The sequence below is a fragment of the Leucoraja erinacea genome, unplaced genomic scaffold (genome assembly GCF_028641065.1).
Source record: "Leucoraja erinacea ecotype New England unplaced genomic scaffold, Leri_hhj_1 Leri_481S, whole genome shotgun sequence".
In the NCBI taxonomy this organism is placed as follows: Eukaryota; Metazoa; Chordata; class Chondrichthyes; order Rajiformes; family Rajidae; genus Leucoraja; species Leucoraja erinaceus.
Window position 1 is genome coordinate 18,783 of NW_026576382.1, and position 72,089 is coordinate 90,871.

Sequence of the window (72,089 nt, forward strand, 5' to 3'; positions counted from 1 at the left end):
GGCTCTGTGCTGGGACCACAGTTATTTACAAAATTCATCAATAGAAACATGGAAACATATAAACATAGAAAATAGGTGCAGGAGGAGGCTATTCGGCCCTTCAACCCAGCACCACCATTCATGGTGCTCATGGCTGATCGTCTCCAATCAATAACCCGTGCCTGCCTTCTTCCCATATCCCTTGAGTCCACTAGCCCCTAGATATCTATCTAACTCTCTCTTAAGGCCAACCAGTGATTTGAGCTCTGCTGCCCTCTGTGGCAGTGAATTCCACAAATTCACAACTCTCTGGGTGAAAAATGTTTTTCTCACCTCAGTCTTATATGGCCTCTCCTTTACTCTAAGACTGTTGCCCCTGTTTCTGGACTCGCCCAACATTGGAAACATTTTTCCTGCAACTAGCTTGTCCAGTCATTTAATAACTTTATATGTTTCTATCAGATGCCTCCTCATCCTTCTAAACTCCAGTGAATACAAGCCTAGCCTTTTCAATCTTTCCTCATATGACAGTCATATGATCGCAGGGATCAATCTCGTGAACCTACGCTGCACTGCCTCAATCACAAGGATGTTCTTCCTCAAATTAGGAGACCAAAACTGTACCCAATACTCCAGATGTGGTCTCACCAGAGTCCCATACAACAGCAGAAGAACCTATTTACTGCTAAACTGAAATCCTCTTGTTATGAAGGCCAACATTCCATTAGCTTTCTTCTCTGCCTGCTGTACCTGCACGCCGACTTTCAGTGACTGGTGTGCAAGGTCACTCAGGTCTCGCTGCACCTCCCCCTTACCTATCCGTACCCCATTGAGAGAAAATCATCCCCCTTGTTTTTGCCGCCAAAATGGATAACCTTAGATTTATCTATATTATACTGCATCTGCCACGCATCTGCCCACTCACTGAATCTGTCCAGGTCACCCTGCAAACTCTTAACATCCTCTTCACAGTTCACACTGCCACCCAGCTTTGTGTCATCCGCAAACTTGCTAGTGTTGCTCCCAATTCCATCTTCCAAATCATTAATATATATGGTAAAGAGTTGTAATAATAATAATAATAATATATTTTATTGTCATTGCACATGAGCGCAACGAGATTTGGGTATGCAGCTTCCAACCGATGTCATAACATAAATAACTAATAACATTTGGATTTAGATACCCCGAGAACATGGATTGTAAAAACAACAGTAAAACAGTCATAACAGTTCAACAGACTAAAGTGCAGATGCGACGTGACCATCCGAGGGAGACAGTCCAGGGAGGATGGGGGGCACTCAGCAGGGCCGGTTCAGAGCCGCTATAGCTCTGGGAATGAAGCTGTTCCTGAGTCTGGAGGTTCGGGCGGAGAAGGCCTTGTAACGTCTGCCGGAGGGAAGTAGTTCGAACAGTCCATTATAAGGGTGTGAGGAGTCTTTATGGATGCTGACGGCCTTCTTGAGGCACCATGTATGGTAGATGCCCTCCAAGGCTGGTAGCTGTGTCCCAATAATCCCATGCGCTCTGTGAACGACGCGCTGGAGAGCTCTCCTCTCCGCCTCCGTGCAGCTGAGATACCACACAGAGATGCCATACGTTAATATGCACTATGTGGTGCAGCGGTAGAAGGTTGTCAGCAGCTGTTGGGGCAGACCAGTCTTTTTTAATGTCCTCAGGAGGAACAGTCGTTGCAGTGCCTTCTTGACCAGCGTGTTGGTGGACCATGTGAGGTCCTCTGAAACGTGAGTGCCCAGAAACTTAAAGCTGGACACTCTCACCACACTTGCGCTCCCAACACCGAGGCTTGCGGCACTCCACTCCCCACTGCCTGCCATTCTGAAAAGGACCCGTTCACTCCTACACTTTGCTTTCTGCCTGCCAACCAAATTTCTATCCATGTCAACGTCCTACCCCCAATACCATGTGCTCTAATTTTAGTCACCAGTCTCCCGTGCGGGACCTTATCAAAGGATTTCTGAAGCTCTAGATACACTACATCCACTGGCACCCATTCATCCATTTTACTTGTCACATCCTCAAAAAATTCCAGAAGATTAGTCAAGCATGATTTATTTTTCATAAATCCATGTTGACTTGGATTAATCCTTTTACTACTATCCACATGCCCCATTATTTCCTCTATATTAATTGACTCCAGCATCTTTCCCACCACCGAAGTCAGGCTAACTGGTCTGTAATTCCCCGTTTTCTCTCTCGCTCCTTTCTTGAAATGTGGGATAACATTAGCTATCCTCCAATCCACAGGAACTGATCCTGAAACTATTGAACATTGGAAAATGATCACCACTATTGCGTCCACTATTTCTGGAACCACCTCCCTGAGGACCCTGGGATGCAGTATTACAGGCCCAGGGGATTCATCATCCTTCAGTCCCATTAGCCTACCCAATACTATTTCTCGCCTAATGAAAATGTCTTTGAGTTCCTCTACTCCCTTAGATCCTCTGTCCTCCAGTACATCTCGGAGATTGCTTACGTCTTACTTAGTGAAGACAGGTCTGAAATTCTTCTGTAGAGTACCTGCTTTCTCTACATTACCTGCACCTCCACCTATTTTCGTATCGTCCGCAATCTTTGCCACAAAGCTTTCAAGGATATTGACAAACCCGGCTATCTGCCATTATCCTCCACAGAAGCAGTGTCAGGAGCTTTATATGAAAGAATATTTCGCCGTCGGGCAGCGTCTGCGAAAATAAAGTATTAATATTTCAGGTGGAAGGCAGACTTTTCATCAGAACTGGTTCTGTCCACAGAAACTGCATGACCTAAGGGTGGTTCCACCATTTTCTGTTTATTTCATTTCAGCTTTGCAACTTCTGCACTTTTGATCATGACCAAGAAGTACTTAATAGCTGCAAAAGGTTTTTAACCATCTAAGAGGACAAGCAGCCTAGTTTAAATGGAAATGTTGTATTCACCCCGTTAATTCATTCACACTTCTGTGCCCAGTTACATACAACGAATTCCACCGTATATAGATGTCTTTTCCCACTATCTTTCTGTTACATCTGCTCCCAAAGCTGAGCTCACTGCTAAACCGCAGCTACCAGAGCACGAATGTTGCAGAAACCATCGTACGATGAAAATGTGATATGGTTCCTGCACCTCAGGCAGCCTGTTACCCTGGCAACAGCGGAAGTTATTCACCACAAGTAACGGAAAATAATAAATTCTCCACTTCCTGCTCTGAGCTTCACCAGGGCAAAGATAAATATTGAACATTCAGTTACATTTGCTGAACGTGAAGCAGCAATTCTGATGTTTCATTTTACCAGAAACAGACTTCAGTGCTTTCAGTAAATCGACTGTCAGTTTTTGTTGAAACGAACACGGAGCTCTGTTGCATCCACAGGAGCAGGGCATTGAAATCGGAATATTAATTAAAATATGCGTCAAAGTACATCAGAGGCCATTTATATGGGATTGTGTAATGACACCTTTAAGTCTCCTGCTTCATTCAGCTAAATTATTTGAAAGGATATGTACTCAGACATGTAAAGCATACAAGGCAATGGACGTGGTAGAGCACGTTGTTATCATTGGGGATAATATAATTAGGGGCATTGAAACTATTACCTGTCATGAGAATAGAGAGTCCGGGTGGCCGTGATCCTCCGGTGCCCTGGATAGGCACATTTCTTCTGACCGGCAAAGGAACTTGGACTGGGAGTGGAAAGGTTCGTTCATCGAGGCCGATGAGGGTATGAATGACGCAGGTAGAAGGTTGAAAGGTTCTGCTAAGGGAATTTGAACAGCTGGACACCAAATTGAAAAATAGAACCAAGAATGTACTAATTGCTGGGTTGCTACCCAAGCCGCGTGCAAATTGCCAGAGGGTTGAGAAGCTTAGAGACTTGAACGCGCTGCTCAAAGACTGGTGTGGAAGAAGTGGGTTTGAATTTGAGGGACATTGGAACCAGTATTCGGGAAGGAGGGAGCTGTTCTGACGGGACCGACTCCACTTGAACCGGGCAAGGACCACAGTTCCAGCAAACCGTATAACCAGGGCAGCAGATAGTGGTTTAAACTAAATAGTGTGTCGTGGGGTCAACAAAGTGGAAGTACATGGTTTGGGTTAAAAGGAAACCGCGTGCAGGAAAGGTCACGTCTCCAGAAGTAATTTGACGGAAGGTTTAAGATGGCAAAATGGTCGGGTAAAATCGGGAGCGGTGTGAGAGGAGGTGTGGTGAATTAAAGGTGTTACGCGTTTGTACATAAAGATTTCACCCTCCACCCATCTTTCCCAGACAAGTCGCTGTGCTTAGTTTTTCCTCCAATGTGTTCGCTTAGCACCACAAGTTACGTCACCTGAAAACAATATGGCCTCTATTACTCCAAACACGGGTAGTAAATTACACATACTCGCCGGATTAGACGCCATATTATTGATGCTATTCCTTGACAGCACCCTGCTCGCAATGCGATTTGTTGGAGGGAGTTTTCAGTTTAATGAGTAAACTGACTCACGCCTTCGCATGGGGCGGGAAAGTAACCCTCAGATCAGAATAACACGCAAAGAAAATCTTAGCGAGCACTGGTAAGTTTCTCAACCAGGTCGGTTTACACAAGGCCTTCATATAATACATTGGGAAACACTCTGCGAGGCCTCACAATCCTTCACTGAATCACGGCACATGGTATTTTTTTATAATTCTAAATCGATTCATCAGTGAAACATAGAAACATAGAAACATAGAAATTAGGTGCAGGAGTAGGCCATTCGGCCCTTCGAGCCTGCACCGCCATTCAATATGATCATGGCTGATCATCCAACTCAGTATCCCGTACCTGCCTTCTCTCCATACCCCCTGATCCCCTTAGCCACAAGGGCCACATCTAACTCCCTCTTAAATATAGCCAATGAAACTGGCCTCAACTACCCTCTGTGGCAGATAGTTCCAGAGATTCACCACTCTCTGTGTGAAAAAAGTTCTTCTCATCTCGGTTTTAAAGGATTTCCCCCTCATCCTTAAGCTGTGACCCCTTGTCCTGGACTTCCCCAACATCGGGAACAATCTTCCTGCATCTAGCCTGTCCAACCCCTTAAGAATTTTGTAAGTTTCTATAAGATCCCCTCTCAATCTTCTAAATTCTAGAGAGTATAAACCAAGTCTATCCAGTCTTTCTTCATAAGACAGTCCTGACATCCCTGGAATCAGTCTGGTGAACCGTCTCTGCACTCCCTCTATGGCAATAATGTCCTTCCTCAGATTTGGAGACCAAAACTGTACGCAATACTCCAGGTGTGGTCTCACCAAGACCCTGTACAACTGCAGTAGAAACCTCCCTGCTCCTATACTCAAATCCTTTTGCAATGAAAGCTGACATACCATTCGCTTTCTTTACTGCCTGCTGCACCTGCATGCCTACCTTCAATGACTGGCGTACCATGACACCCAGGTCTCGCTGCATCTCCCCCTTTCCCAATCGGCCACCATTTAGATAATAGTCTGCTTTCCCGTTTTTGCCACCAAAATGGATAACCTCACATTTATCCACATTATACTGCAACTTGAACTTTCACCTTTCTGTTCAATAATATGCATAAAACAATTTGGCGGTCAATTGCGTACAAATTGTAAGTTCACCTTTCTCGTGGTTTGGTGTATTGTCCTCAGCCGTGTTTTCGACGTTCTATCTTTATTTTACTCCAGCTGATCTGAAATATTCCTGCAACAACCACGATTCTTCTCATTAGCATCCGTGTCTTCCCGAATGTAGGTTTTAATGTCGCTCATACTTATTCAATGGTGACGTACAGCTCCGAGGTCTATGCGCATCTCTGCCGCTGGGCAGTCATCCCTTGACAGGCGAGGATATGCAGGACAGAGCCACGTGATCAATTTCATTTTCCCTGAGATGGAAGGCAGGTTCCAAACTCAGTGGTGAAAATGCCGACCAACAATGGACAGCGCCAAACAGCGGCGTTGATCGTGGAGCAGCTGCCTCGGTGACCCGTGTTTAGTTTTGACATCAGATGATGCCTGGAGGAAGAATGGAAGTTCTCTGTGTGATGGTACATGTTTCCTCATGGAGGCCATGGTTTCATCCCATCTTCCAAAGGACGTGCCGGTTAGCTGACTCCGAACTCCACAGCTTTCTGGCGGAGATAATGATTAAAAAAAAACAATTGTCATATTATTTATTTTAAATGAGAGACGCCTTATTCCGAAATTGTGCCCCAGTTTCACATCGGCCCGAGATGAAATATCTCCACTGTATCGAGTTTGTTCTTTCTCAGAAACTTATTTCTTTAAAATGGTCTCTTTCTTTGAAACTCATGTGAGTGTGGGCTCACCATCCTCACAAGTGCGCCACCTCGTACCAGGAATTGATCTGGTGAACCTTCTCCGCACTGACTCCAATGTCAAGTCAAGTCAAGTCAAGTCAAGTCACTTTTATTTATATAGCACATTAAAAAAAAAAACAACTCTCGTTTGCCACATTGGTGGAGGTACTAACGTTATACAACAGTGCTTCCTAGATTAAATACATACATCACAATATACATATAACCCTCGCTCAGAGGACGTCCAGAAAGGCTTGGGAGTAGAGATGAGTTTTAAGTCTCGACTTAAAGGAGTCGATGGAAGGGGCAGTTCTGATGGGAAGAGGGATGTTGTTCCACAGTCTAGGAGCTGCAACCGCAGGCGCGATCGCCCCTGAGTTTATGCCTAGACCGCGGGATGTTCAGTAACCCCAAGTCGGCCGATCTGAGGGGCCTGCAGGTGGTGTGGTCGGTAAGCAGAATTTTGATGTAGGCGGGGGCAAGCCCGTTAATGGCTTTGTATGTGAATGTATTTATTCAGTCTCCAGGTGTGGTGTTATCAGCACTCTGTGCAGTTGCATCTAAACTTGCCTTCTGTTAACGTTCCAAACATCTGCAAAGTTGCACTGACTTTACATCGCAAGTTCATGTCATCAGATAGCATTATGCCATTCAACACATCGAGTCTATTCCGCGATTCTCTCTTCTGCTCTGTCGTTCTCTCTAAAGTCCATTTCCCGACCTTCTACCTATAACTTTTGACACCCTCACTGATCAAGAACCTTGTCAATCCCAGACATAAAAAATACCAATTGACTTGGCACCCACAGCCGTTTATGAATTCCGCAGATACACCATGCTCTGACGAAAGATCTCATTCAACGGAAAGGCAATACATGAACGCAATCGAGCAATTTACATAGAAACGTTTAGTGTAATGTAAAGCCAGTAAAGCCCGATCAAGGATAGTCCGTGAGTCACCAATTAGGTAGATAGTAGTTCAGGGCTGCTCTTTCCTTGTGGTAGGGCGAGTCGGTGGCCTGATGATAGCTGGGAAGACACTGTTCCTTAATCTGGAGTTTTGCGTTTTCACACTTCTATACCTTTTAGCTGATGGGAGTGGGGAGAATATGGGGTGACCAGGCTGCGACTCGCCCTTGATTACGCTGCTGGCCTTGCCGAGGCAGAGTGAGACATAAATTGAGTCAATGGAAGGCAGGTTAGGTAGTGTGGTGATCAGGGCTGCGTGCACAATTCACTGCAATCCTGATAAAAAATGTGTTTATAGACCACCTGTAGATTCGGTGATAGTTGTAGGGGACACGCCGGACCTCTTAAGCCTTCTATGAAAGTGGAGGCGATGTTGTGCTTTATTGGTCGTTGCTTCAAAATGGTCTTTGCTCCAGAATTTGTTGGTGATATTAAATCCGAGGAATTTGACGTTTTCAACACATCTCGTTTTAAAGGTATGAGCCTTCCTAATTATTTGCTATACCTCAACGCTTTAGTATCGTAGACATTACAGATTCCAATGTAAGATCCCCCATAATTTAGATGTTTCTTCTTCTAGATTCTTCTTCCAAATTGAATAACATCACATTTTACTACGTTATACTTCATTCATGGTTCGCCCTATCTCTTTACCTATTTAACCCATTTACAGATGTGTCTGCCTCCTCACAGTGTACCCCATCAATTTGTTTATCATCAGCAAAGTTGTGCCTGTCGTACTGGGTCTTATCATGCGTCAAGTTTATATATTTAAATAGCAGAGGCCCAACTCTTCTGCATGCAGCAATCGAGTGGTTTCTTGTAATTGCTAATCGTTTATAAATATGTGCCTAATATGTGCATTGCCGACGTTGTGAATGTTTTGTGATGATTGTCACTGCAGGTTACCGAGGTTTTGATTAAATCTGAAGAAGGTCTCGACCCGAAACGCCATCTATTCCTTCTCTGCAGAGATGTGGGAGGTCATGGAGTCGGAGTGCCCTCCAGACGTCCACATCTGCGCCAGGTGCGTCGAGTTGGGGCTCCTAAGGGACCTTGTTAGGAACCTGGAGCAGCAACTCGATGTCCTCTGTCTGATCAGGGAGAGCGAGGAGGTCATAGAAAGGAGTTACAGGGAGGTGGTCACTCCAAGGCCACGGGAGACAGAAAACTGGGTCACAGTTAGGAAGAGCAATGGGCAGAGGCAGGGACTGGTGAGTACCCCGGTGGCTGTACACCTTGAAAATAAGAACTCATGCTTGAGTAAGGGTGGGGGAGACAGCCTACCTGGGGGCAGCGACAGCGACCGGGTCTCTGGCACAAAGACCGGTCCTGTTGCTCAGAAGGGTAAGGAAAAGAAGGGGAGGGAAATTGTAATAGGGGACTCTATAGTCAGGGGATCGGACAGGCGATTCTGTGGACGCAGACAGGAGACCCGGATGGTAGTTTGCCTCCCTGGTGCTAGGGTCAGGGATGGGTCTGAACGTGTCCAAGAAATCCTGAAATGGGAGGGAGAGGAGCCTGACGTTGTGGTACATATAGGTACCAACGACATAGGTAAAACAAGAGAAGAGGTTCTGAAAGAAGAATTTAGGGAGTTAGGTAGTGAGTTAAGGAGAAGGACTGGAAAGGTAACAATCTCAGGATTACTGCCTGTGCCTCACGACAGTGAGAGTAGGAATGGAGTGAGGTGGAGGATGAATGAGTGGATATGGATTCAAGTTTCTGGATCATTGGGACCTCTTTTGGGGAAGGTGCGACCTGTACAGAAAGGACGGGTTGCACTTGAACTCAAGGGGGACCAATATCCTGGCGGGGAGATTTGCAAAGGCTACTGGGGAGACTTTAAACTAGTATGGTTGGGGGGAGGGATTCAAATTGGGAAAGCTAGCAGTCAGTGTGTGAAGCAGGGGGCAGAAAATGGTAGCACTCTGACGCAAAATGTAGGGGAGAGAGAAGAAAAAGAAAATAATCAGAGAATAAGAGAGGGTGGGTTTCTTAAATGTGTATATTTTAATGCTAGGAGCATTGTAAGAAAAGTGGATGAACTTAGAGCCTGGATTGACACCTGGAAGTATGATGTTGTGGCGATCAGTGAAACATGGTTGCAGGAGGGCCGTGATTGGAAACTAAATATTCCAGGATTTCGTTCCTTCAGGTGTGATAGAATTGGAGGGTCAAGAGGTGGAGGTGTTGCATTGCTTATCAGGGAAGATATTACAGCAGTGCTTTGGCAGGATAGATTAGAGGGCTCGCCTAGGGAGGCTATTTGGGTGGAACTGAGAAATGGGAAAGGGGTAGCAACACTTATAGGGGCGTATTATAGACCGCTAAATGGGGAGCGAGAATTGGAAGAGCAAATATGTAAGGAGATTGCAGATATTAGTAGTAAGCACAAGGTAGTGATTGTGGGAGATTTCAATTTTCCACACATAGACTGGGAAACACATTCTGTAAATGGGCTGGATGGGTTGGAGTTTGTAAAATGTGTGCAGGATAGTTTTTTGCAGCAATACATAGAAGTACCTACTAGAAAAGGGGCGGTGCTGGACCTCCTCTTAGGAAATGAGACGGGTCAGGTGGCAGAGGTATGCGTTGGGGAACAGTGATGGGGGGAGGAGAGGTAAGGGGGGGAGGGGGTAATGGGGGGAGGAGAGGGGATGGGGGGGTAATGGGGGGAGGGGAGGGAGCAGGTGAGGGGAGGATAGAAGAGGGGAGGGGGGGAGGTGGGAGGGGTGAGAGAGAGGAGGAAGAGAGGTTTAGGGGAGAGGAGAGGGGTAGGAGAGAGAAGGGAGAAAAGGAGTGGAGGGAGTTGGAGAGTCTAGGACCAGAGGTCACAGCCTCAGAATTAAAGGACGTTCCTTTAGGAAGGAGGTGAGGAGGAATTTCTTTAGCCAGAGGGTAGTGAATCTGTGGGATGTTTTTCAAGAGAGAGTTAGATTTAGACAATAGACAAGAGGTGCAAGAGTGGGCCATTCGGCCCTTCGAATCCTTAGCTCTCCTCCCCTCTCCTCCCCTCTCCTCTCCTCAGCTTGAGCAGGTTCTAATTAAATGTTGTGACATTTCGAATGAGATACGGCCCCAGCAGGTTTCTGATCCGTGGGTCGTCTGTCTCCTGCAAGAGTATTTCATACAGGTAGGAAGAGAGGGAGGGGGGAGAGAGGGAGGGATAGGGGGGGAGAGAGAGGGAGCGAGAGGGAGGAGAGAGAGAGAGAGAGAGAGAGAGAGAGAGAGAGAGAGAGAGAGAGAGAGAGAGAGAGAGAGAGAGAGAGAGAGAGAGAGAGAGAGAGATAGAGAGAGAGAGAGAGAGAGAGAGAGAGAGAGAGAGAGAGGGAGAGAGAGAGAGAGAGAAGAGAGAGAGAGAGAGAGAGAGAGAGAGAGGGAGGGAGGGGGAGGGAGGGAGTGAGGGATGGAGAGAGAAAGGGAGAGAGAGAGAGATGATGAGGGAGGGGAAAGGGAAGGTTCACCAAACTGATTCCTGGGATTCCTGGGATCCCGGGTTATGAAGAAAGACTGGATAGACTTGGTTTATAAACTTACAAAATTCTTAAGGAGTTGGACAGGCTAGATGCAGGAAGATTGCTCCCGATGTTGGGGAAGTGCAGGACAAGGGGTCACAGCTTAAGGATAAGGGGGAAATCCTTTAAAACCGAGATGAGAAGAACGTTTTCACACAGAGAGTGGTGAATCTCTGGAACTCTCTGCCGCAGAGGGTAGTCGAGGCCAGTTCATTGGCTATATTTAAGAGGGAGTTAGATGTGGCCCTTGTGGCTAAGGGGATCAGAGGGAATGGAGAGAAGGCAGATACGGGATACTGAGTTGGATGATCAGCCATGATCATATTAAATGGCGGTGCAGGCTCGAAGGGCCGAATGGCCTACTCCTGCACCTAATTTCTATGTTTCTATGTTTCCAAATGAGGTTGCTTTGGCAAGTAAGGTGAACGTAAATCCAAAGGGTTTCTACAGCTATATTAATAGCAAAAGGATAACGAGGGATAAAATTGGTCCATTAGAGAGTCAGAGTGGACAGCTATCTGCAGAGCCAAGAGAGATGGGGGAGATATTGAACAATTTATTTTCTTCGGTATTCAACATGGAGAAGGATATTGAATTATGTGAGGTAAGGGGAACAAGTAGAGTAGCTATGGAAACTATGAGATTCAAAGAAGAGGAAGTACTGACACTTTTGAGAAATATAAAAGTGGATAAGTCTTCAGGTCCGGACAGGATATTCCCTAGGACATTGAGGGAAGTTAGTGTAGAAATAGCAGGCGCTATGACAGAAATATTTCATTAGAAATGTCATTAGATGTCATTAGAAACGGGAATAGTGCCGGAGGATTGGCGTACTGCGCATGTTGTTCCATTGTTTAAAAAGGGGTCTAAGAGTAAACCTAGCAATTATAGACCTGTTAGTTTGACTTCAGTGGTGGGCAAATTAATGGAAAGGATACTTAGAGATAATACATATAAGCATCTGGATAAACGGGGTCTGATTAGGAACAGTCAACATGGATTTGTGCCTGGAAGGTCATGTTTGACTAATCTTCTTGAATTTTTTGAAGAGGTTACTAGGGAAATTGATGAGAGTAAAGCAGTGGATGTTGTATATATGGACTTCAGTAAGACCTTTGTCAAGATTCCTCACGGAAGGTTGGTTAAGAAGGTTTAATTGTTGGGTATTAATGGTGGAGTAGCAAGATGGATTCAACAGTGGCTGAATGGGAGATTCCAGAGAGTAATGGTGGATGGTGTTTGTCAGGTTGGAGGCCAGTAACTAGTGGGGTGCGACAGGGATCTGTGTTGCGCCCACTGTTGTTTGTCATGTACATCAATGATCTGGATGATGGTGTGGTAAATTGGATTAGTAAGTATGCAGATGATACTAAGATAGGTGAGGGTGTGGATAATGAACTAGATTTTCAAAGTCTACAGAGAGATTTATGCCAGTTGGAAGAGTGGGCTGAAAGATGGCAGATGGAGTTTAATGCTGATAAGTGTGAGGTGCTACATCTTGGCAAGACAAATCAAAATAGGATGTACATGGTAAATGGTAGGGAATTGAAGAATGCAGGTGAACAGAGGGATCTGGGAATAACTGTGCGCAGTTCCCTGAAAGTGGAATCTCATGTAGATAGAGTGGTAAAGAAAGCTTTTGGTGTGCTGACCTTTATAAATCAATTGGGTATAGAAGTTGGGATGTAATGTTAAAATTGTACATGGCATTGGTGAGGCCAATTCTGGAGTGTGGTGTACAATTTTGGTCGCCTAATTATAGGAAGGTTGTCAACAAAATAGATAGCGTACAGAGGAGATTTACTAGAACGTTGCCTGGGTTTCAGCAACTAAATTACAGAGAAAGGTTGAACAAGTTAGGGCTTTATTCTTTGGAGCGCAGAAGGTTAAGGGGGGACTTGATAGAGGTATTTAAAATGATGAGAGGGATAGACAGAGTTGACGTGGATAAGCTTTTCCCACTGAGAGTAGGGAAGATTCAAACAAGGGGACATGACTTGAGAATTAAGGGACAGAATTTAGGGGTAACATGAGGGGGAACTTCTTTACTCAGAGAGTGGTGGTTGTGTGGAATGAGCTTTCAGTGAAGGCGGTGGAGGCAGGTTCGTTTTTATCATTTAAAAATAAATTGGATAGTTAAATGGACGGGAAGGGTATGGAGGGTTATGGTCTGAGCGCAGGTATATGGGTCTAGGGGAGAATATGTGTTCGGCACGGACTAGAAGGGTCGAGATGGCCTGTTTCCGTGCTGTAATTGTTATATGGATATATGCTGCCTGGCCCACTGAGGCACTCCAGTTTTTTTGTGTCTATCTTTGATTTATTCTTGATGGAACAATATCCACATGACTGGATTAGTTCAGTTCTGGTCTGTGGATGGTGGGCAGTTGTGTGAAGGCCATTGACTGTGAACATTGAATAGTTGAACTCTGTCATGTTGGAAATGTTCATTGCCTGAAAACTATGTGGCTTCAATATAGCTCACGATTGCCTGGCCCTTAATACTTCCTTGGTCTGGATTCAAGGTACTGTCCTATTTTAGATCACTGGAGGATGCACCTTCTCGGTGGGACAGGTGGTAACCAGCGATTGTGATGGGAAGTGCGGTCTACCTATTTGTCCAGTTTGATTCTGGGTGACTTTCGCGGTCTCATGTCGTTGGTGGACTCAGTAGTGTGGGGTTCATCCTAGTTGAGGCAGAGTTCCCCAGACGTTTGAGTGGAGAATATTGTCCAGACGGATTCATGCATGTTCATTGCCTTGTATGTCTCTGAATAAGCAGCCTTTTATAATAATTTAACTGAATAAAGCAAGAAACGTAAAATACGTAATCATGCAATTCAATAGGGTGATTTAAAAGGTGTTTGGTGTACGTTGAGGCATGTTTGCATCTTTGTAAAGATTTCATTGGTCTGCCGATGGAGATGCAACAGACCTGAACTTTCAGTTCAACTATAAGTGACTGTGGATTTATTGAATGCACTGGGGTCTCGTTCGGGAAAAAGCAAATATTGGAATTGTTGCTTCGTGTTTAGAAAATACATCTCTTTCTTCAAGATTCATAATTGTTGTAATGAAGCTCAGAGCAGAGAGTGTTGAAATTCTTACTTTTCAGTTACCTGTGGTGAAGAACGTCCACCATTGCCAGGGCAACAGTGCTACAGGGAACGTTACACATTGAACACATAGAACTGCAGATGCTGGTTGAAATCCAAGGTGGACACAAGGGTCGAGATCCTTTTTCAGAAGTTACACATTGTTATCTTACTCTGACCGCTGTCCTTTAGCACAGAGAGCTCAGCTTTTTGTCCAGATGCAATAGAATGATAGTGGGACAAGAACAGGCGTTGCCTTCATCGTCTGTGTAATAGGGTTGCATACAGCTCAATGCAAAAAGTGTGAACAAATTAATGGAGTGAATGTGAATGCACCAAAAAAAAAAGCCATTTGAGTCGGGATGTTGAAATCATTCTACAGCTAGTAATTACAAATTGATTAAATGAATGGTCTGCTTTCCACCTGGGAGGTTAACTGTTTCTTTCAACATATGCTGCCTGACGGCCTATTGTCCTTTCAGACAAATGTCTTGCTCACTGCTGCTGTGGAAGAAAATGGCAGACAGCTGTGTCTGGCAATGTCCCACATCCCAATGGGATAATGAATTCCTTAGTTTAGGAAAGGTTTTGTTAAAAGACGTTCTAGGGACATGGCAGGATAAGAGGTCTCCCCATTTAATTAGGATCTAGAGTTTTCATGCATGATGTTGGAGGATTTATACATATCCTCAGACCGACAGGATCACTACAATTCGCCACCCATTGCAACAGGTCCAGTTCAAACGCCTTCTCGCCGGAAATGCACTCGCCCATGAAATATATGACTATCAATCATAGATAATATGTGCATGAGTAGGCCATTCGACCATTTGAGTCAGCACCGGCATTCAATATGATCATGGCTGATCATCAAAAATGAGTCCCGCGTTCCTACTTTCCCCCCATATTCCTTGATCCCATTACACCTAAGAGCTAAATCAAACTTTCTCTTGAAAACATCGAGTTGGTTGGCCTCTACTGCCTCCCGTGGAAGAGAATTCCACAGATTCACAACTCTCTGGGTGAACAAGTTTTCCTTCATCTCAGTCCTAAACGGCCTATCCCTTATTCGTAAACTGGAACCCTTGGTTCTGGACTACCCCAATATCGGGATTATTTTTCCTGCGTCTAGCCTGTCCAATCGCTTAAGAATGTTATATGTTTCTCTAAGATTCCCTTTCATCCTTGTAAAATCCAGTCAATATTAAGCCAGTCGACCCATTCTTTCATCATATGTCAGTCCCACTATCCCGGGAATTAACCTGGTGAACCTGCATATCATGCATTCGTTGTTTTTTAACTCTCCACATCACCGTCTATATCTCTCGTTTCCCTTATCCCTAAAGGCAGAAGAAGGGACTTTGCACGAAACGTCACCCATTCCTTCTCTCCAGAGATGCCGCCTGTCCCGCTGAGTTACTCCAGCATTTCCTGTCCATCTACCAGACCTCAAATGGCACGTATTCATGTTATCCACAGATGCTGCCTGACCGGCTATGTCACTCCACTATTTTGCGTCTTTCTTGTGTTTAGTCCAGTACCTGCAGTCCTTTGTTATCAGAGTTTTATTGCTATATGGTACGATCTTTGTGGACAACACTCATCCAAAATGTTTTACTCGTGCTGTATACGTACAATAATAAACCAATACTTAGTTTGGGAGGCGTGTGTGGAGAGAGGAGCATAGTCACCGGTTCAGGAGGGAGACCCTTCCACCCGACACTCACACAAGTTTCTGTCTCCAATTTTATTTCACATTTGCAGCATCTGGGTTGTGTTTAATTTCTCCCCGGGCGCATGACCCCGCCTACACGTTGATGATGCTAATTCAGCACAGCCCTCAATACGCAGCCTTTGTATATTTTGCGGATGGGCGGTAGTTTTCATCCTGTTGAAGTGCGGCAGCGGATTGTGCCTGGGTTGGGGCAGCAGGCAGACGGACCTCGCCCTCCGGGGCGAGGCTAACGGGAGAAGGCCGCTCGGAGTGGAGGGTGTGGAGAGAGTGCCATCGGCCTGCAAAAGCGACAACAGCAGATGCCAATCGGTGAGTATTTTTCCACCGGTTCCGAGTGGACGGGGTCTGATCTTGGGGAGTGACGGCGGTGAAATCTCCCCCATAGGCGGATGCTCTCCGGGCCTGCACCGATCCTGCTGGGTCGGGGCCGTGTGGAAGGACCTTCTTCACACCAGGTCACTCGACGCTGAGGTCCCAGTGCGGGTGGTGGCGCCTGGACCAGATCCACCCATTACGTTACCGTTGGGGGTTTCTTTCTCGATTACATTGTCCGCATCCGAACCCTCGTGTGGATGAATGTCCAATGTCTCCTCCATTGTCAGAGTGAGGCTAAACACAAATTGGAGGAACAGCATTTCATATTTCGCTTGGGTAGCTTGCAGCCCAGTGGTATGAATATTGATTTATGTCACTTCAGGTAACCCCGGCATCCCCTCTCTCTCTATCCCTCCTCCACTCGTCGCACTAGCTTCTCGTTACCTTGGCCATTGCGGTTTTCATTATGCCGCGATGCACAGTGACCAATTGGCTCATTACAAACACTTACATCCGTGTGACGGTACATTACGGTGCATACTACCTCGTGCATTCTGGCAAGGCATTGATTTACAGAACTGACCCACATTCTTGGGATTGGGAATCTTGACCTCACCGATTCTCCCGATGATGGCCGAATAATAAATAATTTTTTCCGCAATTTTACTCTTCTCCAACAAGAAATATAGGGATTCTGCTGATTCAAACTTAGAAACTAATGAACACTTCCTGCCCAACCTACAATGTTTCACCTGCAACCGCGGGCGTTGCAACGCCTGCCGCTTTACGCCCTCCGTCACTTTCAAGCAGGGACCCCAGCAGTTCTTCCAAATTAAATAAATATTCATGTGCACCTCCTCTAACCTCATCAGCAGCATCCAGTGTTCCCGATGTGACCTCCTGTACATTGGCGAGACCAAGCGTAAATCTGGCGCGGGTTTAACTGAACACCTGCGCTCGGTCGGCCAAGGCATATGCTGATATTTGTACATTTTTTGTCGCCGGACTCCTCCATTGCCACTTCCGCATGCAAATTGAAGGAGCAACACCTCATTCTATAATTATACCGTTAAACGGCAACTTGGTTTTAGTCGCGGCCGGTTTTTAACGTTTTGTAATAATCGCCGGAACATAGAAGAAGCGGAAACCACTTTCGACCTTCAGGAGACTGACAAAAACCTCCGGGAACGTCCGGGAATCGCACGGAAACCTTGGATGGGGCGCAAAGTCTCCAGAGATTTCCGTTCGGGTTTTCTAGGTGGGACAGGGGCATAAATTCACCCAATACAGGACATGTGGCACACATGTTCTTTGAGTGTGATTTCAAAGTTGTCCTAAAAGGCGCTATATTTGCAAGCCTGGATGGTCTGTGATCTAAACTGAAATATACAGGAGTTTGCGTCCCATTTATTGGTGCCATTTCATCCATGTGAATGTGTGTCGGTCCATTCCGACCTTTCTTTTCAACATCCTGCCAATGTTATATTAACCTTTATAATTAACTGCTGTATATGCATGTCAGCTTTAGTTGTCAAATTAAGGTTCCTGGTTCTCTTCGTACGGTGTTCCCATTGCAGGTACAGATACTTGATTTGTTACTGTTCCTTCGATATGGATAACGAAACATTATACTTGTCTGCTATTTCATACCCCTCATAAATTACCCATGTCCATTTCAACACCTTGTATCCTCCTAACAATTGGCCAAATCAATTACCCTTGCGTCATCAACAATTTTGGCTACAGTACTTCAGATCCCTTCATCTGTGAAATTAATGTAATTATAAGTATTAGAGGTCCATCACTATTCCATATGACATAGAACTGGTTACTAAATATCCATAAATTATGCATTATTGCAAAGTTGAGTCGGCTGCCTTGTAATGGTCGTATCGAACGGCTTGCGAGTTGTTGCAGCTGCGGTCATCCAGTCAAGTAGATTGTTTGCCATCAGATTACTGGTCTGTGTTTTTGCAGATGATGGAAACGTCTTGGATGTGAGGCGGAGAGGTCCTCATTGCAGGAGACCCTGCATTGGATCTCATGTTGCAGTTTCTATTGAAGGTGAACATTCATGATGTTGATGGTGGGCAGATTCATGACGGCAGTGCCAATGAATCTCACGTGTTTGTGATGGGGCTCCATGGTATGAGTTTGTCATTGAGGAGTGAATGTCACTGAAACTTGTGCCTAGATATTGTTGTGCTCTGGATTCATTATGAGGACACAAGTAGTTGTTTGCCACATCAGCACGCTACTAGTCTGTGTTTTTGCGAGATGATGGAAACCGGTCTTGGATGTGAGGCGGAGAGGTCCTCATGGAGGAGACCCTGCAGTTTGTGGAAATCTCATGTTGCAGTTTCTATTCACAGGTCAAACAACATTCATGATGAGAGAGTACAGAGGAGATTCATGTTGACGGCAGTGCCAATGACAGAGAAACGTGTTTTGTGATGGGGCTCCATGGTATGAGTTTGTCATGATGAGAGGGATAGAATGTCACGTGAAAACTTTTGCCCACTAGATATTGTTGAAGCTCTCAAACAAGGGGGATTCATTATTGAGGGACAGTTTAGGGGGTAACATGAGGGGGAACTTCATTTCCCGCACGCTAGTGAAGGTGGTGGTCAGGTTCGTTTTTTTATCATTTAAAAAATTCCCGGATAGACATATGGAGGGCAAAGGGAATGGAGGAGTGGGGAGTCTGAGCGCAGGTATAAAACTGGAGGAGATTGTAGTTTGTGGAAAGTGGACTACAAAGGGTCGAGGAATAAATTCGTGCTGTAATGTCAAACATATGGTTATATGGTTATAACATATGTGACGACAAATGTTTCATTTCGCACTTCCGGGCGGCCCTCTGTCTAAGGATTGGGAGAATTCCATCTCATCCCATACCATCTACCCACTTCGCGGCAAGTGTCCGCCCCCTCCCCTCTGGTTACACTTGACAACTCCAGCCTCTGTACCACCATGCTTATTCTTCAACCTTCACCTTCCCCACTTCCACCTCTGTTGTTTACTCGCAAACTTTTATCATTCCACCAAGCACCTTTTGCTTCCAAGGAAGTTGCTTGCTCGCTCAATCTGTGTCAGAGTTAAGTTGCCTATTTTGGGTTGTCCTAAATTATTTTGTGCGACTATTTCGTGATTCGAATCAGTATATAACTTGATAAACTTTGGCCATTGGATTTATTGTTAATGTAGCCAACTGAGAATTTGATGCAGAAAAGTCATATCCTCCAAGAGCTATGCTTTGGCCTTGAATCTGTTTAAAACAATACTGCATAGCATTGACATCTATACAGTTGGAAATAACAGTTGGTTCATCAAATTACTGAAATACCTGGTAGAGTAAAAGCACATTTCAGAATTTTATTTCACAGTTACAAAATGGCTGAATGTTCAAGTTAATTATTCATAGTGAAACTGGGAAATTCTGATGCTGAGCAAGTTATTACGGTTCTCAGTTATATTTGGTGAACCACTTCCTCTGTTGCCAGAGCAACAACCTTTCTGACCTGTACGGAGTGTTGCACATTTTTATCGCTCTGTGTTCACAGCTCCTCATCTGAGAGTGAGCAGATGCAAGAGAATGATAGTAGGATGAAATTATACTTTGAGGATTTGTTGCACGGAATGCATTTTGTACCACATTTGAATAAAGAAATGTGAACTAACGAGTTGGGGCGGTGTGGTATGTGAGAGGAAGTACGTTATTGGCACACATTCATTGACCACAGTAAGATGGCGTGCCTATTTTGCAAAGAGTAATATGGCTTTGGGCGTATCATGAAAATAAATTAAAAACTCGCTGCAGAAAATCAGGAAAGAGAAAAGAGAAAATGCTAAAATGACACGTTGGGCAGCATGTTAGGCAGTTCAAATTCTGACAATGGACCTTCCAACATTGCACTTTCCACTGTTCTCTATTATGTTATCAATTGTTAATATGCAGTTATTATATCTCTTTATGAAAACAATGACAGTCATTTGTATTTGTCCAGATCCCACACAACGATAAGATAACTAAATGTTCTCAATTTAGATGCGAGGGATTGTTGAAAGGTAGAGGGATATCGCCTGCCCACAGTTAAGTGAGCTCGGGTGATGACATATGTAATACAGAATTGATAATAGAGAATGTCTGCCTAAAGGATATTCCCTGTTACTCGAGGATGATACCGTTGGACAGCTAAGTGCTGAGTGGAACATATTCCTGAGAACCGAGGTCTCTCTCCTCTGCTCGCCCGACCATATTTGTGGCCCGGGAGGCGCCTCCTGCACCTACCTGGAAGCATGGGCTGAAGCCCTGGAGGGAGGGCCCCCCCCCCCCACCCCCCCCCCCCCCCCCCCCCCCCCCCCCCCCCCTGATTTGGAGATGTGGGCCCCCCCCCCCCCCCCCCCCCCCCCCATGTTTTGTAATCCGGACTTTATCAGCCACTTTCTAAGGGTTCAATCGGCCCGTTCGTGGGGCTTTTCAGCGCCCGGCGCGGCTTAAAATCAAACTGCTGCATCGAGGCGATCGAGACTCCCGATGTTGAAGCCCCCGCCGACCGATGAAAGACCCCGCGAACGGGCCGATTCAAGCCCCACGATTCAGGGCGAATGTGGCTGTTGTTGCTGGCGTTCTGAGTCGGTCTCCAACCAGGTCAGCTTTTGATGTTACCGTCCACAGGTCCCACTGCCGAAGCCTCGCGTGCGCGCATGCGCGCGGCTGCCAAGAAACCCCCCCCCCCCCCCCCCCCCCCCCCCCCATGTTTTGATAGCGATTTCCGTGACTGGAAACATTACCCCAGTTCATCCTCCGACAAGCCCACTCCTCGCGCCTGACGTTTCCAGTTCCCTGCCGGTAACGCCGTCCGACGAACCTTTGGGCGGGTTTGGGCAGCATCCTGCAGCGATGAGACGGATGATGCTCCTATGAAGTGGGACTGGTGGTGGTACTGCTGACAGATTCCTTACATAATGGAGACCCTGCAGAGTCCAGCCCTGGGATATAATCCTTCTATTCCGTAATGGAATCTCCAGGGATGTGGTGGAATGTGCCACGGGGGCAGTGGTGACTACAGTTTCCAGCAGAGTTGAGACGTTTGCAGGTGGCCCATTAAATGTTTTGTTCCCCGTTCCAGCTAGTGGGGAATTTGGCAATGGCTAACATGGTGGTGCGGAAGCTTTTGTTGAATGTCACGGTTGCAAGAAGAATTGGGCCAGCAGAGTGTGACAATAAATCGCCATCTGTTGTTATTTCTCCTCTTTCTCTGTGTTGAAGCCTCCAAACAGGTGAGGTGTGGATGTTGGGGATTGACCGTGTTTAGTCTGGAAGAGCGATACGGTGATCAGGGTGTTTGAAAGCTTTAGGGATCTGGCACAAATGATGAATTGCTGCCTTGGATAGATCCGACAGAGTGTTATGGATGACAAGGCAGACATGAAGAGCTAGGTGGTCTTCTCCTGCTTTTATTGTTTGTTAATTTGCAGGGGTTTATAATCTTGTTTACACACAGTTGTGAAACTGTGGATGTCTCTGGCTCAGAGGTCGGTGGAGGCCGGTTCACTAGATGCTTTCAAGACAGAGCTAGATAGAGCTCTTAAAGATAGTGCTGTCAGGGGATATGGAGAGAAGGCAGGAACGGGGTACTGATTGTACAACCGTGCATAGTTCTTTGAAGGTGGAATCTCATATAGATAGGGTGGTAAACAAAGCTTTTGGTATGCTAGCCTTTATAAATCAGAGCATGGAGTATAGAAGCTGGGATGTAATGTTAAATTTGTACAAGGCATTGGTGAGACCAAATCTGGAGTATGGTGTACAATTTTGGTCGCCCAATTATAGGAAGGATGTCAACAAAATAGATGGAGTACAGAGGAGATTTACTAGAATGTTGCCTGGGTTTCAACAACTAAGTTACAGAGATAGGTTGAATAAGTTAGGTCTTTATTCTCTGGAGCGCAGAATGTTAAGGGGGGACCTGATAGAGGTCTTTAAAATGATGAGAGGGATAGACAGAGTTGATGTGGACAAGCTTTTCCCTTTGAGAATAGGGAAGAGTCAAACAAGAGGACATGACTTCAGAATTAAGGGACAGAAGTTTAGGGGTAATATGAGGGGGAACTTCTTTACTCAGAGAATGGTAGCGGTGTGGAATGAGCTTCCAGTGGAAGTGGTGGAGGCAGGTTCATTGGTATCATTTAAAAATAAATTGGATAGGCATATGGATGAGAAGGGAATGGAGGGTTATGGTATGAGTGCAGGCAGGTGGGACTAAGGGGAAAAAACATTTGTTCGGCACGGACTTGTAGGGCCAAGATGGCCTGTTTCCGTGCTGTAATTGTTATATGGTTATTGTGGATGATCAGCCATGATTCACATTGAATGGCGGTGCTGGCTCGAATGGCAGTATGGCCTACTCCTGCACTTATTGTCTATAGTTTGGAAGGTGTGTTTTCCACATCTCCGCTGCACTGTAATGCTGTTTGTTGGTTCACAAGGCAATGTCCTTCACATGCAATTGTCACCTGATGGTTCTGTTAATATTGTTTATTCCAGAGGTACAGAGTTTAGGAACGCCAGGCAACATCATGACTGAAGGTGGCAACTGGGGAGGTGATTCAGTGGCCTCTACATCAAAGAAACAAAAAGGTTAGTGAACCTTCTGTGACATATATATGATGCCCTGTCAGTGGGCGTAGAGCTGATGCAAGAAATGAGGCTTACAAGGAAGTGGGAATAGGGAAGGGGCCGAGCTCAGAGAGTTAACATCTACAGGGGCACACTGTCACAGGTGGGCAGATAAATCAGCCCCCTTTTTCAAGGAAGATGACAAATCAATGCAGTCTCTGCTGATAATTGAAATATTCATTTCCAAGCAATATCCTGATGAATCTCCTCTGGATGGTCTACAGTGCAAAGGCATCATTACCCCAGTATGGGGATCAGAACTGCACACTCTACTCCAACTTAAGGCTTAATCAACTCCCTGTATCAAGGCCTCCTTTCACTTGCATTCTATGCTGCAGCTAATGACAAGAATTTTAAATGTTGTCTTTGTGTGTGCTGCTGACTTTAGGGATCTATAGATTTGTATGTAGACAGAAATGCTGGAGAAACTCAGCAGGTGAGGCAGCATCTATGCAGCGAAGGAACTAGGCGACGGTTCCGGTCGTGACCCTTCTTCAGACTGATGTGAGGGTGGGGGGGGCGGGAAGAAGAAAGGAAGAGGCGGGGACACTGGGCTGACGGAGAGCTGGGAAGGAGAGGAGAGAGCAGGGACTACCTGAAATTGGAGAAGTCAATGTTCATACCGCTGAGGTGTAAACTGCCCAAGCAAAATATGAGGTGCTGCTCATCCAATTTATGGTGGGCCTCACTTTGGCCATGGAGGAGGCCCAGGACAGAAAGGTTGAATTGGGAATGGGAGGGGGAGTTGAAATGCTGAGACACCGGGTAATCAGATTGGTTATTGCAAACCGAGCGGAGATATCGGGCGAAGCGATCGCCAAGCCTGCACTTAGATTTGTATGGGTGTTTCTCAGGGGGTCTCTAGGCCCTTGTCATTCATGGTGAATATCCTGGTTTTATTAATCCCTACAACACGTGTCAACTTGCCCTTATCAGGACAGGATTTGAAATGTCACTTCTCCGTCTAACATGTTGACTAATCATCCACAAATACTTCTTCAAATCCAGTTCTGGCAGTAGGAATGCTTAGTCAAGTGATCAGAATGTTGGCAGTTAACTGCAAGGCCAAAATCAGGAATACTTGGAACAAAATTATCAGATTATCTCAAAGTAACAAGCATCCATATTTTATATTAGATAAATGGAGATAATATAGCACCAGATTCAAGGACAGCTTCTTCCAATTTCTTATCCAAGGGTGGGGAACCTGCGGGCTTAAGGCCACATGCGGCCTTCTAGGCCATTAAGTGCGGCCTTTTGAATAAATCCAAATTTTGTGGAACAAATTCTTTCAATTTTATTAATATGTTTTTTTTCGGCTTTTAATATTGTTATTTTAATATAAAAATGAACGTATTTAAAATACCAAAGAGTAAATGAAGATTCAATGAAATAATCCTCCCCGCACGAAAAATGCTTTCTTGCTTTTCAACCACTTATTGCTGCGATTCTACATTCTCCTACCTAACCCAAATCAAGACGCCCTTAAGATCACAAATGAAGGATACCCATCTAGATGATCAGCTGAAACCGTGTGCCTCCATGTTGCAACCAAATCTTCAAATGCTTTCCCAAAAGATGCAGTCACAACAAAGTCATTAAAAGGCGAATCAACTTTAGAATTAACAATTTTTTCATTTTCTTGAAGATAGTACATCTATATAATTAAAAATCTGAACTTGACCACTTTCTGTTTGCACTGCATATTGATTTTAGAAATAAGGCTACCACTTATGACTGTGATGTTTGGCCATTTTACTCAGACCCCCTCCACTGCACAGGACAAGAGGATTGTTCCCATCGATGAAAATAAAATATTTATTAATGTTTAAAAAATGTTGAGATTCTCTCTCCTGCCAATCACGCCAAGAAGGCCGCGCCTCTTCCGCTGGGAGGGGAGGGACTATAAACCCGAGCGAGCGGTCCCGACTCTCAGTCTGAGCTGGGAATAACACTGAACACATGTCTACTAAACTGTGAGTGTGGTTTTCCTGACCTGTAAGTGCCCTTAATATGGTTTGAAAATGAAGTTTGGAAATGGAAATGTGGTTGGTTTAATATAGAAATGTGGTTCGTTTGAAATGAAAAGGGTGGTGGGTTTGAAAATGAAAAGGGTGGTTGGTGTGAAAATGAAAAATGTGGTTGGTTTGAAAATGAAAAAGGTGGTTGGTTTGAACATGAAAAAGGTGGTTGGTTTGAAAATGAAAAAGGTGGTTGGTTTGAAAATGAAAAAGGGTGGTTTAACTGGGCCTTTTAACTGTGCCTTAATGAAGAGGGACTAGGAGTTGGCGGTTGGCATAAACTGGTTTGTGACTGGATCAAATGGCAACTCAGGTAGGATTAGAGGATGACGAAGACCAAGATGATGGGGCTTTTGGTGACTGGACGTCAGTATCTAGTCAGAGATCAGGGAGGAATCAAGGAGAAGGAGGAGTCAGGCAAAACGAGCTCAGCCAAAGCAGCAAAAGGAGTTTTGAAGGGAACAGTTCAGAGGAGGATAGGAGAACGGTTCGGAAAAAGGTTGAAAGGAAGGAGGTTAAAATAATACTGAAGTTCAGAAAGGAAGATGAGCATGTCAATTTAAGTCCGATAGCTTTATCCAGGGAGCTAAAGAAGAAGGTAGGAGAGGTGGAAACAGCTAAGATTTTGAGAGACGGGAACTTGTTAATAATATGTAAAACGGAGGAGCAGAAAAATAAGGCTCTGAAGATTGAAAGTGTTTGCAAGAAGATGGTGAGTGAAAGAAAGACTCTGGGTGAGAGTAGGGTGACAAGGGGAGTAATAACAGGTATTCCTGTAGATGAAGACCTGGAGAAACTCAAACGGAGTATTTTTGGTGGCCAGGTGAGTGTAGCTAAGAGATTGTTAAGGACAGTGGAGGGTAAGAGGGTAGAGAGCTTGTCTGTGCTTCTGGAGTTTCAGCAGTCTGAACTACCAGAAAAAGTGAGAATCGGATGCATGATCTTTCCAGTGAGGCCTTATATCCCTCCACCGCTCCGATGTTATAAATGCCAAAGGTATGGACATATAGCAGCGGTGTGTAAGGGGAAGCAGAGGTGTCCCAAGTGTGGAGGAGAGCATAGATTTGAAGAGTGCAGAGAAAATATGCAGGATAAATGCTGCAATTGCGGAGGACCGCACAGGGTAACGTATGGGGGATGTGAAGTCAGGAAGAGGGCTGTGGAGATTCAGCAAGTGAAAACAGTAAGTAACATAAGCTACTCAGAGGCAGTGAAAAAGGTGCAAGGACAAAGGGGAAGAGTGGATATAATTGGGAGAGAGAATCATCCGGTTTTGAGATTAGAGGAAAGTCAAGCAGTCAAAACTCACACAGAACTGACAGCTGATAAGCTTATTGTTTTCATTGCATACGTAATCAACTGTACTGATCAGGTTAAACACAAAACAGAAAAAATAAAAATCATTGTTAAGGGAGCAGAGAAGTTTTTGGGTTTAAAAGAAGTATCATGGGAGAGTATCAATAAAAAGCTTGAAGCAGATGGAAGGCAGGAAGGTTCTGGTGATAGGTCAAATTGATTATATTACAATGGAACGCAAGGAGCATAATAGCAAATGGACAAGAGTTTAAAGGATTCATTAAAGAGTTAAAGAAGAAACCAGAAGTCATATGTATTCAAGAAACCTGGCTTAAGCCTTCATTAGACTTTGTCATCAAAGGTTATGATAGTATCCGTAGAGATAGGGGGGAGGGGAGTGGAGGGGGGTGTGTAATATTTATAAGGCAAGGAATACATTATAGATTGTTGGTGAAAGGAACAGAATTAGAATATTTAGTGGTTGAAATTTGGACAAGAGAAGGTAAGGTTAAAATTGTTAATTTTTATAATCCGTGTAAAAGGCTTTCAATGGAGTTGATGGACGAACTTGCTGGGTATTTAGGGGGGAAAGTTATATGTTGTGGAGATTTTAATGCTCATAGCACGTTGTGGGATGATTCTAATGATGAAAATGGGATGGTGATTGAGGATTTAATGGAGAATAAAAACCTTGTGTGTCTTAATGATGGAAGTGGGACACGAATCAACATCAGAACAGGGTCAGAATCGGCCATAGACCTCACACTAGTGTCAGACTCATTGGCGGGTGTTTGTTCATGGGAAGTAATTCGAAGAACAACGGTAGGAAGTGACCACTACCCGATAGAAATAGTAGTAGGAGTGAGTTTAGAGGAGTATAATACAGAGAGAATACAGAAGTGGTCTTTTAGTGGTGCTGATTGGGAGAAGTTTAAGATTATTAGTGATCAAGAAATGGAGAAAATTGATATTTATGAAGATGTGGATAATTTAAATATTTCTGTTTGTGAAGCCATTTTAGAGGCAGCAACAAAGTCCATTAAAAAGAAAGGAGGTAAGCACAACAAGAAGAGTGTACCATGGTGGACTAAGGAGTGTGACAAAGCAATTAAGTGTCAAAATAAAGCTTTTAAAATTTTGAAAAGAAATCACAATTTTCAGAATCTTATTGAATACAAAAGGTTGCAAGCAAGTGTAAGAAGAGTAATAAAAAAATGCAAAGAGGGAATTTTGGAGGACATTTTGTAACTCAGTGGGAAGGGAGACAAAAGTAGGTCAAGTTTGGGGAATGATAAGGAGAATGAAAGGAATTAAAAGAGAATACAAATATCCAATCCTAACTGACGGTGAAATTACAGCAGTGAAAGATGAAGAGAAAGCAGAGATGTTGGCAAAATCTTTTGCTAAAATTCACAGTTCAGACAATGTTAGTGAAGAAGGAAGAAAAGGAAAAGAAAATACTATAGCAGAGAATATACAGTTAATACGATATGAGGAAGACACTAACGATGTTCTTAACAAACCATTCACAAAGACAGAATTCAATCGAGCTCTTAGAAAAACCAAGATGTCAGCACCAGGTAAAGATCAGATTTGTTACACCATGTTAAACCATCTCAGTGAAACATCCAAGGATTTTTTGTTAGAATTTTATAATAAAGTGTGGGAGGGTGGGAAATTACCGCAAAGCTGGAAGGAGGCAGTAGTAGTCCCAATAGGAAAACCAGGTAAAGATCTGACAAACCCAGGGAATTATAGGCCTATAGCGTTAACATCCAGCATATGTAAAGTAATGAAAAAAATGGTAAATGAAAGGTTAATATATTATGTAGAAAATAAAGGATATTTATCCAATTACCAGAGTGGTTTCAGGAAGGGGAGAAACGCCATGGATCCAGCTATATGTTTAGAACATGAAATTAGGAGAGCACAAATTAACAGAGAAAGTGTAGAAGCTGTATTTTTTGATATTGAGAAAGCATATGATATGATGTGGGGAGAAGGGTTATTAGTGAAACTAGGTAAATTGGGGATTAAAGGTCGTATATTTAAATGGATTAAGGATTTTTTATTTGGGAGGTCAATACAAGTACGAGTTGGAAATCAATACTCAGGAACATTAGATATTGAAAATGGAACACCTCAAGGGAGCATAATAAGTCCTTTACTATTTTTAGTAATGATAAATGATGTATATGAAGAAATTGTAAATGAAATGGGAGTTTCACTGTTTGCGGATGATGGGGCAATCTGGAAAAGGGGGAGAAATGTGAAGTTTATTGTGCAGAAACTACAGAGGGCTATAATAAAGGTACAAGAGTGGTCATATAAATGGGGATTCAAATTTTCTGTGGAAAAGACAAAGATAATGTTTTTTACTAGGAAGAAAATTGATAGTGAGGTAAAACTAAAATTATATAACCAGGAATTGGAGAGAGTAAAATACTATAAATTTTTAGGTTTATGGTTTGATGAGAGGATTACATGGATGGTTCATATTCAGAAAGTAGTGGACAAATGTAAGAAGATACTTAATGTAATGAGATGTTTAGTTGGATGTGATTGGGGGGCAGATAGAACAGCTTTGAAGGCTATATACACTGGGTTAATTAGATCTGTGTTAGATTATGGTTGTGTGGTGTATGGGTCCGCATCAAGTACTTCTCTTAAGAAAATAGACAACATTCAATACCAGGCATTGAGAATATGTACAGGTGCAATAAAAACAACTCCAACAGCAGCATTACAGGTTGAAATGGGGGAGATGCCTCTAGAGATGAGAAGGACACAGCTTTCATTGAATTACTGGATTAACCTACAGGGCCACAGTCAAGAACACCCAGTACAAGTTACTGTCAAACCATGCTGGGAAAAGGAGAGAAGGGAAACAAAAAGTTTTGGATGGACAGTGACCCAGAGAGCAATACAAATTAGCATAGCCCAATTAAATGTGGTTCCAACGGTTCCATTACCTTCAATTCCACCTTGGATACTTCCAGATGCAACAGTAGACTTTACAATATTAGAACAGAAAAACAAGGATAAACAGCATATGTATAATTCAGTCATCATACAGGAATACATTGACAGATACTACAGTTTTGTCCAAATTTATAACAGATGCATCAAAAGATTCAGTAGATAAAGTAGGAGTAGCATTTATTGTACCAGAATTTCACATCAAAGTAGGGAAGAGGATCAATAATGAGGTCTCAGTATACACAGGTGAAATGATTGCAATATTGTTAGCAGTACAGTGGGTCGAGGATACTAGGCCTTTAAGGACAGTTATTTGTTCAGATTCAAGTTTAGCAATAAAGAGTTTACAGCACAGTCATTCAGACAATAGACCAGACATTTTGATAGAAATACAACAAACACTATTCAGAATTCAAATGATGGGGCTTACAGTCATATTTTTATGGGTACCAGCACACATTGGCATTAGAGGAAACGAAATGGCAGATAAGGTAGCAAAAGAGGTAACAAAAAGAAGTAAGATTGATTTAACTATTAACATAGGTAAAACTGAAATCAAAGACATTATTAAGCAAAGACTGAAGGAAAGATGGCAAAAGCAATGGGAGGAAGAGCGGAAAGGACGGTGGTTCTACAGAGTCCAGAGGAAAGTGGGAAAGATGAGATGTGCAGGAAAGAACAGAGAAGAGGAGACAGTGATTTCAAGAATTAGATTTGGACACACTGGTCTGAACAGTACACTTTTTGTAATGGGCAAGCATAATACAGGCAGATGTGAATACTGTGGGCAAGAGGAAACGATAGAGCATGTCATTGTACATTGTGAGAGGTATGAGGAGGAGAGAGAACGGATGAGTGAGCAGTTCAGAAAAGAAGGAGTACAATTTGATTTGGTAGATATTTTGCAAGGGAGTTCAAATAAGTGCTATCAAATCCTGATGCTTTTTCTTAGGGTAACCAATTTGTTCGGAAGGATATAGGTTATTAGAATATGTAATGGTGTTGTTTGATCCACACTCCATGCCAGTTGGTGGCGGTAATGCACCAAAAAAGTTGTTTGCCTTACTGAAAAATGATGTACCTTACTGAAAAGTGGTGTGCCTTATTGAAAAGTGGTGTGCCTTATTGAAAAGTGGTGTGCCTCATAGAAAAGTGGTGTGCCTTATTGAAAAGTGGTGTGCCTTACTGAAAAATGATGTGCCTTACTGAAAAATGATGTGCCTTACTGAAAAGTGGTGTGCCTTATTGAAAAGTGATGTGCCTTACTGAAAAATGATGTGCCTTACTGAAAAGTGGTGTGCCTTATTGAAAAGTGGGGTGCCTTATTGAAAAGTGGTGTGCCTTACTGAAAAGTGGTGTGCCTCATTGAAAAGTGATGTGCCTTACTGAAAAGTGATGTGCCTTACTGAAAAGTGGTGTGCCTTATTGAAAAGTGGTGTGCCTCATTGAAAAGTGGGGTGCCTCATTGAAAAGTGGCGTGCCTTATTGAAAAGTGGTGTGCCTCATTGAAAAGTGGTGTGCCTCATTGAAAAGTGATGTGCCTTACTGAAAAATGATGTGCCTTACTGAAAAGTGGTGTGCCTTATTGAAAAGTGGGGTGCCTCATTGAAAAGTGGGGTGCCTCATTGAAAAGTGGCGTGCCTCGTGCCTCATTGAAAAGTGGTGTGCCTCATTGAAAAGTGGTGTGCCTCATTGAAAAGTGGGGTGCCTCATTGAAAAGTGGTGTGCCTCATTGAAAAGTGGTGTGCCTTATTGAAAAGTGGGGTGCCTCATTGAAAAGTCGGGTGCCTCATTGAAAAGTGGTGTGCCTCATTGAAAAGTGGTGTGCCTTCTATATAATTAAAAGTTTAATATTGACCACTTCCTCTTTGCGCTGTATATTGATTTTACAAAAAAACGCTACCACGTACCACTGGATTTTTAGCAAACATACTCAGAGTCCCCCTCCATTCATCAGGTGTCGAGGATTTTTCCTATCGATGAAAAGTAAAAGAGTTATTAGTGTTTAAAAAATGTTGGTATTCTGACATGGTCCTGACAATCATGCCATGAAGGCCACGCCCTTTCCAGTGGGAAGGGGAGGGACTATCAAACCCGGAACTGGGCGTGGCTCAGTCTCTGTAAGATGGTGGCGGGAGAGGTCACGACTCTCTGTCTTTGGTGGCCTTACACCCTGCTTGAAATGGTTTGAAACTGCACTTGAAATTTGGTGGCCTTGCACCCTGCTTGAAATGGTATGAAACTGCATTTGAATTTGGTGGCCTTGCACCCTGCTTGAAATGGTATGAAACTGCACTTGAGTATGGTGGCCTTGCACCCTCCTTGAAATTGTATGACACGGTATTTGAAATTGGTGGCCTTGCACCCTGCTTGAAATTGTATTACACGGCATTAGAAATTGGTGGCCTTGCAGCCTGCTTGAAGTGGCATGAAACTGCACTTGAATTTGGTGGCCTTGCACCCTGCTTGAAATGGCAAGAAACGGCACGTGAATTTCGTGGCCTTCCACCCAGCTTGAAATGGCATGAAACTGCACTAGAATTCGGTGGCCTTGCATCCTGCTTGAAATGGTATGAAACTGCACTTAAATTTGGTGGCCTTGCACCCTGCTTGAAGTGGTGGGAAACTGCTCTCGAATTTGGTGGCCTTGCACCGTGCTTGACATGAAATTTCAAGAAATAGCCGTGAGTCAACTGGCAGCCCACCACCCTTGAGTGAGTGAACTGCCAGCACACCGGGCTTGAGTGACTGAGCTGCCAGCCCAATAATCCATTCGGTCCACAATGTCCATACTTTCCCTCTGGAAGCCAGTCCCTTCAGCCCACAACACCCATACTAGCGCCCCAGAAAGCCCCCCCCCCCCCCCCCACTGGCCATCAATATTGGAATTGGTGGAGAGGTGGAATATTTTGTTGGGGGACCAGCCCTCCCATGTGAAGCCGGGACCCAACGGGTCCCACTTAGTCTCGTATATGACTAACCATTCCTCTGTCAGATGAACCTGTCAATCGTAAGAAGCTCCCAATCTTAAGAAGCTCTAAATCTTAACAATCTGTCAATCTTAAGAAGCAAGACATTGTACTGCGACCTGTAGATAAGATATTGCTGAATTGTTGGTTATAGGAGTATATGCATGTAATTAGATCACTGCCCCTTTGCGTGGGGATGCGAACTCTGTATGGTCTGTAATCTGCATACTGTAAAGTGTTTTACCACATCCACCTGGCGAAAAAATATTACACCATATGATCACTGATTTTATTTGCGTTCTTCTCTGTTTAAGAACATTGAACCATAACAGCAGGAAACGGCAGGGGGAAAATCGGTGCGAGACAGCGGAGTGAGTGGGAGGAAATAATGCGGGTGTGCGGTGCGGATTGTTACTTAAAATTGGGGAATTCACTGTTCGTACCGTTGGATTGTAGGCTCGCCAAACGGAATTTGAGGTGCTGTTCGTTCATTGAGCATGTGTACAAGGTCAGAGAGGCTGCTGTGGGAATGGGAAGAGAGTGGTTGGCAATTGGCGAGACAAAGCATGGACTCGGCGACTGTTTTGCCGTACACTTACGCTTTTACCAGTTGCTAACCATTCTACACCTCGCACAGGTTTCTCCCTTTACACATGTTAATTCATCTCGCTTCACAATTTGCAACTCTTCACTCCTTTCATCTCTGGCCTGTCTCCAATTATCAGCCTATCAAAAACTCCCCTCACCTTTATCCAACGTACTTACCAGGCTTTGACCTGCCCTCCTCTTGTCCACATTTCTCCCACTCACTGCCACCACAAGCAGCCTAAATAAAGGTCCAGACTTGAAACATCGCCTATCTGTGTCCTCCAGAGATGGTGGTTGACCCACTGAGTTGCTCCAGCACATTGTCTTATTCTGATATTCTGTTTGATTATACTAATTAGGGGGCAGGAACAGTCAGGATGAGGGTGCTGTTCTGGTTCTGGTTATGGTTGATTGTTGCGCAAACAGCTCATCAGAAGTTATCTGCCACAGGTTGGAGTAGAGTAGTGATTACATTTTGAAGTGGGCCTTTTTCACCAAGTTGAGGACATCTAGTTGCTAGATCCCCATTTTAAATGTTTTAACATCGGGAGCAGCGCTTGTGTTGGGTGGTAACACATTCCATTCCCTTATCGTTCTTGGCTAAAGGGAATATTGGTAACAAACTTTATTGACATTTAGCGAGTAAGTGCTCTGGGATGACGGGAGATTGATGGCGTGATTTTGTGAATCTCCTTGTAAATTGCCATAGGTCTTAGCCTGATTCTGCGGAGCTCTGGGGTATCCCATCCGAGACAAGCCAGCATATTATTCACGCTAGATTTGCGCTTGTACTCGTGACCTACAAAGCGGGCTGCTCTGCGTTGTACTTTCTCCAGGGTGTTGTTGTTGAAAGGATGTTGTTGAAATGTTTCTGTTGTAGCGGGAGCCAAGGGGGTTGATTCAGATGGTGTTTAGTTTCTCTCTTTGGATACACAGATCTAACGCCTACATTCTCTGAGCTCCTGACACAGTGGAGCGACTACCAATTGTTCCAACTGACAAAATTCTATCTGGAGAGACTGAAACAGGCGATTGAAGAAGAGGTTGAAAGTCTCGGCTTCATGGTGAGACAGGAGGGATGTTTCAATGAACAAGAACACGGGGTAAGTGGAATGAACACGGTAACTTCTGTTTTCTGTCACGGAACTGACGGCATTTTGGGGAATAGTCACCAATACAGGTCCACTCACCTCGCACTGAATAGTGCAATGGAAACACTGATCTCTGAGCAGTTTGCGTCCTGTAGATCTGGTATCAGGAATAAAACCTGTGATCTGGGGATTTCTGAGAAAGTTCCATTCTGAACCAGCTGTTCTTCCTACACATGCATCTTAGCACAATGGTCAGGGAGCAGTGAACTTGTAAACCAGAATCAAAAACGATAATACTTCTCAAGTGCCATCTGTTTCATTGATCACATTGAGTTCAGTTCATTAAACCACAGGCATCATTAGGCATCAGCACAAGGAACTTCAGATCCTGGTTTACAAAAAAAAAACACACAATGTGCTGCACAAAATAACTCAGTATTTAGAGATGCTGTCTGACCTGCGGAATTACTCTTAGACATGAAACTGTTCGCTTATAATTCAATTGAAAAATAAAATAAACAAAAGTACATTTGCTAAAAATCTACAATATAAACAACCGTGTTATTTGCGCATCTGTGGGAAGAGAAGCCGAGTTAATGTGCAGTGAAAGGAGGGGATGAGCTGCAGGAAATGTGCAAGAGAGGAATGTCTTTGATTGGGTAAAACTGGGGTAGGCATTGAAATAAAAAAGTTATCTGTTCAATGAGTGAATGCCGGCTCAAAGAGGGTAAGAATGTTGATGAATAAATAAGTGAATACATTTATTGGCCAAGTTTTCACATACAAGTAATTTGCCATGGTGCTCCGCCTGCAAGTGACACCATGGCATACAGTGAAAGTTAGGAAGGACACATAAAACAACAAACATTAATAATAAAAAAATGATTGATTAAGCATGTGAATTAAATAAAATAACAGAGCAAAAGGAGGCTACAGATTTTTGGTCATTGAGTAGAAAAAGCTGTTTTTATGCCTGGCTGTGGCAGCTTTGACAGTCCGGAGTCGCCTTCTAGAGTGAAGTCATTCAAAGAGTTTGTGGCCAGGGTGAGAGGGGTCAGAGACGATTTTGCCCGCTCGCTTCCTGGTTCTTGCAGTGTACAGTTCGTCGATGGGGGGAAGGTTGCAGCCAACAACCTTCTCACCTGATTGGACGATTCGCCGCAGCCTCCGGATGTCATGCTTGGTGGCTGAGCCAAACCAGACAATGATGGAGAAGGTGAGGACGGACTCTACGATGGCAGTATAGAATTGGAACAACATTGCCTGTGGCTGATTGTGCTTCCCCAGCTGCCGCAGGAAGTACATCCTCTGTTGTGTATTTTTGGCTGGAGTCAATGGTGGCCACCCATTTAAGGCCCTTGGTTCCCAGGAACTTAAAATACTCCACAGATGTAACTGTGGTGTTGTTGATGGTGAGTGGGGGTGAGGAGAGTAGGTCTCTTAAAGTCTACTATCAATTCCACTGCCTTAAGTGCATTGAGCTCCAGTTTGTTGCGATGGCACCAGGCCGCCAGCGCCAGACACTTCCTGTCAGTAGGCAGATTCCTCCCCATCCTGGGTCACTCCAATCAGTGTTATGTCGTCTGCAAGCTCGACAGAGGAGTCATTGGAGATGCAGTCATTGGAGTAGAGGAGAGCGGGGAGTACGCAGCCTTGCGGTGCGCCTATGTGGAAGGTTTGCGGGAACATAATGGCTTCAAAATGCAGAGGAGGAAGAACTGCAAGTTGGACTGGACGCGTCCATTCTTGTGGGATGCAGTCCATGTGAGGACAAAAGGAATTAGATTAATTTCACATCAATTTCAACACAGCCATCGTTGGCCTGAATGGCCTGTTCCCGTGCTGTACTCTGCTGCGTTCTCGGACATAGCCAGGTGTGAACCGAGATTCACACTGTCAGGACTCTGGGTGTACACAGATTGTCAGCACAGTGTCATGGGTGTATGAAGAGGCAGACCAATGCCTGTCACTATGCTCAAAACTACTGGAATATCCCATCACTGAACAGCTAATTCCCTCCCCATTAGCATTGTCTCGGTCGCTTCTCTATATACTCATTGTTGTTCTTCACAGAGTGTCGCCGAGCTCGCGGTAAAGGGAAACCGCAGAGACAGTTCCACACTCTTCCTCAGTCTGGTGATGGGGAATGGCAAGCGTGCCCGGCGTGTGATGTGGGAATCCTTTGTGAAAATGCAGAATCAATTACCAAAGCTGGACAAAATACTGAAAGAAATCCAGGATCTCGGTACGGTAAATCGACACACTGAACTGAATATCACATTGAAACACTGGAGTTAACAATGTTATTCAAGTCTGGTTTAATGAATACTCATTGATTTGAACAGGTCCTGATCCACAAGAATACATGAACATCACCAGAGGTTTAACTGGATTACCCTCTCATATGGAAGGTGAGTGTTGAAATGTACAGTTCACACCAATGACTTGTTAGAATTGACGTAATACTGCAACTGTTCAGAGCTTTGCAGAATGGGAAATTAGAAGATCGCAGGCTAAGCAATTGCTAGACTGACACGGGGATTCACTATGGATTGCTTCTTTGTCTGTATGTGTTGTTTAGTGTATTGGCACATGTACTGAGATACGGTGAACAGCTGTTGTTGCATGTTATCCAGTCAGCAGAAAGGCAAAATGTGATGATAATCGAGCCATTTACATTATAGATAAACTATGAGAAAAATAACGTTTAGTGCAAGGTAAAACGAGGAAAGTCCGATCAAGGATAGTCCGAGTGTAACAAAAGAGGTAGATAACCAAAGAGTCAGTGAATTGATTTAATTGAAGGGTAATGAACTCAGTCTTGTAGATTTTAATGTTGAGTTTTGAGTTGAGTCATCTAACATGTGTCCATTATCTGCCTGTTCCTGTGCAAGATGTTCAACAGAAACACAAGGAGACTCTGCGAGCACAGACTGAAACACTGAGCGTGAACACCATCCTGATGAAGGAGAAGGTTAAGGTTTTCCAGCTACTTGATCGATATGCTGAGCTCACAATCATCTCCACAGTTCGAGATCGGACACTGGTGGAACGTGAGCTGCTGGCAAGAGGCCGGGACCATGAAGAGTGGAGAGAGGAATGTCTCCGGGGAAAACTGGAAAAAATCAGGACTGATCAATTGTTCCACAGCAGTTTTTCCTGGAGCAAATTTCGATCTGGGAGTTCAGCAACAGTGGCCGGAGTCCCGGGGATCGGAAAAACAACAATGGTGCAAAAAATTGTTCATGACTGGACCACAGGGAAAATATACCAACAATTCCAGTTTGTCTTCAGTTTCAAATTCCGGGATTTGAACACTATTAACTGCAGAATAACCTTGAAGGAACTGATTCTGAATCAATATCTTTATTTTGGTAATATGCTAGGAGAGGTCTGGAAGAACCCAGAGGGATTGCTGTTTATATTCGACGGTCTGGATGAATTCAAGGGTGGGATCGATTTTGCTGACAGTCGGAGAGACACAGAACCTCAGCACCAGTGCCCAGATCCTGAATCTCGGTGTAAAGTGTCTGACATTGTGTACAGTTTAATCCAGCACAAGCTGCTCCCAGGGTGTTCAGTGCTGGTGACCACCCGCCCCACTGCGTTACATTTACTGGAAAAGGCAGAGATCAGTGTCTGGGCTGAAATCCTGGGATTTGTTGGTGAGGAACGGAAGGAATATTTCACCAGATATTTTGAAGATCAGACGGTGGCAGCAGCTGTTTTCAAACATGTGAAGGAGAATGAGATCCTGTACACCATGAGCTACAACCCCTCCTACTGCTGGATCCTCGGCCTGACACTTGGCCCCTTCTTCACACAAACACACCGGGACCCGCAGCGAGTTCCCAAGACGATCACCCAATTATATTGCTATTTTATTTACAATATCCTGAAAAACCACGGCCGTGGGATTGAGAGCCCCCGTGAGGTGTTACTGAGGGTTGGTCAGATGGCCTTCACTGGAGTTGCTGAGAAGAACATTGTGTTCACAGATGAAGATTTGATCAAATACAATCTGCAGCCTTCCCAGTTCCTGTCCGGGTTCCTGATGGAACTTTTGGAGAGAGAGGATTCAGCCCGGAGCGTAGTGTACACCTTCCCGCACCTCACCGTCCAAGAGTTTGTAGCCGCACTCGCACAATTCCTGACTGTAGATCGCGGGGATATCACAACACTCCTCATTGAAGCCCACGGCATGACAGACGGGCGATTTGAAGTATTTCTCCGTTTTGTCGCTGGTCTCTCCTCCCCATGGGCAGCTTGGATCCTGGAGGAGTTTCTGGGTCAATTCCCTCATCAAACAATCTGCCGAGTGATTGACTGGGTGAAGGGGGAGGTTAAACGCCGGGCTGGAAACACAGGGAGTGAAGCTGGTAAACGGAGGCTCCTGAACACGATGCACTACCTGTTTGAGTGTCAGAATCCTCTACTGGCTCAGCAGACACTGGGATCAGTGGAAGAACTTTCATTCTACGGACTGGGGCTGACTCCGATTGACTGTGCGGTCCTGTCTCATGCCATCAGGCTCTGTGATACAATCAAACGCCTCGATCTGGACAGCTGCCGCATTCAGTGTGAAGATCTCCAGCGGCTGGGTCCGGCTCTGCACAAGTGTCAGAGCTTGGGGTAACTGTCCGTTTGACGATAACACTGAACTGTAAAATTGTTCCACTATTTTGTTATACCGTCCAGCACCCCTTCACTGTGCACAGGGGGCACCCTCCTATTTTACCCTCCTTCCCTGTGTCTCCGGTAATCCTACCCCCGGGGCGCGCGTTCTCTGCACGGGAAACATTTCCCGGTCGGCGGGGAATGAGAATAAATGGTGAAATTCAACAAATACCACAACCACGGATATTTGTTTAATAATTAGCTGAGGTGCTTCCATAAATATCCATTTGGGAGAAGTTCTCTATCTCAGCCTCACCGGGGTTTGTATCAGTTTGTTTCTTACTCTGTCCGTTTGTGTTTAGACTGGGAGACAACGACCTGGGAGATTCCGGAGTGAAACTGGTGTCTGATGCTCTGAGGAACCCGGACTGTAAAATACAGTCACTGTGGTAAGTCCCAGACTGTGAGAGATTGTGTTCACACTCACTGGGTGTCTGACACTGAACATTAATATGATCAGTAATTGTGTCACTGATAAACACTGGGGATTTGCACCGTCTCCTGTCTCTCTGTGTCCCTCACCCTCACTCTCTCTCATCTCCAGGCTGGACAGTGTCGGTCTCACAGATTCTGGAGCCGAGGATCTCGTCAGCGCCCTCAGTACAAACACGTCACTGACGATGTTGGAGCTGGCAATGAACTCCCTCACAGACCGATCTGTCCCCGCTCTCCGCCACCTCATATTGAACCTTCCGAGTCTAGAGCGGATCTGGTGAGTGTTTGTGTTTATGTTTAATGTGATAAAATATCAGGGGATCCACGGGCTTCTCCTGTGATTTTGTTCTGTAAATGTTGTTGAAATATTAACCCCGGTCCCAGTTATTGACACTGTTGTTTCATCTGTTTATTTTATCTTTATTCCTCGACTGTTTCAGGCTGGGGGGGAATCAGTTCAGTGCGACCGGGAAGAAGGAACTGAGGTCGCTGCAGGAACCCAGACCCGGACTGAAAGTGCACGTGTGAACATCTCTGGGTGTAAACGTCACCGCCCTGGGGACCGGAATATTGTTGGCCGATTCCTTTAAATGTCCGCCATCCCGTTTAAAGGGCCGCCCTCCCCTTTCAACCCCAAAGCACCCCCGGTCGAGCGCAAAGATCCTAGAGGACCAAGATAGACCACTCCTCCGAAATCCAATGGACTGGCGTGTAGTACGTGACGGAACGTCACGGCCGCCATTTTTCAATGCGACACGCGACTTCCGGTATGCCACCCGCTGTGATCCAAAGCAAAGATTATAGAGCTCCGCTATAATCTTTGATCCAAAGCAAAGATCCTCGAGTATCTTGTAGCGGGAACAGCCCCTCCTTTGCGTAGTTTCCCTTGCATTGTATTGCTTTAACACACACTGCACAAAATTAAATTTAACGTATACATATTTTATATATTTATATGAATGTGTGTCTGTGTGTGAGAGGCAAGTTAGAGATAATTAAGTTTATTCTCATGGATCAGAAGCAACTTTGATTTAAATAATCACTATTAATTTATTTGTCTTGTAAGATGATATACATAAACCATAAAGGCAATTATATATATAATTATATAGTAATAATATATATATATATGCATATATATATATATATATATTTATACACACATATATATACACATACATATATATACACATACATACGTATACACATACATATGCACACATACAAATACATGCATACATATGGATACATTTATATGCATACATACACACATATAAAAACATATATATATACACACATATACATGCATATATACACATACATGCATATATACACATACATATATATTTATACATATGATTAACATGTAGAGGAACCAACGAGAGAGCAGGCTATTTTAGACTGGGTATTGAGTAATGAGGAAGGGTTAGTTAGCAATCTTGTTGTACGTGCCCCCTTGGGCAAGAGTGACCATAATATGGTTGAGTTCTTCATTAGGCAGGCAGTGACTAGTGGGGGTACCGCAAGGCTCAGTGCTGGGACCCCAGCTATTTACAATATATATTAATGATCTGGATGAGGGAATTGAAGGCAATATCTCCAAGTTTGCGGATGACACTAAGCTGGGGGGCAGTGTTAGCTCTGAGGAGGATGCTAGGAGACTGCAATGTGACTTGGATAGGCTGGGTGAGTGGGCAAATGTTTGGCAGATGCAGTATAATGTGGATAAATGTGAGGTAATCCATTTTGGTGGCAAAAACAGGAAAGCAGACTATTATGTAAATGGCGGCCGACTAGGAAAAGGGGAGGTGCAGCGAGACCTGGGTGTCATGGTACACCAGTCATTGAAAGTAGGCATGCAGGTGCAGCAGGCAGTGAAGAATGCGAATGGTATGTTAGCTTTCATAGCGAAAGGATTTGAGTATAGGAGCAGGGAGGTTCTACTGCAGTTGTACAGGGTCTTGGTGAGACCACACCTGGAGTATTGCGTACAGTTTTGGTCTCCAAATCTGAGGAAGGACATTATTGCCATAGAGGGAGTGCAGAGAAGGTTCACCAGACTGATTCCTGGGATGTCAGGACTGTCTTATGAAGAAAGACTGGATAGACTTGGTTTATACTCTCTAGAATTTAGGAGATTGAGAGGGGATCTTATAGAAACTTACAAAATTCTTAAGGGGTTGGACAGGCTAGATGCAGGAAGATTGCTCCCGATGTTGGGGAAGTCCAGGACAAGGGGTCACAGCTTAAGGATAAGGGGGAAATCCTTTTAAAACCGAGATGAGAAGAACCTTTTTCACACAGAGAGTGGTGAATCTCTGGAACTCTCTGCCGCAGAGGGTAGTTGAGGCTACAGTTCATTGGCTATATTTAAGAGGGAGTTAGATGTGGCCCTTGTGGCCAAGGGGATCAGAGGGTATGGAGAGAAGGCAGGTACAGGATACTGAGTCGGATGATCAGCCATGATCATATTGAATGGCGGTGCATGCTCGAAGGGCCGAATGGCCTACTCCTGCACCTAATTTCTATGTTTCTATGTTTCTATTATTTTCCAACGATCAATAGATTTACGATCAGTTCCTGTGGATTGGAGGATAGCTAATGCTATCCCACTTTTCAAGAAAGGAGCGAGAGAGAAAACGGGGAATTACAGACCAGTTAGCCTGACTTTGGTGGTGTGAAAGATGCTGGAGTCAATTATTAAAGATGTAATAATGGGGCATTTGGATAGCAGTAAAATGATTAGTCCAAGTCAACATGGATTTATGATTTCACAATGCATTTAAGCCTCTCCCATTTTTATGAGATGCATTCCTGGAATATGTAGGAAGTTTATTGTAACCTAGTGCTACTTGCCTGAACAATGGATGACATATCACTTAAATGCAATTGTTTTCAGTTGTGTGGAGAGACCTGTATATTGAAAATGCGTTTTGCCTCTAATATGTCAATTTACCTTAAATGTAGAAGAGCTTATTTAAATCTTACAAAGACCATTAAGTATTTTCTTTCTATCCTCTTTTGGACCCAAGGCATAGCAGAGCTGCCAACTCTCACGAAGAGGTAAGGGAGGTAGATGGAAGGGAGGGAGGGGGAGAGAGGGAGAGAGAGAGAGAGAGGAGAGAGAGAGAGAGAGAGAGAGAGGGGAGGGAGCGAGAGGAGGGGAGAGAGAGATCGAGAGAGAGAGAGATTGAGAGAAGAGAGGGAGAAGGGGGAGAGGGAGAAGGGGGAGAGGGAGAAGGGAGAGAGGGAGGGGGGGACAGGGAGAAGGGGGGAAGAGGGAGGGGGGGAGGGAGAGTGGAACGATAGCACATTATAACGCGCAGCCGTCCCATTCCGACCAAAGATTATAGAGCAGAGCTCCACTAGTATCTTTGATTGCGGCCGCCGCCACCGAACCCCCCGACCCACCATTGCACCCAAAGATGATAGAGCAGAGTTGTATAATATTTGATTGCACCCTTCTTCACGGCGGGCTTGTGATCTTTGCTTGTGATGTCTTGACAATTCGAGGAATATAATGGGTAACAGCCGCCCATTCTCGGACTTGAATCTGAGCTCGAACAATCTCCTGGTCAATCACTGGACCTGATGTGTCCGCGGGCCATATTGTGGAGACCAATCCCTTACAAGAACAAAACCAAAAACGTACAGAAGTGTTAAAATTGTCTTTATTATTATGGTAAGTAAAGAACTATTAAAAATAAGTCTAATAACTTTCTAATGTACCGACAAACCCAGTTTCCCAATGGCCGTTGATGGGAGAACAGAAAATAACATTTTCACCACAGAATATCGACTGAAAATAATAAAAATATTTTCTCACCTTTCTTTTTTATTGGGGAACCTAAAGAATGACAGGTCGGGTCGTTTAGATTTATGATTAGAATAATTGATAGCAGAGCAGTGATGTGAAGATTTAGATAAGGACGCCATGACAGTGTGGGGGAAGCCCAATAAATGCCTCGAAAAATGGCGTCGACCACTCCTCGACCACTCCTCGAAGATAGACCACTCCTCGAAACACGCGTAGTATGACGTGTGTGATCACACACGTCATACTACGAGTGTTTCGAGGAGTGGTCTATCTTGCTCCTCCAGGATCTTTGGTCGAGCGGGCTGTGACGATGCTGCTGATGATGCCGGATATCCGGTTCTGCCCCCCCCCCCCCCCCCCCCCCCCCCCCCACCCCCCGTAGGCGCGGGGGGGTTTGCAGCGGGACCTGCAGGATCCTGGATGTGACTTTAACATCTCCTGCTGTGGATTGATGGTGACAACAGCAGGAACATTGTGCAAACCGTTCTTTCACACAGCAATGTATGTTACTGCTTTATAGTCAGTAAATGATTCGTTAATGGTTTTATTAGAATTTAAACTCGTAATTAGTTTTTGATGTCTCGGTTACTGATACCCCCTCCAGCTGCCCCCCCCCCCCCCAGCTTCCCGCACTCTAGCTTCCACCTCTCCTGCCCCCCCCCCCCTGTCCCCACCTCCCCCCCCCCTGTCCATCACTACATCTTTCCCCCTCCTTCTTTCCCCTCCTCCTGCTTTCCCCCCCTCCTCTCCTGCTTTCCCCCTCCTGCTGCCCTCCACTACCTCCTCACACCCTAGTTCTCATCCTCCCTTTTGCTCTGCCATTGTGCTACCCACTCATTCCCCATCCATCTCGCCCCCCCCCCCCCCCCTCCCCTCTTCCACCCACCCCATCTGCACCCGCCCCCATTTCTCTCCCCACCTTTTTTATCCCGGATACCAGCATGGACGGCAGGATGGCAGAAGACAAAGCGTGGCATTTTCTGGTGGCTGCCAGTAAGTTCCGCAGGGCTCGGTGCTGGGGCCGCTACTCTTCACCTTGTATATTAATGATTTGAACGAGGGGATTGGATGCTTTGCGGCAATGTTTGCGGATGATACGAAATTGAGGTACAAGTAGTGTGGAGAAAGCAGGGGCTGTGCAGGAGGACTTGGACTGGTTGGTAGAGCAGCGGCAGATGGAATATAGTGCCGCAAAGTGGGGAGTCATGCATTGTGGTAGTAGGAATAAAGGCGTAGACCAGCTTCTAAATAGGGTGAAAATCCAGAAATCGGAGATGCAATGGGACTTGGGAGTATTGGTGCAGGATACCCAAAATGTTAATCTGTAAATCGAATCAGTAGTAACGAAAGCAAACTCAATTGCTAGTATTGGTTTCAAGGGGGCTTGTATGCAAAACCAGGAATGTAATGCTGAGGCTCTACAAGGCGCTGGTAAGACCAGATTTTGAATATTGTGAACAATTTTGGGCACCAGAGGACCTTGCTTTACGATAAGTGGAGAATTTTGTAATAGGGACATGGGGGGCAACGTTTTAACACAAAGGGTGGTGGATATTTGGAATAAGTTGACGAATGAGGTAGTTGAGGCAGGAACTGACACCACATTAAAAGTCATATGGACAGGTATGTGGATTGGGAACTTTTATACATATATAGTTCTTAAGGGTTAGACAGGCAGAGATGCAGGCAAAATTTTCCTGATGTTGTGGGGGTCTAGAACTAGGGGTCACAGTTTAAGAATGAGTGGTCGGCCATTTAGGACTGAGATGGTCAAGGACATTTTCACCCAGAGAGTTGTGAAACTATGGAATTCTCTGCCACAGAAAGCCGTAGAGGCCAATCCACTGGATGTTTTCTAGAGACAGTTGACTATAGATCTTGTGGTTACTCAATGAATAGATTTGTGGAGAAAGCAGGAACGGGGTACTGATTCTGGATGATCAGCCATCCTGCGGTCAGCGGTGCTGGATCGAAGGGGCAAATGGCCTATTCCTGCACCTATTTCTATGTTTCATTTATTTTGTGTTTTTGTGACTGACATTGGATCACTTTTCCTCTTAACATAAATAAATTTATATCGTATCGTTCCACGTTGTATATCTAAATGAAATTAAACGGAACTACAGAAACCCTGTCCAATGCCAGCACATCCTTCCTCAGAAATGGGGCCCAACACTGCTCACAATAATACAAATGCTGGTTCTCCATTCACTAACTCAACCCTCCGGATATATAAAGACTGTGGGACCCGTTCGGTCCCCGCATCACACGGGAGGGCTGCGCACCTAACGCAATATTCCACCTCCCCACTAATTCCAATATTGCTCGCCAGTGGGGGGGGGGGGGGGGGGGGGGGGGGGGCTTTGTGTTGCGCTAGTAGGGGTGTTGTCAATAGTCAATAGTCGATAGTCTATTTATTTGTCATTTGGACCCCTGGAGGTCCAAATGAAATGCCGTTTCTGCAGCCATACATTACACACAAATAAACCCCAGACACAACATAATTACATTTTACATAAACATCCATCACATAGCTGTGATGGAAGGCCAAAAAAACTTATCTCTCCACTGCACTCTCCCCCCCCCCCCCCCCCCCCGCCGATGTCAGTCAAAGTCAAAGCCCCCGGCTGGCGATGGCGATTGTCCCACGGCCATTTAAGCCACGCCGGGTGGTGCGAGGTCGCACACCGGGTCTTGATGTTAGAGACCCCGGTGTGCGCTCGCATAGTCCCGCGGCCATTCCAAGCCGCGCGGGGCAGTAATGTTAGGCCCCGCTCCAGGAGCTCTTCGACCCCGCAACTCGGGCGGGAGAAGTCGCCGTTGCAGGAGCCCTGAAAAGCGGTCTCCCCTCCAGGGACCCGCGGGCTCCCGGTGCCGCCGTCCGCAGACCCGCAGTAGCAGCCTCCGCATCAGCAGCAGCAGCAGCAGCAGCAGCAGCAGCAGCAGCAGCGCTCCTCCACCGCTCCACCCGCTCCGGTCTCGGCCAGCTCCGCGACGGCGACGGTGAGTCGTAGCACCAGAGTCCCCGGCTTCTTCCCGTTGGAGGCCGCTCCTCGTTGCGGCCCCAACGACAACTGAGACCCGACGAGAAAAGGTCGGGTCTCCAGTGCAGGGAGAGATTCAAAAGTTTCCCCCCCCCCCCCCCCCCCCCACCTCACCCCCGCCCCCCCCCCCCACACACACACCCCAACATAAAATAACAAAAACTACACATAAAAACACAGACAAAAAATAATAAAAACGCGGACAGGCTGCAGAGGCCGCTGCTGACCAGAGTCGCGCCGCCTACCGGATGTGGGCTGAAGGTACTCGTTTCCAGAAGGCAGCTGGGAATGCCAGAAATTCTGCCCAAAACAGGTGACAGACTGTGTGAGAGAGAAGGGGGAGAGGGTGGACTGAATGGATTATTGGGCTGGCAGTTCAGTCACTTACGGCTGGTGGGCTGGTAGTTCACTTACTCACGGCTGGTAGGCTGGCAGTGCAGTCATTCACGCCTGGTACGCTGGCACTTCACTCAGTCACTCCTCCACGCTTCACTCTGCTCCTTGCCATTCCCCTCCCCCTCCCCACACATTCAGTGCATCTCCCCACAACCTCCACCCATGCACTCTTAGTGGTTCTCCCACAGAGCAGCCATTCCTGCCTATTAGGTTCCCATCGTGATGAAGAACACACAGGCATCAAAAGTGCAAAAAGGATTTATTAAAGTTTAAAATGTGAATGACATTTAAAATATAAGAACAATTTAAATGTTAAAGATGAGAATTATTAAGTTATTTCTTGTTGTGCCTCTTGTTGTGTTCTGCTGCTCACTGCTTCTTGATGACTATTTCCTGTTGATAAAAAGAGACAATTTTAATATAGAGAAAATCAACGGTCAAATCTTAAGAAGGAAATTCTGAGAATTTATTTCAGAAGCCATCATTCAACGAAGTACGCTTTTAATGACAACATTCTTGGTCGATGTTCCATCCTTCAGGAAAACTTTGTCATTTCCCTTCATCTTTCCTCGGCTAAGAGCCACATACAGTTGTCCATGCTGAAATACCGGTTTGTCGAGGTAGATCAACACCTTCTGCATTGTTTGTCCTTGTGCTTTATGGATCGTCATAGCAAAACTTGATTGAATGGGGAATTGGGTCCGCTGAAGGGAAATGTCTTCACCTTCTGTCAAAATAAGCGCTATCCTCGGAATGAGAAAAATATCACCTTTGAAGGCTCCCATGTTGACCCTTGCAACAATCAGATTATTGTGTAGCTCTTCCACAATCATCCTCGTTCCATTGCATAGCTTTGGTGGCTCCAAGTTTCTCATTAATATGATTGGAGATTCTTTTTTCAACTCCAATTTGTGTGGTGGTAATCCAGAGAGCTCTAGTGAATCGAGGAATTCTGTTGGGAAGTGAGTATCATGAGTTCCCTCCGTGACAGCATTGAAAGAAAGGTATTCCTTATCAATTCCAGGGAAGCGTTTGATGCATGTAGAATTGATGGTTCTCATGGTTTCGTTGTGAGGAACCAAGATACAATTGTTGGAGAATAATTCTGCAGGATTGTCAAATGTGGGATAGATGAAATCAATACAATCCTCCAGTGTTTCAGCTGATTGAAGCTGGTCTTGTGGGATTTCAATTTCATCGTCTTCATTCTTTAAAATCTTGTCTTCTCCGACTTTCAACAAACATTTATAATAGTCGCCTTCTCCCTCTGTCAATCGCATATGTGTGTGCAATTGAAACTTGGTGAAAAGTCTCCACGTAGGATTTCTTGATGCAGGCATTTTCAACATCAGCATCATTACCCCTTTTCACCACAGCAAGTAGTTGTCGAAAATCGCCACAACAAACGATAAGAATGCCGCCAAAAGGCTTAGTGTTGCTGCAGACATCTTGAAGAGTTCTGCCCACCGCTTCAAAGCTTTCTCTCCTAATAATTGGACATTCATCCCAAACAATGAGTTTCACTTCCCTCAAGAAATGTGCCGTCTTAGAGTTCTTCTCGATGTTGCACAATGTATCATCGGCCACTTGGATGGGTATCTTGAATCGAGAATGTGCAGTTCTTCCACCAGGCATTAACGTAGCTGCTATCCCAGACGATGCTACAACAATAGTCACATCACCTTGACCTCTAACTTTGGAGAGGATCAAATTGGTGATAGATGTTTTTCCTGTTCCTCCTGGTGCATCAATGAAAAACATTGAAGGGAGATTCCTTTTCAATCACCTGGTCATACATTAATCTCTGCTCATCATTCAGGAGAGGCTCATTCTGCTCAACAAACTGCTGTTGTTCATTTTTATCATATTGCAATTCCTGCAGCAATTCTGGATTGTCACCATCAAGTTGCAGCCTTCCATTTCTTGGTTCTGGCAAATTAAAGAATGCCATTGTCTTGTTGTAATTCTCCAGCTTGTCTTCAGTATAGAACAGAGCCTGATCATGATGCTTCTCTTCAATCACGATATTAGGATCATTCAATGTTCCCGGTCTTTTTCAAGGTAATCTTCAGACATTGAATCCTTGAAGTGATCCCATAATTGTTGAGCATCGTTGATCTCAGTATTCGTCAACAAAACAACAAGCAAATCTCTCATTGCACTGGGGAGTCTTGTGTTTTCAGCATCTTCCATTGTTTGTTGCCAATGGTCGTCAATCTGCAACAAACCTCTTTCTCTGCAGACGTCTTTGGAGAAAGGATACATTTGTCCGTCATGCGTTTTCAATGAATCAAAGGATACTGGCCCTTTTATGTGATGCAAAAGCAGTCTCAAGTAGTAGAGGTCACCAGATTTTGGAGACACGGTATACACTCGTCCCAGAATTCACAGTTCAAACACAATATAGATAGACATATACAAATGGTTTTTATTTTCAATTCACAGTTCAAACACAATATAGGTAGACACATATACAAATGCAAATGGTTTTTATTTTCAATTCATAGTTCAAACACAATATAGATAGACACATATACAAATGCAATTGTTTTTTATTTTCAATTCATAGTTCAAACACAATATAGATAGTAGACAAATATACAAACTCTTTCCAACAAAATGCCAAGAAACTTCAGAGCATGATGAATAACAATTGGGTGAAAAAGCACTCACCTGGGAGCAGAGCTGCAGCTCAGAGCGCCGTGACCCTTTCACTTCGTGGCCGGCAAGAAAGTGAGTTGAAGCGGGACGCTTCCGGGTTTTATAGCCCCTCCCTCCCCTGCCACCAGCGGGGGCAGCAGAGAGAATGGGGAATGATGTAAAAACATTAATATCTCGGTCATATTTCATCGAGGGGAAAAATCCTCGGCACACATGCGGCAGAGGGGGGCTCTGAGGGAGGTGGCCAAAAATGACGGCCGTAGGTGGCGGCGTTCTCTCGGAAATCGCAGCACAGATCTGGAAAAGCGGTCAAGAACTGAGTTTTAGTAATGTAGATATCACATTTATATATATATGTGTGTGTGTGTGTGTGTGTGTGTCATATCTATATTACTAAAAGCCTGATCTTGACCGCTTTTGATCCACTGTGCTGCGATTTCCGAAAGAACGACGCCACCTATGGCCGTCATTTTTGGCCACCTCACGCAGAGCCCTCCTCCCCTTTCCGGGGCCGGAGGATTTTTCCCATCGATGAAAAATCAGAGAGATATTAATGTTTTTTTTTAATTTGCCATTCTCTCTGCTGGCGGCAGGGGGGACTATAAAACCTGGAATTGTAGTCCATCACTCAGTCTCTGCCAGATCCAGGAAGCGCGAATGTCACGGCTCTCTGAGCTGTGAATACCACTGAACGCACGTCTACTCCACAGTGAGTCCCCTCGATGCGGCTGTAAAGTGGCTGCTACCCAATTGTTTGCCTCGCCTTTTTTTAAAGTTCGTGATCACAAAATGAATTTTGGTTGTCATGTGGCTGCAGCCCAATTTTTTGCCTCGCCTTTTTAAAATGTGTGTGTTCACAAAATGAATTTTGGTTGTCAAGTGGCTGCAGCCCAATTGTTTCCCTTGGGTTGGCTTTTAAAATCAGTGCAACAGTTAGATGCCAGCCCAAGAATCCATTCGCCCCACAATGTCTATACTAGCCCTCTGGAAACCAGTACCTTTGGCCCGCAACACCCATACTAGCGCAACAGACACCCCCCCCCCACTAGCGAGCAATATTGGAATTGGTGGAGAGGTGGAATATTGCGTTGGTGACCAGCCCTCCCGTGTGATGCTGGGACCCAACGGGTCCCACTTAGTCTAGTATAATATAAATATAGGCAAATATAGTGGCTTATGTTCATTATATCTTATAGCAAAATATAAAGGCAATTATACTTCGTGGCTTATGTACATCATGAGTTACTTTAAATCAAAGTTGCTTCTGATCCATGAGGACCTTTGAAATCAATTATCTCTATCTTGCCACTCACACACAGAAACACACACATACCGTTCCCCCACAACACTGATTAAACAAAAGATCATAGAATTCATATGGTCCAGAGACCTTTCATTGCGCATTGTTGCTCGTTTTATACGCAGTTTCCATTTTTAATTTTTTTTTTTAAAGGAGCACCTTATTTATTATAAGCAAAGATAATAATAGTCTAACAATGAAGGCTAAAAGAATAAGATAAACAGCAAAATCCAATGGACTGATATGGATTAAACTGTGAGAGGCAGAACGGAGGTCGGGGACTTATTCCTATAATGGCGGAAGTGACGTTCCGTGACGTTCTGATCCGCACTACACGTCAGTCCATTGGATTTCGTAGGAGTGGTCTATCTTGCTCCTCTAGTATCTTTGACCAAAACTGTACGCAATACTCCAGGTGTGGTCTCACCAAGACCTTGTACAACTGCAGTAGAACCTCCCTGCTCTTATACTCAAATCCTTTTGCTATGAGAGCTAACATGCCATTCGCTTTCTTCACTGCCTGCTGCACCTGCATGCCTACTTTCAATGACTGGTGAACCGTGACACCCAGGTCTCGTTGCACCACCAATCGGCCACCATTTAGAAAATAGTCTGCTTTCCTGTCTTTGCCACCAAAGTGGATAACCTCACATTTATCCACATTATACTGCATCTGCCAAACATTTGCCCACTCACCCAGCCTATCCAAGTCACCTTGCAGTCTCCTAGCATCCTCCTCACAGCTAACACTACCCCCCAGCTTAGTGTCATCCGCAAACTGGGAGATGTTGCCTTCAATTCCCTCATCCAGATCATTAATATATATTGTAAATAGCTGGGGTCCCAGCACTGAGCCATGCGTTACCCCACTAGTCACTGCCTGCCATTCTGAAAAGGACCTGTTTACTCCTACTCTTTGCTTCCTGTTTACCAGCCAGTTCTCTATCCACATCAATACTGAACCCCCAATACCGTGTGCTTTAAGTTTGTATAACAATCTCTTATGTGGGACCTTGGCGAAAGCCTTCTGAACGTCCAGATACAACACATCCACTGGTTCTCCCCTATCCACTCTACTAGCTACATCCTCGAAAAATTCTACAAGATTCGTCAGACATGATTTACCTTTCGTAAATCCATGCTGCCTTTGTTCAATGATTTCACCACTTTCCAAATGTGCTGCTATCCCATCTTTAATAACTGACTCTAGCAGTTTCCCCACTACCGATGTTAGACTAACTGGTCTGTAATTCCCCGTTTTCTCTCTCCCTCCCTTCTTAAAAAGTGGGGTTACGTTAGCTACCCTCCAATCCTCAGGAACTACTGCAGAATCTAAAGAGTTTTGAAAAATTATCACTAATGCATCCACTATTTCTGGAGCTGCTTCCTTAAGTACTCTGGGGTGCAGCCTATCTGGCCCTGGGGGTTTACCGGCCTTTAATCCATTCAATTTACCCAACACCACTTCCCGGCTAACCTGGATTTCACTCAGTTCCTCCATCTCCTTTGACCCGCGGTCCCCTGCTATTTCCAGCAGATTATTTATGTCTTCCTTAGTGAAGACTGAACCAAAGTAGTTATTCAATTGGTCCGCCATATCCTTGTTCTCATTGATCAATTCACCTGTTTCTGACTGCAAGGGACCTACATTTGTTTTAACTAATCTCTTTCTCTTCACATATCTATAAAAACTTTTGCAGTCAGTTTTTATGTTCCCTGCCAGTTTTCTTTCATAATCTATTTTCCCTTTCCTAATTAAGCCCTTTGTCCTCATCTGCTGGTCTCTGAATATATCCCAGTCCTCTCGTATGCTGCTTTTTCTGGCAAATTTGTACGCGTCATCTTTTGCTTTGATACTATCCCTGATTTCCCTTGTTATCCACGGATGCACTACCTTCTCTGATTTATTCTTTTGCCAAACTGGGATGAACAATTTTTGTAGTTCATCCATGCAGTCTTTAAATGCCTCCCATTGCATATCCACTGTCAACCCTTTTAGAATTAATTGCCAGTCAATCTTGGCCAATTGACGTCTCATACCCTCAAAGTTACCTTTCTTTAAGTTCAGAACCATTGTTTCTGAATTAATAATGTCACTCTCCATCCTAATGAAGAACTCAACCATATTATGGTCACTCTTGCCCAAGAGGGCACGCACAACAAGACTGCTAACTAACCCTTCCTCATTACTCAATACCCAGTCTAGAATAGCCTGCTCTCTCGTTGGTTCCTCTACATGTTGGTTTAGAAAACTATCCCGCATACATTCCAAGAAATCCTCTTCCTCAGCACCCCTGCCAATTTGATTCTCACAATCTATATGTAGATTGACGACACCCATTATAACTGTTTTACCTTTGTTGCACGTATTTCTAATTTCCTGTTTGATGCCATCCCCAACTTCACTACTACTGTTCGGTAGCCTGTACACAACACCCACCAGCGTTTTCTGCCCCTTAGTGTTTCGCAGCTCTACCCATACAGATTCCACATCCTCCAAGCTAATGTCCTTCCTTTCCATTGCGTTAATCTCCTCTCTAACCAGCAACGCTACCCCACCTCATTTTCCTTTCTCTCTATCCCTCCTGAATATTGAATATCCCTGGATGTTCAGCTCCCAGCCTTGGTCACCCTGGAGCCGTGTCTCCGTAATCCCAACTATATCATAATCATTAATAGCTATCTGCACATTCAACTCATCCACCGTATTACGAATGCTCCTTGCATTGAGACACAAAGCCTTCAGGTTTGTTTTTGCAACGCTCTTACTCCTTTTACAATTATGTTGAAAAGTGGCTCTTTTTGATTTTTTCCCCTGGATTTGTCTGCCTGACACTTTTACTTTTCACCTTGCTAGCTATTGCTTTCACCCCCATTTTACACCCATCTGTCTCTCTGCTCACCCATTTAAGAACCCCACCACCTCTTATTCTCTGTTTATTTTTGTTTTCTTCTTTCCCCCCTACATGTTGTGTCTGAGTGCTTTCCTTCTCTGCCTCCTGCCTCACACACTTTCTACTAGCTTTCTATATTTGAGTCCCTCCCCCCAACCGTTCTAGTTCAAACCGTTCTCATCCTTCTAAACTCCAGAGTGTACAAGCTCAGCCGCTCCATTCTCTCAGCATATGACAGTCCCTTCATCCCAGGAGTTAACCTTGTAAACCTACGCTGCACACCCTCAATTTCTTGAGCTGGAGGGCGGTGAATCTGTGGGATTCATTGCCGCAGACGGCTGTCATTAGGTATTTTTAAGGCAGAGATTGACAGATTCATCATTCGTACGGGTGTCAGAGGCAGGAGAGTGGAAGAGATAGATCAGCCATGATTGAGTAAGAAAATATCATGGAAACAGAAAATAGGTGCAGGAGGAGGCCATTCGGCCCTTCGAGCATTTCATTGTGATCATGGCTGATCATCCCATATGAATAACCCGTGCCTGCCTTCACCCCATATCTCTTGACTCCACTAGCCCCTAGAGCTCTATCTAACTCTCTCTTAAATCCATCCAGTGACTTGGCCTCCACTGCCCTCTGTGGCAGGGAATTCCACAAATTTGCAACTCTCCGCGTGAAAACGTTTTTTCTCACCTCAGTTTTAAATGACCTCCCCCTTATTCTAAGACTATGGTCCCTGGTTCTGGACTCGCCCAACATAGGGCATATTTTTCCTGCATCTAGTTTGTCCAGTCCTTTTATAATTGTGTATGTTTCTATAAGAGCCCCCTCATCCTTCTAAACTCCAGTGAATACAAACCTAGTCTTTTCAATCTTTCCTCATATGACAGTCCCGCCATCCCAGGGATCAATCTCGTGAACCTACGATGCACTGCCTCAATCACAAGGTCGTCCTTCCTCAAATTAGGAGAACAAAACTGTACACAATACTCCAGATGTGGTCTCACCAGAGCGCTATAGGGAGGTTTCACGGCAGTCGAGTCACGACCCATGACCCGTACTGTTGCTACGCTACTCCAAGTGGAGTACACGTGGTAGGCACTTACCATTGTTTCCAGCGTAGCGGGCCCATTAAAACTCGCCGAAATTGGCAATTTTTGCGCTGTAAATAATTATGGAAATCGGGATAAGCGTGTGAGACATTTAGCCTACTTAAGAATTCCAAAAGCGAGGAGAAATGACGGCAGATAGAAGCGAAAGCTGAAGGGACAACAACAGCCAGAGTGCTTGGCGAACATTGGCCGTTTGCTCACTGCATTTCATCAACTGAGGTGTTTTTTCTTGATTCCTTTGGCATCTAAAAATTTTCAGAAGTGATAAATCTGGCTGTAATTTTTTTTAATCGCCCATAGTTCCCGTGGGTTTTTACATACAAAATGAAAACGCATCTGAAGAAAACTTTACGGCCAGATTTATCACTTCTGAGATTTTTTAGATATGAGTAATGGGGTAAGGCTTCCAAGGCTGCCTGCTATCATTTGGATTGAGCCCGAGGGACCGAGAAGGATGACCTCAGAGTTACTCTCGTTTAGTTGGAGGAAGTTCTGGGCCATCCAGCACTTTATATCCTCGAGGCAGCGGATGAGGTTAAACAGATTTGATCAGTTTTTAGGCTTCAGGGGGAGATAGAGTTGTGTATCTTCTGCGTAGCAATGGAAGGAAATGCCGTGCCTTTGAATGACTTTGCCTAAGGGGAGCATATACAGGGAGAAGAGAATGGGGCCAAGGATGGAACCTTGTGGAACCCCACAGCAGAGGCTAGCTGGGGAGATGAAAGAGTTGCCTATGTCAGTAGAGAAACTCCTACCTTTGATGTAGGAGATGAACCAGCGTAGGGCAGTGCCATCAATACCAACCCCGTACCGGAGACGGCCAATTAGGATGGTGTGGTCAACAGTATCAAATGCTGCGCTGAGGTCAAGAAGGAGCAGAATTGCACAGTCGCCGGAGTCAACGGTGAGCAGTAGGTCATTATGTACCTTCAACAAGGCAGACTCTGTGCTGTGGTGGGCCCTGAAACCTGATTGGAAAGTTTCCAAGATAGTATTTTGGTGAAGATAGGGCATAAGTTCACTTAAAATTATATTTTCAAGGGCTTTTTCAGGAGGGGCTGGACCACCGCATGCTTGAAGCAGGTTGGAACAGTGCCAGTGGCCAGAGAGCTGTTGAAGATGGCGAGGATGCTGGGACCGGCTATTGTAATGACATCCTTCAGAAGGGCAGAGGGGGCAGTGTCGAGGGGGCAGGTAATGGGTTTCATGGTGGTGACCAGTTTTACAAGGGAGGGTAGAGTAACGGGTTGGAAACTGTCTAATTTTGAAGAACAGACCAATGAGACAGCCAGGTTATGGATGGGAGGGGAAATATTTGTTCTGATGTTCTTTACTTTGCTGGTGAAAAATGTGGTAAATTCCTCGCACTTAGCAGGAGACCCAGTTAAGCTGGTGTTGGGGGAAGGACATATGATGGAGGTGATGGGACTAGAAAGGACATTGGAGTTATGAGCATTTTGGGAAATAAGGGTGGAAAAGTATTTTGTTCTTGCAGATGTTACTGCTTTTTGGTATTTGTGAAGAATGCTTTTCAGGAGTTCAAAGGAAATTTGAAACTTATCAGATTTCCGTTCTGATTTTCTGCATTCCCTTCTTAGGGCTCTGGTGGTGTCATTGAGCCAGGGCCAGCCTTTAGGCTGTGGCTTTTTCATTTTAAGAGGAGCAACAGAATCTAGAATGGAAGAGCAAGTGGTGTTGAATAAAGAAATTAGGTCATTGGTACTGAGATGGAGGGGAGACGCCCAGTAGGGTTTTAAAGCTGAGCCCCTTTAAGAAGGACCCCCTAGAAGAAAGGTTGCCCCTTTTAAGAACTGGACAGATTTAAGAAGGACTGGGTTGAAAGGGAAGAGGTGGGGTCCACCAACAATATGGACAGTAAGTCTGATGACAAATTTTCTACAACTGAAGAAGTGTCTTGACCTGAAACCTCACCCATTCCTTCTCTCCAGAGATGCTGCCTGTCCCACTGAGGTACTCCAGCGCTTTGTGCCTATATTAAATATTTCACAAACTGATTAAAGAACTTGATATCAAATCGTATTACGCTTGTTTGCATAGAGGGACAAATATTTTAGTTTAGTTTATAGATACCGCGCGGATACAGGCCCTTCTGTCCCCCGAGTCCGCGGCGACCAGCCACCCTCGCATGCTAACACTATCCTACACCCGCTAGGCACAATTTACAATTTTACCAAAGCCGATTAACCTACAAACCTGTGGGAGGGCTCGAAGGAATCTACGGTGTAACTTTTTTCACACACAAAATGTATGTGTGTGGAACAAGCTGATGGAAACATAGAGCATAGGTGCAGGAGGAGGCCATTCGGCCCTTCGAGCCAGCACCACCATTCATTGTGATCATGGCTGATCGTCCCCAATCAATAACCCGTGCCTGCCCATATCCCTTGATTCCACTAGCCCCTGGAGCTCTATTTAACTCAAATGGTGTGTGTGTGTGTCATGAAAATAAATGATGTAATGTTAATATGCCAAATGGACCATAGGAATAATAACAATGCAGTCCATTTTTTTAAACTTGAGGGCATGCCTTGCAAATTGTAGCAATTGTTATAAAATGTCACACATTGAATTATTAGGTAGCCAAAGTATACTTAGTTCTTTCTAAAAAAGTTTCACAATCTAAAATTGTGAATATTGTTAAACGATCAGTGGAATGGGAGGCTGATTTATGAATGCAGATGGAGGAGGTAGTTGAAGCAGGTTCTATCGCAATATTTAAGAAGCATTTAGACAGGTACGTGGATAGGGTAGGATTAGAGGGATATAGGTCAAAAGCAGGCAGATGGGGATAACGGTGTGGGCAAGTTCAGCGGAAGGGCCCGTTTCCATGCTGTATGCCTCCAGGACTATGGACAATTTACAATTTTACCAAAGCCAATTAACCTACAAACATTAGCTGGGAGGAAACGGAGCAGCCACTGAAAGCCTACGCAGTCACAGAGAGAACGTACAAACCTCGTGCAGGCAGAACCGGCAATAAGGATTGAACCCGGGTCTCTGGCTCCGTAAAGCAGCATCTCTGGCGCGGCGACACTGTGCCGCTCAACCTGTACCCTGAATCTGGCATTAACTGGGGCGCACCTCAGATGGGTCAGACCTAAGATAAAACATCTCGTAGATCCGTGCTGAGTTTCTCGAGCAAGTCGGTTTATTGAAGGGATTAAGAGTACACACCACTAAACAGTCTGTGAGGACTCGTCGTGTTTCAAAGAATCGCAGAAAAAAGAGTCAAAGAGTCCCCTCTGCCCAGCTTTCCCTCGCCGGTCAACATGTCCCATCCACACAAGTCTCATCGACCTGCATTTGGCCCAAATCCCTCTTAAACGTTGTGATAGTCCCCGTCTCAACTAACTCATCTGGCAACTTGTTCCGTACACCCACTACCCTTTGCGTGAATAAGTTACCCCTCAGTTTTCTACCACAACGGCCACACCCACCCCCCCTCTTTAAAACTATGACCTCAATTCTCTATGACCTCTGGAGTAACTCAGCGGGACAGGCAGCATCTCTGGAGAGAAGGACTGGGTGACATTTCGGATCGAGACTGAGGATCTCGACCAGAAACGTTACCCATTCCTTCAAGCATTTTTTGTCTCTACCTAAACAGCGCCTATCCACATCGCAGTGAGCCAGCAGGCTGGAGGAGCGGGCAAAGACCTTGCCACAGAGCGGGCAGGTGAAGGGGCGCTGGCCGATGTGGACTCGCTGGTGCTCCAGCAGGTGGTCCAGGTGGTTGAAGCCCTTTTCACAGTACGGGCAGGGGAAGGGACGCTCACCGCTGAAGTACGAAGGGAAGCTGACCAGGAATATAAAGAAGGGCAGTAAAAGCTTATTTCGATATGTTATGGGAAAAATAGCAAAGTCAAATGTGGGTCCCTTGAAGGCAGGTGAGTAAAAACCGCACCCACACCGGCGAGCGTCCTTACACCTGCACCCAATGCGGCAAGGGCTTCAAACACTCAGGCAACCTGCTGCAGCACCAGCGCACCCACACCAGCGAACGCCCCTACACCTGTGCGCAGTGCGGCAAGGGCTTCGCCCAATCCAGCAGCCTGCTGATGCACCAGCGCACCCACACAGGCGAGTGTTCCTACACTTGTGCCCAGTGTGGCAAGTGCTTCACCCACACCGGCAACCTGCTGCAGCACCGGTGCTGTACCCATACCGGTGAGCGCCCTTACACTTGCGCCCAGTGTGGCAAGGGCTTCTCCCAATCCAGCAACCTGCTTGCGCACCAGCGCACCCACACCGGCGAGCGCCCCTACACCTGTGCCCAGTGCGGCAAGGGCTTCACCCACTCCAGAAACCTGCTGGAGCACCAGCGCACCCACACCAGCGAGCGGTTCTACACCTGCGTCCAGTGTGGCAAGGGCTTCACCAACTCCACCCGACTGCTGTTCCACCAGCGGGTGCACGACGGTGACAGTCCCGTCCCCAGCCCGGTGTGTGGAGAGCACACCAGTGGCCAGCCTTCTACGACTGCCCGTACTGTGGTGAGTCGTTTGACAGCTTGCGTGGGTTGCAGCAGCACCAGCGGTCCCACGCCGGCGAGCAGCTGCTCCCTCTGTGACGAGAGCACGGGGGCTGCGGGAGCACCAGCGGATACACACCAGAGAGAGACCCTCGTGTGCGCTGAGTGTGGCAAGGGTTTCACCCGCATGTCCAGCCGTGAGCGTCCCTTCCCCTGCCCGTCCTGTGGTAAGGGCTTCACCCGCCTTGACCACCTGCTGGAGCACTGGCGAGTCCACACCGGCCAGCGGCCCTTCACCTGCCCGCTCTGTGGCAAGGCCTTTCCCCGCTCCTCCAGCCTGCTGGCACACCGCCACGTGGATATACGCAGTTTAGGTAAACACAAAATGCTGGAAGGAATGGATAACGTTTCTGGTCGAGACCCTCCTCAGTCTCGACTCAAAATGTCACTGAGTCCTTCTGTCCAGGGATGCTGCCTGGCCCGCTGAGTTATTCCAGCATTTTGTGTCCTTTTTTTGTAAACCAGCATCTGCAGTTCCTTGTTTTTAAACCATTCTGGTTAACTGAATGCAATACTCCAAATGCTACCTGAACAATGTCCCTTAAAGCTGCACATATACATTCCTCTCTCCTTATATGACATTCACTTATCTCCTTATTTTCCGTCGCCTGCCACTTCACTCATCTGCCGATCACCCTCTCATCTGTCAACATAGTGTCAGTCTGAAGAAGGGTCCTGACCCGAAATGTCACCTATCCATGTTCTCCACAGATGCTGCCTGACCCGCCGAGTTACTGCAGCACTCTGAAACGTCATCTATCTGTTCCTTGCAGCCCAATGACATGAACACAGAATTCTCCAATTTGAGGAGCCTCTCCCTTCATCCAAATGAAATCCTGGAGTCTGTCCCGACCTCAACTCTTTTTTCCAGCTCCCCCCACCCCTCCACGGCTCCATCCCCCCCCCCCCCCCCCCCCCGAGTCCTTAGAAAGGTCCAGACCCGACACGTCGCCTGACCATTCCTCTCCAAAGTGCCGGTAGAACTCAGCAGGTCAGTCATCCGTGGTGGGAAACGGATGGAGGAGTGTTCCTAATATAAGCCCTCCTTGGCCCTGTCAAGAAGCAGACAAGCAACAGTACCAGCATCTTCTCATTCATACTGTACCCAAGTGAAAATGCAAAAGTGAGCCAAGCTGCACACAGCCGACTGCTCACAGTACCAGCTGGCTGCCACTGGCCCATAAACCTAAAGGCATTTTAAAGTGTTTTTTTTTTTAAGAAAGTCTTGACACATATGTGCCTTGCCTAATAAATAAAGCAAGTTTTTCCTGACCTGACTGTGTTCATTGGAATTCATGTGTTATCAATAATGAAAGAAAGTGCCAACCTTCTCAGGAAATGATGATGATGGCGGGACTGACATATGTTGAAAGAATGGGTCGAATGGGTTTGTATTCACTGGAATTCAGAAGGATGAGCGGGTATCTTATAGAATCGTATAAAATTAGTGAGGGATTGGACAGGGTAGATGCAGGAAACATGTTCCCCATGTTGGGGGAGTCCAGAACTGTTAAGGTACATTTCTTAAAACAGACAACTCACAATAAGTTAGATCAACCAACACAAGCTTTACTGATCATTTAGCCAGCGAGAGTGCCAGGGGATACAAAGTCAAGTATGCAACACACACTTAACCCTCCTGGGCCATCACTCTAATGAACAAAGACATACAGCATCTTTTTATAGTATTTTGGAAACGTAGTCACATGTTTATACAGAGTTGGAGCAATGACGTCTAACACATCAATCACAGAGTATACCCATTCAAAGCATTCTTGTCACTAACACAATACTTCTCATGCTATGGTTATATCGGTCACAAACTTTAGTTACAAACCACCAAACAACAGGAACTTAGTCAAAGGTCTATCATCTGCAGTACCTTCTTAATAAAATGTTAGGATCTTTATCAATTACCCACAGAGGTTTCTGTTTACAGAGACCCAACTCCAAAGGAAACACATCTCAAGTCTTCTGTTTGCAGAATCATGCACCTTTTCAGAAACACATCCTCTCCCATCATTGTCAATATCTTTTGCTTGGGCACAACAGGAAGCAGCTTGAATGCTGGCCTCCAATTTCCTTATCACCCAGCTCATCTACAGCACAGAATTACAAAGCTTCAGAAACCAAAACCCAAATGTCAAATTAATCTTTACTTAATAAAATACCTTACGTTATAATTTGTATTATGTAACTAGGATATTATCAGACCCAGGGGGCACAGTTTAAGAATAAGGGGTAGGTCATTTCGGACTGAGATGAGGAAAAACTTTTTCAACCAGAGAGTTGTGAATCTGGAATTCCCTGCCACAGAAGGCAGTGGAGGCCAATTCACTGGATGTTTTCAAAAGAGTTAGTTCAGTTCACATTTACATTCACATGCACCACCTAAGGTACAGTGATATTTCAGTTCCCATACAGCCATACTAAGTAAAAAGCAACAAGACACACAGCCACATAAAATAAAATTTAACATAAACATCCACCACAGCGGAATCCACATTCCTCGCTGTGATGGAAGGTAATAAAGTTCAATCACCTTCCTCGTTTGTTCACCCGTGGTCGGGGCTGTTGAACCCTCCGTAGTCGCCGCTGCCGACGGTCCGATGTCCGATGGCATCGCATCGGGATGACGGAAACTCCGGCATCGGGAAGGATTGGAACACTCCACAGCATGGAGTTCCTGAGTCGGCCTCTTCTTACGTGTTAAAGTCCACAGGCCCCGAGGTTGGAGCTCCTCACGCGCGTTCCTCGGCAAATGAGAAAAATAGTAAGATTAAACGAGAACTTACCAGTTCGAAGTTTGATCTGTATTTTATGAGGAGTTACGATGATGGATTACGTGAAGAACCCTTCCAGCACGCATGCGCGCCATACTTCAAAGCAGCGGTGTGGAATCACAGAAGACACAATAATTGAAATAAACATAGTAAAGAAAAGGAGAACTTAAATACCAGCTGATCTCTATAATTGAGGGTGGAAGCGGAGGGCACGTAATCGCTCATCGTAACTCCTCATAAAATACAGATCAAACTTCGAACTGGTAAGTTCTCGATTAATCTTACTATTTTACTTCGGAGTCACGTGAGTGACTACGTGAAGATTTTAAAGCTCTGTGATTTCAAACCGTGTAACAGTTCATACTTCACTCATTCGAGGGAGGAAGTATGTTATCGTAATCAACCATGAATCTGTTTGTAAAACAAATAATGGTGTTATTAACAATAACAAGACCAAAATGCTCCCCCGAGCTTAAATTATATATTTGCAGATTCTAATACTTTTTCTGCAAACGATACAGGTTCTGCCAGTGGCTTGTTATAACGTTTGTAATGTATACTCCCTAGACCACCCCGCTGTAGCCAGTTTGTGGTCCATAGTCACGTCCACCCTCTTAGTCACCGATGTGGATGCTGCCCTGGTGGAGTAAGATTTATACACGTTAGTATTTACTCCCGCAACTCCCAGTACCTGCTTGAGCCACTTGAGATAGTTTGGCTCGTCACCCGACCATGAAGTTTCTTGTGGCTGACCCATAAGACTTTTTTTCTCTCCCTCGGGGATTTATTATTGTGTCGATGTAATTCAATAAGTGGGGGATTCGAGTTGAATATGCCTCTCCTGAATTTGATCACCTGTGGGTGGTGCCCTATGGCCTGTTGTCCTGGTGCCTGAGTTAAGTAGGCTGACAGAGCACGTCTGGCTGTATTAATGGCTGAGTAGCTGAGTCCTTCGTTGTGGTGAAGACCTGCCAGGAACTCCAGTACAGGTTTTGTTGTAGTTGAATATGTAGTTCTTGTATTTGAACAGTATCTTTCCACTCTTGATGTTTGCCAAGTATGTTCCCTCGTGGATATGCGATGGGATGCTGTCATCGTGTCGATAGCGCTGTCTGACAAATCCAGGCCCAGCAGTGGTCTTCCCAATTCTGCAACCCAGGCCCAGCAGTGGTCTTTTCAAATCTGCAACCCAGTAGTTTAGTTTATCGTGGCATGGGTGGCATGGGTGGCTTATGCCTGATACTGGGTGAGTTGATACGTCTGGGCTACTGGGAAAATCATTAGGGTTTTAATGACCATGTCGAGGACCACTGAGAACCATGGTTAAGTCGGGTACTATCAAAATACCTGAAGCAGAGTCCATCTGTATATTGCGTAGTACCCGACTGATGAGGCCGTAGTACCTGACTGATGAGGTAGAAAAGGGGAGAAACATAGAGATTAGATCCCCCCCCCCTGTTCAGTGGGAATGTATCCATTGCCGCTGCCTCAAAGTCTGGTTTCATGCAAAATACATCGGTACGTGGTGATTCAATTGGAATACAAGGAAATCGATATCTGGTGTTCCATATTGCTTTGTAATTTCAGCAATACTTTGGTTTAATGTCTGTTTACAGTATTTAGCTCACCTGGTAGGTAAGTTGCTGATGGTCAAATATGTTTGATGACATACGGTTACCAATTTTTTCCGGTAGGCGGCGCGACTCTCGTCAGCAGCGGCCTCTGCAGCCCGTCCGCGTTTTTATTATTTTTTTGTCTATGTTTATATGTAGTTTTTGTTATTTTTTGTCAGGTGTGTGAGTTTGGGAGGAAGTGGGTAAATTTTATAGCTGTCCCCGCACTGGAGACCCGACCTTTTCTGCAATGAGGAGCGGCCTCCAACAGAAGAAGCCGGGGACTCTGGTGCCGACTCACCTCACCGTCGCGGAGCTGGCCGAGTCCGGAGCGGGTGGAGCGGCGGTGGAGCGCTGCTGCTGCTGCTGCTGCTGCTGCTGCTGCTGCTGCTGCTGCTGATTCGGAGGCTGCAACTGCGGGTCTGCAGACGGCGGCACCGGGAGCCCGCGGGTCCCTGGAGGGAGACCGCTTTTCAGGGCTCCTGCAACGGCGACTTCTCCCGCCCGAGTTGCGGGGTCGAAGAGCTCCTGGAGCGGGGCCTAACATCATCGCCCCGCGCGGCTTGGAATGGCCGCGGGACTCTGCGAGCGCACGCCGGGGGCTCTAACACCAAGACCCGGTGTGCGACCTCGCACCACCCGGCGTGGCTTTAATGGCCGCGGGACAATCGCCATCGCCAGCCAGGGGCTTTGACTTTGACTCTGTCATCGGGGGGGGGGGGGGGGGGGGGGGGGGGGGAGAGTGCAGTGGAGAGATGTTTTTTTTGGCCTTCCATCACAGCAATGTGATGGATGTTTATGTAAAATGTAAATTATGTTGTGTCTGGGGTCTATTTGTTTGTAATGTATGGCTGCAGAAACGGCATTTCGTTTGGACCTCAAGGGGTCCAAATGACAATTAAATTGACTATTGACTATTGACTATTGACAATTGTTAAATAAATTGTCACATGATATCGATTTTATTCCGCCCAAGTGGTTTGGCATATGCCACCACTGTGATGTTGTTAATTTATAAACGAACATGCAAAATGGTGCACTACTGAGCAATATGCTTTTACCCATAGAACGTACTCAATATTTCCAACTAGGTTTTATGCCCAGTGTCTGTAGTGATAACGACTCACTCTCCTTTTGGCAATGTTATAGATAAGTGGATAGAATTAATTGAATACCAGATAGTCCATAGTTGTGGATGGTGTCAAGGTAGATTTATCTGGATTGTATGACAGAGCCCAGGCTAAATAAGTTTTAGTAGCTAATGCTGCTGATTTAGCTATGCCATGGTTTTGTCTGTCGTTAATATCATAGAGACATGCCATGACGATATGTTCCTTAATAGTGTCAGGGCTGGTTTGAATATTTTGGAAAACAGTTTTGGCTCATATTTAGCCATTGTCAATAATTTATACTGCCATAGTTACCCCATCCAGGTAACTTGTGGTATCTCCGAAGATCTTTTATGAATGGGTACTGAATAGTATGCACCTTTTAAGTCGATGTCTACCATAAAGTGTCCTAGGAAATCCGCGGTAAGCAGTTACAAGTTTCCATAAGTGTGTATACCTGATGAAAATATTCAAGTGGTTAAAGAAATGATGGTGCGATCTTTGGGTTTTTTTGGTACCAAAGGTTCATATTAGACTTCTTTATGACCCCTTTGTATATCTTCTCCTGTTAGCTAGTCCGTCATGTTGTTTTTTAGTGGAAGGGTAAAACCCTTTGGGGTGCATGCTGAACTGGTGGCAAGTTTCTTAATTCAATTTTTATCCTTGAATACTTTTGGTATATAACTACCAAGTGTGATAGTTCTTCATGCTTCCAAACCCAGGTGTGCCCCCCCCCCCTCCTATTAGTATTAACCCTTCACCTTTTATGTGATGGTAGGAACCATAGTCATCTGCCTTCACTGTTGTTTAGCTGTGTGTTCATTTCTTCGGTTTCTTTTTCCTTGTCTGTCGGGATGGTGTTGTTGGGGGGTGGCGCATTTTCCATGGGGCCCGCTCTGGACCCTGGCCTGAAAAGGCTTACGGGGGCTGGCATGCGGACCCTGAGCTTTCACCAGTACCATTAAGTAGATGCCTACTGGTGGACGCATGGAGGTACTGCTGTCTGGTTTTGTGTGGTTTGATCATTCCAGGCCCTGCCCTCATGATGCCAAATATCTTGGACATTTCGTCCAGTTTTTAGGCTTGGTTTGGTAACTTTGCCAGATAGCAGGATCTGTGGTTGAGAGGTCGGCGTTCTCACAGTCCTGTGAATTTTTAGGTTGAGGGCAGGTTTTATGACTTCCTTCCGGAGTTTGCGAATCACATACTGTGTCGAACAGTAGGGTCAGGTGTTTTACCATACTACCCTGCCCCTCTGGAATGAGCATGCGAAAATGATAGCCGACGTCAGGGGTGTCAAATGCAATTTAAGATATTTGGGGTTTTTAAATGCCCTGCTCACTGTACCCCCAATAATGGTAAGCACTTTCAGTAAATGCAATTTTGGGGAGGCGTGATAAAATCCAACGCTTCATGACTACCTGTCTTGGAGAGGTTTTTTTTTTGGGGGGGGGGAGGTTTCGAGAGACAGGTAGTACGCTGGCCGTCAGTTTAGACTGAAAAGGCCATCTCGCTCGTGGTGTAGCCACGTAGCAGTATCTCACACCCAGCAGCTCTTCCTGATCCTGTACCTCGAGCATACTCCCGATGTTGTTCAGCCAGTGACCCCTCTTCTTGACCAGCCCAGCCCTGGTCACCATCGATCCCTCGATAAGGGAGATGGCCAGTGCTGTTAGTGCACTCGAGCGGGAGTGTTATGCTCCCTTGGCGAGCTTGCCCCAGCTCCCGAGGCAAGTCTCGCTGGAGTTTTTACTCCATGACCTTTCTCTAGGCTTGGAAAACAGACACTTATTCGCTCTCGGGCGGTAGTTTGAAGTGCCGGTTCCATCTTCGGTGTCTGTCTCCAGCCCGAGGTTTGGTTGCCGACTTTGCTCTAGAGGCTGCCTGCCATTTTCGGGCGGCATTTCTGCGGTTCTCGGGCGGCGAGTTTCCTTGTCGGGAGTTGCAGGGATTACCGGCCGGTTTTTGAATTTCCCTCCAGTCCACTGCTGTTGGTCAGGCAGCTGTTAGCGGACTGGGCATCGGCTCAGTACCCCGACTGTGGACCGCAGCGTGTGCAGTCCAGGTGCCGCCTCTCCGCTCCTTCCCTGGAGTCGAACGGGGGCGGTTTCCCTCTGTGCTGCTTGGCTCTTTCCAGTTTCCACTGGAGCACAAAGAGGAGCAAAGTTGTAAATTCGAACCTGTGGGTAAGTACTTACCTAACGGTCCATTCTTTCAGGCTTGTAGCGGGAGCGCCCGTACTCCCGTTCCTCGCTGTTGCATCTGCGTGAACGATCATGGCGCGCATGCGTGCTGGACAGCTTCTTCACGTAGTCACTCACGTGACTCCGAAGTCAAATCGCAACTCCGTCGAGGTAAGTGACTAAAAAAAAGTTTCGCCCAATTCCCCCACTCCCCTCCATGTAAAACCATATAACCATATAACCATATAACAATTACAGCACGGAAACAGGCCATCTCGACTCTTCTAGTCCGTGCCGAACACGTATTCTCCCCTAGTCCCATATACCTGCGCTCAGACCATAACCCTCCATTCCTTTCCCGTCCATATAACTATCCAACAAACCTGGAAACAATAAAACATACTTTGAAAACATATTTAAAATATGGGAAGCGGTGACCGGATTAATCCTGACGCCTTTCGCCAGTGAGAAGAAGACAGAGGATTGACGAAGAGATGGCCCACGAGGGAGGGGGGATGTCCGTTTAATTTGGATAATTCAATGTTCATGTCATTGGGCTGTAAGCTATGAGGTGCTGTCCCTCAAGTTCACGTGTCACATCACTCTGGTAATGGAGGAGGCCCAGGACAGAACGATCAGTGTGGGAATGGGAAGGGAAGTTAAAATGGTTGGCAACCGGGAGATCCAGCAGGCCTTGGCAGACCGAGCGCAAGTGTAGGGTGAAATGCACGCCTAGTCTAGATACAAGGAACAGCAGATGCTGGTTTACAAAAAGAGACACAATCTCCTGAAGTAACTTGCACCTCTGGAGAGCATGGACAGGCAACATTCTAGGTCAGGACCCTTCTTCAGACTGCTTGGTGTGGGGGGTGGAGAAAGTTGTAAAGGAGAGGTGGGAGTGCTCGCCTTAGATTGCCTTCCCTCTACAGATGCGGCCTGACCCATGAGTTCCTCCACCTCTTTAGAGGGAATGGACAGACGACGTTTTGTGTCAGGACCCTTTTTCAGACTGAGTGTAGAGAGCAAAGATTATAGATGTAACAATAGGATTGTTTATTTAAGTACTGTTGTTCGGGGGATTGTTTTACTGTTGTACGGCGGACTGTTTTAGAGGTGACACCGGGCTCGTGGCCCAGTTGCAGATAAAGTTACAGAGGCAGAGAGATGAACTGCACAAAGACAATAAAGTTCAAGTAAGCAAAACTGCTTTAATCGTCCATTATGTATCGTCCAGATAGAGACAGAACATAATGAAACAACACCCTCGCCCAGGCGACCCAGCCGCCGATGATTAGGCCCCGACTTGCGTCCTGTGAGAGGGATTTACAAAGTCGGGTCAGGTTTACTGAAATGGCCGACGAAAAGGCTGTTGTTCCGCTCCGTTGCATACTACAAGTCAGCCCATTGGTTTCAGCAGGAGTGCACTATCTTGCTTGCTATAAGATCTTTGCCGGAGACCTCAGCCGCTGAGTTCCTCCAGCATTTTTGTCTACCTTCCATTTTTACAGCATCTTCAGTTCTTTCTTAAACATTCTTCAGACTGAGAGTCACAGGAGAGGGAGACAGAGATAAAGAAGTGTAAGGTGTTACTCCAGCACTCTGTATTATCTGAATGGTGTCAGGTTAGGAAAATGGGAAGTACAATTAGTCCTGGGTGTCCTTGTACATCAGTCACTGAAAGTAAGCATGCAGGTACAGCAGGCAGTGAAGAAAGTGAATGGCATGTTACACAAAAAGCTGGAGAAACTCAGCGGGTACAGCAGCATCTATGGAGCGAAGGAAATAGGCAACGTTTCGGGCCGAAACCCTTCTTCAGACTGATCGGGGGCGGGGGTGGGTGGGGACAAGAAAGGGAAAAGGAGGAGTAGCCCGAAGGCTGGGGGATGGGAGGAGACAGCAGGGGGGCTGAGGAAGGGGAGGAGACAGCAAGGACTAACAAAATTGGGAGAATTCGATGTTCATGCCCCCGGGGTGCAGACTCCCCAAACGGAATATGAGGTGCTGTTCCTCCAATTTCCAGTGCTGCTCGCTGTGGCCATGGAGGAGACCCAGGACAGAGAGGTCGGAGACGCAGTGGGAGGGGGAGTTGAAGTGCTGGGCCACCGGGAGGTCAGCTTGGTTATTGCGGACCGAGCAGAGGTGTTCGGCGAAACGATCGCCCAACCTCCGCTTGGTCTCACCGATATAGATCTGCTGACATCTAGAGCAGCGGACGCAGTAGATGAGGTTGGAAGAGATGCAGGTAAACCTCTGTCGCACCAGGGGATGGGAGGAGGTGCGACAGAGGTTTACCTGCATCTCTTCCAACCTCATCTACTGCGTCCGCTGCTCTAGATGTCAGCAGATCTATATCGGTGAGACCAAGCGGAGGTTGGGCGATCGTTTCGCCGAACACCTCCGCTCGGTCCGCCCAGCACTTCAACTCCCCCTCCCACTGCATCTCCGACCTCTCTGTCCTGGGTCTCCTCCATGGCCACAGCGAGCAGCACCGGAAATTGGAGGTACAGCACCTCATATTCCGTTTGGGGAGTCTGCACCCCGGGGGCATGAACATCGAATTCTCCCAATTTTGTTAGTCCTTGCTGTCTCCTCCCCTTCCTCAGCCCCCCTGCTGTCTCCTCCCATCCCCCAGCCTTCGGGCTACTCCTCCTTTTCCCTTTCTTGTCCCCACCCACCCCCGCCCCCGATCAGTCTGAAGAAGGGTTTCGGCCCGAAACGTTGCCTATTTCCTTCGCTCCATAGATGCTGCTGCACCCGCTGAGTTTCTCCAGCTTTTTGTGTAACCTTCGATTCTCCAGCATCTGCAGTTCCCTCTGAAACAAAGTGAATGGCATGTTGGCCTTCATAGCGAGATGAGTTGAGTTTAGGAGCAAGGACGTCCTACTGCAGCTGTAGAGGGTCCTGGTGAGACCACACCAGGGCCCTATGTATTGTGTGCAGTGGTGGCATCCTAATTTGAGAAAGGACATTCTTGCTATTGAGGGAATGCAGCGTAAATTCACCAGGTTAATTCCCGGGTTGGCGGGACTGTCATATGATGAAATAATGGGTCGACTGGGCTTGTATTCACTGGAATTTAGAAGGATTAACGGGAATCTTAAAGAAGTAATATAAAATTATTAAGGGATTGGACAGGGTAGATGCAGGAAACATGTTCCCCATGTTGGAGGAAACCAGAACCAGGGGCCACAGTTTAAAAATAAGGGGGAGGCCATTTAGGACTGAGATGAGGAGAAACTTTTTCAACCAGAGAGTTGTGAATCGGTGGAATTCTGTGCCACAGAAGGCAATGGAGGCCAATTCACTGGATGTTTTCAAAGGAGAGTTAGTTCAAGTTCAAATTTATTGTCGCATGCATCAATTAAGGTACTGTAATATTTGAATTGCAATACAGCCATACTAAGTGAAAAACAAAAATACACACAGCACATAAAATAAAGTTTACCATAAACATCCACCACAGACGAATCCACATTCCTCACTGTGATGGAAGGCAATAAAGTTCAGTCATCTTCCTCTTTTAGGTTAGGTCTTTATTGAATAAGTTAGGTCTTTATTCGCTGGAGCGCAGAAGGTTAAGGGGGGACCTGATAGAGGTCTTTAAAATGATGAGAGGGATAGACAGAGTTGATGTGGACAAGCTTTTCCCTTTGAGAATAGGGAAGATTCAAACAAGAGGACATGACTTCAGAATTAAGGGACAGAAGTTTAGGGGTAATATGAGGGGGAACTTCTTTACTCAGAGAGTGGTAGCGGTGTGGAATGAGCTTCCAGTGGAAGTGGTGGAGGCAGGTTCATTGGTATCATTTAAAAATAAATTGGATAGGCATATGGATGAGAAGGGAATGGAGGGTTATGGTATGAGTGCAGGCAGGTGGGACTAAGGGGAAAAAATTTTGTTCGGCACGGACTTGTAGGGCCAAGATGGCCTGTTTCTGTGCTGTAATTGTTATATGGTTATTATATGGTTTTGTTCACCAGTGATTGAGCTGTTGAACCCTCCACACTTGCCTCTCGTCGGGATGACCAAAACTCCGGCATCGGGAAGGATTGGAACACTCCGCAGCATGGAGCTCCCAAGTCCAGAGGGCCCGCAGTTGGAGCTCCTTCACTGGCGATCCTCAGCAAAGGATTGCAGGCTCGCTCTCTCTCGCTCTCTCTCTCTCTCTCTCTCTCTGCTTCTTCTTCTTCTATGTAGTGTTTTTTGGCGGTTGGCAAACAACTTTTTTGGTGCATTACCGCCACCAACTGGCATGGAGTGTGGATCAAACAACACCATTACATATACTAATAACCTATATCCTTCCGAACAAATTGGTTACCCTAAGAAAAAGCAACAGGATTTGATAGCACTTATATGAACTCCCTTGCAAAATATCTACCAAATCAAATTGTACTTTCTTTTCTGAACTGCTCACTCATCCGTCCTCTCTCCTCCTCATACCTCTCACAATGTACAATGACATGCTCTATTGTCTCTTCTTGCCCACAGTATTCACATCTGCCTGTATTATGCTTGCCTATTATAAAAAGTGTACTGTTCAGACCAGTGTGCCCAAATCTAATTCTTGAAATTACTGAATCCTCTTTTCTGTTTTTTCCTGCACATCTCATTTCTCCCACTTTCCTCTGGACTCTGTAGAACCACCGTCCGTTCCGCTCTTCCTCCCATTGATTTTGCCATCTTTCCTTCAGTCTTTGCTTAATAATGTCTTTGATTTCAGTTTTACCTATGTTAATACTTAAATCAATCTTACTTCTTTTTGTTACCTCTTTTGCTACCTTATCTGCCATTTCGTTTCCTCTAATGCCAATGTGTGCTGGTGCCCATAAAAATATGACTGTAAGCCCCATCATTTGAATTTTCTCTCTCTCTCTCTCTCACCGTCTAGTGAGGGTCGGCTCCATCTTGGCCGTCGCGTAATTTCCGGGCTGAGGCCGCCCCGCAGCCTGCGGGGCAACGGGCCGGGGCAACGACGTCATTTCCGGGCTGATGCCCCTCTCTCCCCCGCGTTGCGCGGTCTCTCTCAAAGATCTTATAGCGATCTTATAGGCTACTCCTGCTAAATGCAATGGACTGACGTGTAGTACGCTATGGAGGGGATCATGGGCATTTTTCCACGCCCATTTTAGCAACCTGAGCCTACCTAACCCGACCCGACTCGCACTGTAATCAATGTTGCGGGGCAACAGTTTGTGTGGGTCAGATTCATAAATCTGTCAGTTCAAACTTCTTGTCAAGAATAAAATTTGATTCTGGTAATTGTCTTTTTTAATGTTTTTTAAATCATTTCTTTTTAAATGGCTCACAAGCAGTGTTTGAGTTGATTTTGTAGTAACTGGAACCGACCCGGCTCGCAGGGTGATTGACAGGGGGGGACATTTTGTGCGTGATTATAGGGTTAGATTCATAATTCTGTTAGTTCATAATTCTGTTGATTCTTGTTAAGGAATAAAATGTTTATAAATACACATACATGAAAATTATATAAATGTATATAACACACACAATTATATTTCTTCTAATCCAATAATGAACTTTATTTCAGACTAGACAAGGGGGACATTAAATAAGAAACATTGTCTTGGGGCACTCTCTCTCCCCGGGCCCCGCACTCTCTCTCTCCCAGCGGACCTCACGTTTGCGTGAGAGTAATCTATCTTGCTCTGCTATAAGATCTTTGGTCTAGTGTGGGTCGGCTCCATCTTGGCCGTGGCGTAATTTCCGGGCTGAGGCCGCCCCGCAGCCTGCGGGGCAACGGGCCGGGACAGCGACGTCATTTCCGGGCTGATGCCCCTCTCTCCCCTGCGTTGTGCGGTCATTCTGTCTGCGGGGCAACGGGCGGCCGGGGCCGTGACGTCATTTCCGGGCTGAGGCAACTGCGCCGCGCGGTCTCTCTCTCTCTCTCCGTCTCCGGGGCAACGGGCAGCGCGCGGGCGGGATGAGATGAGCCGCGAGTGAG

At 45.6% G+C, this 72,089-nt stretch overlaps 2 protein-coding genes across 3 annotated transcripts in view; both read left to right on the forward strand.

The window, feature by feature from the left end:
* Positions 1 to 15,893: 15,893 nt before the first annotated feature.
* Positions 15,894 to 39,190, forward strand: LOC129693923 (NACHT, LRR and PYD domains-containing protein 3-like). Its single transcript, XM_055630655.1, has 9 exons — positions 15,894 to 15,918; positions 22,475 to 22,567; positions 33,396 to 33,562; positions 35,624 to 35,795; positions 35,896 to 35,961; positions 36,445 to 38,182; positions 38,530 to 38,616; positions 38,772 to 38,939; positions 39,103 to 39,190. Exons 1-9 carry the CDS (start codon positions 15,909 to 15,911, stop codon positions 39,188 to 39,190), a joined length of 2,589 nt encoding a protein of 862 aa, XP_055486630.1. The 5' UTR covers positions 15,894 to 15,908.
* A 32,786-nt stretch (positions 39,191 to 71,976) lies between these two features.
* The window catches only part of LOC129693924 (zinc finger protein ZFP2-like), a 7,725-nt gene continuing 7,612 nt past the window's right edge, over positions 71,977 to 72,089 (forward strand). For both annotated transcript variants that reach the window (XM_055630657.1, XM_055630656.1), the window contains exon 1: positions 71,977 to 72,089. This exon is cut by the window's right edge and continues 43 nt beyond it. The gene's annotated coding sequence lies outside the window, so the exon portion shown is untranslated.

Coding starts and splice junctions, on each gene's coding strand:
- LOC129693923 (XM_055630655.1), top strand. Junction 35,796..35,895: donor GAAAGAAATCCAGGATCTCG/GTACGGTAAATC, acceptor TGATTTGAACAG/GTCCTGATCCACAAGAATAC. Junction 38,617..38,771: donor TGTAAAATACAGTCACTGTG/GTAAGTCCCAGA, acceptor TCTCATCTCCAG/GCTGGACAGTGTCGGTCTCA.